The sequence below is a fragment of the Fringilla coelebs genome (assembly GCF_963513975.1).
Source record: "Fringilla coelebs genome assembly, chromosome: 2".
Taxonomy (NCBI): Eukaryota; Metazoa; Chordata; class Aves; order Passeriformes; family Fringillidae; genus Fringilla; species Fringilla coelebs.
The window spans coordinates 60,541,144-60,613,232 of NC_140029.1; the positions used below are offsets into that span (position 1 = coordinate 60,541,144).

Here is a 72,089-nt window from a genome sequence, read left to right on the forward strand (position 1 = left end):
TCAAAGCTACCCCCATTTTTATTATTGTATAAAAAAAGAACAATTTTTTTTTTCATGGCCAACAATGGCATGCCATGGGTTATGTTTCATAGTTTCCTGATGGGGGTAAACTTTGATTTTTTTTCAAGGTTTTGGCAGGGAGCCATAGGAACTCATTATTCTGAACAGTCTAAGGGGAATTCCAAAACAAAGGGAATAAAAGGCCTGAATTTATTTTTAAAGCATGCTTTTTCATGTTTACATTGCTTCCATAGCTATTTTGTTTAGTAATTTTTTACTTAATGTTGATACATAAAAAAACAATGATATATTAAAAACAACAAATACCTCTAACAGAATTTTTATCTTTCTTGAAAACTAAGAAGTCTATTTAACGATGGAGTTGGCCAAAAGGAGATATTTTGTTGTTAAGCTGAAGATGAGCAAACTGTTAAAATGTCTTTATTCAAAAGACAGTGTATTTCCAAATCAGGCTGGTCTCAATGGCCACTGAAATGTTGACTATTTTGAGTTAAATTCGAAGCTGTTATTCATTTACTTTTTCTCCATCCTATAAGGACACTCAGGCCCTGGGAGTATGAGGAACATGTTATTCATCCCACTTGTAGCATAGTGTGACACAGTTTAGAACCAATCTTTTGTTTCTTTTAACTGTGTAGGTTTTGCATGACTTTGTTGCACAGCTTACTAGTTTCTAGAGTAAATGAAAATGTATTTCACCTACCTGTTGGCAAAAATGGACCCCCTGACTTCTGAAGTTTCTAAAATGATTGTAGAACTCATGAAAGATTAAAGAGAAATAAAAGCCACAGCTTAAGTTAAAGCAGCAGGTAGGCAGAAGCAGGAACTATCTAGAAGAGTAAGGGAGAGCCAGTGGCAAAAAAATTCTCATATCTTTTTTATAGGTCTTAGGTGGTATCCAGAAGAAAAGTGTATGAGGGGGTTTGGGTAGTTTCTCTTTGTCTTTGCCTTCGTAATATGAAGCAGGTTAGAGTTTGAAACCACCCAGCACTGAAAAAGCTACAAGGGTAGCATTCTTTGTTTTCTTTCCTTCCCTAACCCCTTCCCTAGTATACGAACTTTGGGAAATTTTTTTTTTTTTTGAACGTAGCTTTGGGGACTCTTTCTTTTCTGCGTTGCAGAAGCTGCTGCAGGCACACGCTGCCCCGTCTCCACCAAGAGAACTCCGGTTCTGTCGTTCCTCCCCGAGCTTCCCTCTCACATGCCGGGTCTCAGGAAGGCCTGTCCCGGTTGCCAGAGTCTGTCCTTCGTGGGGGGACAGAGCTGTCAGCCCACATTGCTCACACGATCCATTGTGCCCTGTCCAACACACCTCCTCGCTGTTTCCCTGCTGCCAGGTTGGTGTCCGGACGAGCTGCTGCTACTGGAACGGCGTTTTGTGCTGGGAAGATACACGAGATTGCCGCTTCCACCTAAATGAAAAGAAATCCCAGGCCCCAGCAGCACCTACACCTACACACACAGCAGAACAACTCGTGAAGAGGTGAAGATCTATGGCCTATCTGCTGGCTAAACGCACACCTGATGCCCTGAGGAACCCGGCAGGAATTTAGCAGGGCGGTGTGAAAGGAAGGAGGGCACGGGATTTTCAGACAGAGTCTCAGAGTTTTGTCTGCGCCTCGTCCGACTAAACCCAGGCTGCCGCCTCCAACCCAGGCCCCGTGCTGAGGCCTCCGGCCGGTCATGAGAGGCGACCCCGAGCAAGCGGGCGGCAGCGCCCAGCCCCGACGGAGCAGGCAGGAGCAGCCCAGCCCCTGACAGGCACACGGCTCCCGGGGGCTTTGCAAAGGCCGTGCCCGCGCCCGGGCACTCCCGCGGGGACGGGCTGGCACGGGGCAGGAGCCGGGACAGGGACACGGACACGGACCGGGACAGGGAGCGCAGGGCCCCCCTGGGGGCGTGGCCGGCACGGGCCCTGCGCGCGCTCCCCCGCCGTCTCGGCTGTTTCCGGGGCGGCCGCCGTTCTCTCGCCAATGGGAGCGCGCGGCGGTGGCGGCGGCGGCGGCGGCGGCTGCGGGGGCGGGGCGGGGCGGGAAGCGTCGCGAGAGCGGGGGCGGGGCGGAGCGGGGCGGGGCCGGAGGGGGCGGGGCCCGCGGCGGCGGCTGGGGCGGGGGTGGCGGGTCCGGTGGGGCGCTCCGGGCCCTTGCGCTGCGGGGCCATGGCCGCGGGCGGCGGGCGCTGATGAGGCGGCGGTCACAGCCACGGCCACAGCCACAGGTACGGAGCTCCCGCTCTTCTTCCCACCCCCTGCGGCCGCGCTCCCCCGCGGGCCGCCCTGCTGGGGAGCGCGGGCGCAGGGCGGGGCGCCGCCGCCGGCCTGTCACTTAGGGCTCGCTGCCACAGGTCGCCCGGGGGCTCCCGGGGAAGCGCATCTTCCGCCGCCCTTCCCAGCGGAGAAGCCCCTGGGGCAGCGCAGCCCCTGCGGGCCCCACGGTCACCTGGAGCGGGCCAGGGGCGGGGCCGGGGCCCCCTGGACCGCTGCCCGGGGTGACACGAGGTGAGGAGGGGGGAACGCGGCGCTTCGGCTCCAGGACCGAGAGCGCCGGGTTCGCGATCGCAGGTCCCCCCCGATGCCACCGTGGGCCAGGTCTGTCCGTCCGCAGTCTCCGGTGGGGACTGACTGACTCGTGCTGGTGCTGTCGTAGTGGGGACACGGAGGCTCCGTGAGTTTACGTTCCCTCCTGCTTTGTTTGGGTTGTGGTCGATGCTCACGGGTTAAGTAAGTTCAGCCTGTTCTCAACATTTCGCTGTAGAAGTGTCTCCTCGCCCTCCCTCCCTCTCTCCCTCCAGCCGCATGTCCTCCTCCCAGTTCCTCTTCTCCCTCAAGGGAGGAGGTACAAGGAGCGTTCCTCCTTTGCTTTCTTGGCTCTTTTGAGGGGCTATCTTTGGCTCTCTTGTTACAATCGAAGTACTTTTCTCGGGTTTCCAAAAGAAATCCAATGTGCAGAAGAGAAAGAAAAAGGATGAACTGTAGATCCGAACTGTATTTAAAGATACAGCCTACTCCTCTCTGATGCATTGCCAGAGCGAGATAGGGAGGAAAAAAATCCCACTTACATTGTATTTGGAAAGGATCAGTGATACTGAAAGAAATGGTTACAATGCTCGAAATTTATCCAGGTTACACTTGGAAGAGTCTTACATGACTTCATGTTTGTGAGGTTATTTCAGAATCATACCCTTAGACTTTAGCGATAGATACCACCTATATTTAATTAACCCTTGAAAACTAAACAAGGTGAAATTTTCTTTATGTGGGAATAAGTTTTCTTGAGAAAATGCTGCAGCTTAGAAAATAATAGCCCCACTTGGTGTGGTTCTGTTATGTACAAAATACACAACAGACTGAACTACAGAAACTTAAAGTTGATTGCATAAGCCACAAAATCCAGACCAATGGATAGCCCTAGTACATCAAGTAACATTTTTTCCCAGAAAGTGTCAAGAGACAAGATGCAGGACTGGGGGGAAGCTGTGGGTGATGACTAGCTAGTAGTGATCTAGGAGAAGAAAATGTTTGATTAATTTGAAATTGCTGCTTCTGTGTGACAGAAGTACAATGTAAGAGAATTAAAACCAAGCAAGAAGAAGACGAGCCAGCCTGTCATTATTGCTTACCATAAATGCTGCATTTTGCTCGCTTTTGATTTGTTTTGCTCGTGTGGGTGGCTGTGGTTAAGACAGCTTGTGTTTCAAACCTGGACTTTTTCAAGACTGTCGACCTGATCAGTGAAACTAATAAATCATTAGAAATGACACATAGAGAAGGATCCTTTAGACTATTCTGCCTGCTCATCAGTGTAGTCTTGCTTAATTTGATTTTTAATAGCAATTGTTTGGTAAAGTTATCAATACACGTGCAGGAAAACCAGGGAATCAGGCACAACCAATATGGATTTACAGAAGGAAGGTTCTGCTTGACTAATCTGATCTTCCATGACAAAGTGACCGGCTTAGATGAGGGAAAGGCTATGGATGGTGTCTGTCTTGACTGCAGTAAAGTGTCCTGCTAGAAAACCTGGCTGCTCACGGCTTGGATGGGAGTACTCATCTGTGGATGAAAAACTGGCTGGATGTCTGAGCCCAGAGAGGGGTGGTGAATGGACCTAAACCCTGCTGGAGGCCAGTCACTCATGGTGTCCCTAGGGGTCTGTTCTGAGGCAAGTCCTCTTTAGCTTCTTTGCTGATGATCTGGACAGTGCACTGAGGGTGCACCCTCAGTAAATTTACTGACAGCACCAGGTTGGATGGGGGTGTTGATCTGATTGAGAGTAGGAGGGCTCTACATGGAGACCTGGACAGGCTGGATCAGTGGGCTGAAGTCAGTGGTGTGAAGTTCAACAAGGCTAAGTGCCAGGTCTTGGCACTTGGGTCACAGCAACTCCATGCTGCAGGCTGGGGGAAGACTGGCTGTAAGGCTGTTTGGTAGAAAGGGGCTTGAGTGTTCTGGTTGACAGTAGCTGAGCATGAAGGCAGGCTGTGCCCAGGTGGCCAAGAAGGCCAGTGGCATCCTGGCCTGTAACAGCAGTAGTGTGGCCAGCAGGACCAGGGCAGGGATTGCACCATTGTGCTTGACACTGGTAAGGCCACACCTTGCATCCTGTGTTTGGCTTTGGGCCCCTCAGTTCCAAAAGGACATTGAGGCACTGGAGCCCATCTAGAGAAGGGCAGCAAGGCTTGTGTAAGATGTAGAACACATCCTATGAGGAGTGTCTCAGGGTGCTTAGCCTGGAAAAGGGGAGGCATGGTGGAGATCTCATCGCTCTCTATAACCACCTGAAACAAGGGTGTTGTGAGGTGGGGGCCAATCTCTTCTGCCATGCCTGCAGTGAGAGGACCAGAGGGAATGGATGGTTGGGCTAGATAATAGTGCAGGCCTCTTCCAACCTTGATGATTTTGTGATTTTCAAAGAGTGTTGTTCTTAAGGATTTTTAAATTTCATATTTGGAATGAATCATTCAAAGCTCAGTGTTTCATTAAGCCTGGCTTTTGCAAATCATCATCAGAGTTCTCTAGGCATATTCAGGTCCGTGTGCTGAAGACAAAAAAAGTACTTTTTCTTTAAAAGAAAGATGTCTATTTTTGCTCTAGTACTACTAAAAACACCTCCTTTTTAAAACAGAGTATAGATTTACTATTGTCATTGGCTAGAACCTTTTATTTGAAATTTAATTTTAATAAGGCCATATTACATATATTTTAAATTTATTGTTCAAATTTGTCATAACCTGTATGTGTTTAACATAGGCGTGCACATGTCCACATATGCCTCTGTAGCATTTGAAGAGATTACTCAGCACATTTACAGAAAATAGATAAAGTTTCTTTTTTTCTGCCAGGTAAGGTTTGTCAATACACACTGACCTACAGTAAATTTAGGCATGGGATAGACTTACACAAAGAGATTAAATCCATGGCAAATTTCCTGTTGGATTCCCTTAAGCTGATTATTTAATTTTGCTCCTTACATATATTCAAACAAGAATACATGCATATAGAAGAGCTAGCTAAATGCTTATTACATGCTCTATTGAGAAGAGTGTTCTTCAGCAAATAACTGGAAAACTGGGTTTATAAATTTATAGAGTTCTTTTGACTAGAAGGGACCTTTAAAGCTCATCTTCTAAAGTCCAATTACCCTGCAGACAGCAGGGACATCTACAGCTAGATCAGGTTGCTCAGACCTCTGCCCACCCTGACATGGAATGTTTCCAGGGATGGAGCACTCCGGACAGCCTGTGTCAGAGTCTCACCACCTTCATTGTAGAAGATTTCTTGTAGCTAATCTAAACCTACCCTCTTCTACTTTAAAGCCATTCCTCCTTGTTCTGTTACAACAGGTGCTGCTAAAAAGTTCATCCCTCTCATTCTTATAAGCCCCATTTCAACTTTAAAAGGCTTCTGTAAGGTCTTCCCAGAGCCTTCTCTAGCCTGAACAATTCCCACTCTCCCATCCTGTCTTCATAGCAGAGGTGCTCCATCCCTCTGATCGTTTTTGTGACCCTGCTTTGGACCTGCTCCAGCAGGTCCATGCGTTTCCTGTGCTGAGGATCCCAGAGCTGGATGCAGCACTGCAGGTGGGGTTTCACCAGACCTGAGCATCACCCTGCTGGCTGCTCCTGCAGCCCAGGATGTGGTTGGCTTTTTGGGTTGCATTCGCACATTGCTGGGTCACGTCCATCTTCTTGTCCACCACCACCCCCGAGTCATTCTTCTCAGGGCTGTTCTTAATCAGTTCATTCTATAGCTTGTATTGACACTGGAAATTTTCCCAACCCAGGTGCAGGACCTTGAGTGTGGTCTTGTTGAACCTGATGAATTTCATATGGTTCCACTCCTTGAGCTTATCTACATCCTTCTGGATAATATCCCGTCCCTCAGGCATGTCAACCACACCACTCAGCTTGGTGTCTGCAAGTTTGCTGAGGGTGCCCTTGATTCACTTGGTCTATGTAATTAATGAAGATCCTAAATAACTCTGGTCCTGCTCTGAACTGCTGTGGGACACCACTTGACACCACTTGTCTGGGCATTGAATTGTTGACTACTCTCTTCTGGATGGGTCCATCCAACCAGCTTCTTATCCACTGAACATTCCACCCGTCAAATCCATATCTCTCCAATTTGGAGAGAAGGATGGAGGATTATGTCAGAAGCCTTATGGATGTCCAGATAGAAGACATCTGTAGCTTTCCTTGTCCCCTGCTGCAATCACCCCATCACAGAAGGCCACCAGGCTGGTCAGGCAGGACTTGCCCTTGGTGACACTGTCCTGGCTGTCCTGAATCACCTCCCTGTCTCCACATGTCTTAGCACAGCTTCTAGGGGCATCTGTTCCATGATCTTCTCAGGCACAAAGGGGATCTGAGGTGAGACCAACTGGTCAGTTGTTCCCAGGATCTGCCTTTTTACCCTTTGTTAAGGTGGGTACAATGTTTCCCATTTTCCAGCCACTTGATTGCCATGACTTTTCAGATAGGATGGGAGTGACTTGGTAACTACATCAGCCAGTTCTCTTAGAACTCTGGGATGTGTCTCCACAGGTCATACAGACTTATGTACATTCAGGTTCCTCAGGTGGTTGCAAACCTGATCTTTTCTTTGCTCCTCCAGTCCGTCCTCTGGAGAGGTGTGGGAAGAAAGGTTGCCAGTGAAGACTGAGGCAAAAAAAGTTGTTGAGTACTTCAGCCTGTCATCTGTTGTTACTAGTTTGCTGGTTGTGTTCATCGGTGGAAGTGCATTTTCTTTGACCTTCCATTTCTCTCTGACATACCTGTAGAAGCCCTTCCTATTCTTTGCATCCCTTGCCCAGCTTCAGCCTCGCCTTGGCCTTCTGACCTTATCCCTGCAAAACTAGGCAGCATCCTTGTACTCTTCCCAGAATACCTGTCCCTGCTTCTGCTGCCTGTTCATCTCCTACTTGCCCTGTAGTTTGAGCTCAGCTGCCCTTAATTTCGTCTCAACTCAGCAATGCCAGTCCCATGCCTTCCTGTCCTGATTTCTTACACGTGGATGGGTGTCTCTTGGGCTTTATTGAAAGCGTCCTTAAAGATCTGCCAGCTCTGTCCTGCACCCATATCTCTGAGGACACTTTCCCAGGGGAGCCTATGGATTTAGCTCCTTGAACAGCCAGAAGTATGCTGTTCCAAAATTTAGGATCCTGAATGTACTCTTTGCCTGTTCCATGTCCCTCAGGGCTGCAAACACCACCAGTGTGTGACTCCTATGGCCCAGGCTTTCACCAATCTCGTCGCTACTGATTAGATCACTTAGGTTGGTGACTAGCAGGTCCAGTGTTGCATCCCTTCTGGTCAGGATTGTCTTATTATGTGTCTTAAGAAGCTATCCTCCATGCATTCTAGGAGTCTCCTCCTAAAATAGCTTTCTGTGCTACTTTTTCAGTAGATTTTGGGGTGGTTGAAGGCTTCCAGCAGGAGAAGAGCCTGTGAGCATGATGCCTCCTATAGCTGGGGCAGGAAGGTTTCCTCAATAGGCTTCCCTGGATCAACCACCAGGTTGACTTGATACCTTGTTTTGTTTCTTTCGCCAATCTGCTTTCAGCACACTCGTGGCTTTTCTTCAGAGATGGCTCTTCACACATAGAAGATGGCTCTTCTATGTATTTCTTGTTGTGGAGAGCAACATTCAGCCACTCCTTCCTAGCCTGTTCCTTCTTTCTTAACAGCCTGTAGCCGTCCACAGCCGCACTCCAGCTGTGGGATTTTCCCCTCCAAGTTTCAGTAATACCAACTAAGTTGTAGATTCCTAGCAGTGCAGAGGCTTCCAACTCCTCTTGTGTATTGCCCATGCTGAGTGAATTTAAGGTAATGCAACTTGCTAAAAAGGTAAAGGTGGTGTAGATGTTCAATAATTAGTTGTGTGATGAATTTTTCCCCCTTTTTTGGCGTCTGACAATAGTTACTCAGTAACAGGAAAGTCCTGTTCCTGTTGTATCTGATGCTTCTGCCATTGATTCCCTTTTTTGAGTTAACAATAGGAGGAAATTAAATTTAATAGTCAAATTCAATATCCAGAAGTAAAAGCAATTTTAAATGGTAGGTTTTATTTATACAAATGGACTTCTTCCAGGCTGTTTTGTTGTCAGTGCTTTCACTTCTTTTTCAGTTAGTGTTAATGTTTGTTTACTTCTCACATGATTGAACCATTGTTGTATTGAAAATTGATAATAATTTTACATATTAAAAAGAAAACCTTCAGGTTTTGCTGCATTGTTGGACAAATGGGACCCTTCAGATTTCTCTGAAGTGCATGACAGAGAGCAGAAATGCTGTAGGTGGTATAATATAGGTGTATCTATTCAGACCCGTATTATTCAATTACTGAAGGACAGGATGCAGAGAAGACAAAACATTGTGGTGTTATGGTGATAAACCTGGATGTTCAGGATTTTTCAGTCTTCATACTGTGATTTACAAGTGTGTTTGTTTCGTAGGTAGGGGACCCTGCAGGTTGATGTTCAGGTCTCCAGAGTTTCGTAGCAGATGACACAGGAGAATACTTAACCTGAAGGCAGTTTGCAATGTGACTGTGAACTGCCGTACCAAGGTTAAAAGGTCACCTCCATAGCATGCTGTGTTGGGCTTTGTTAAAATTGCTGCAAAGAAGGATCCATCAAAAAATATAGAGCTGAAGTATCTGTGTGAAATCCCAACTTTTTCTGTAGATGGCTTTTTCTTAGGACAAGTTGTGTTTTAAGAGTATTTCCCCAATATGCTTTGGATTTTTACTGGACTGGCCATTTAAGATAGAGCAGTAGGGACAGGTGAAATGGATATCTTTTTATTGCCCAATACTGTTGTGTGGATTTTTTTATTTTAGACATGTGAGTTTTAGCAGAATCATTGTTGTGTTTAGTCTTCTATCCACTGTGAAATTAATTTTTTATTTGTATTTATTATACTTATGTATTTTATCTATAACCTGTGGATCATGCACCTGGCTGCTTCATGTAATTGTCTGAATTTTCCAAACTTTAAACATTCAGTTGAGAGACGCTGTGCCTAGAGATGAAAATGTTGCAGTTTATTTGCTTAATGTAACTTCTTTTCTGAGATTCTAGCAAGTTCACCTTTGTGAAGAAAAGCAGAAATCAAAGTGAAATGTATTCACATTGTACCTAATAATAATCTCTTAGGTACAGATGTACCTAATAATAATCTCTTTCTATTGTATTCTTGAAGAAGTTTTATTTTTAGAGCTGCTAGTGTGGAGAAAGGTAGTTACTTGATGACACTACTGATCTTCATATTTAGATTACTTATGCTCTAGACCTAACTCATATAAAACTTTATTTCCCATATAAAGGGTAAATAGGTGCTTGAGATGAGATCGGCAAAACCGGTCTGGTCAGTTGTGTGAAGACCCATACTCTGATGTCTTGGTGTTTATTTTCTTTATCTTTACAGTCATTTTTACATGCACTTGCTCCTTGCTTCATTATTTTATATAGTGTAGAGTTCTTTTTCCTGATTAAAGTGTGTGACCATGGGAGAAGATGAAGTATTAAAACTTCCATAGAACTTAAAAGCTCACCACATGCTTTCTGTCTTTAACACTCTATATTTATTGCCTATTTTGGTGGATGCAAAGATGAATGAAATAAACTGGATCCATTGCTGCTGGTTAAAAAGGGAACCTTGAAAAAATACCTTCATAGCTGTTTTTTTGTCTTCTTGTTAGAATTAGACTTAGGAAAAATAAGAGCAGCTGATTAGTGCAGAAACTCTTGTGAACCACTCAGTTGAGGGTGCTGGTAAATGCATGTAGTCTGCTGTGTTTTGCCAGCAGAGCCTGGGCTGCCCAGAGCAGAACCAGGGAACGAGAGTGATGATCCATGTTGGCCTGTAGTACCTCAGGGGGACAGACATGGCTGGGCCTGCTGGCTGCCACGGTGGGTGAGTTGTGCATTTGCCTTCCAAGATTGTTTAAGGGTGGTTGCAGTGCATTGTATTTTATAGAAACCTGCTGAAAAACCTTCCAGCATATGAGCGACAGTGAATCAGAATTTAATGTAGTGTTCCTCCTCACCCCCAATGCAGCCTTGAAATTTTAGTTTAAGGAAAACAATGAAACTTATTGCTAAGTGTCCGTATTCTGCATTTCATGCCTGATTTTGAAGGTCCTTAAGGCAGTACTTTTTTAAAGGCAGCTGTCAACATGGATGGTGTGCTGTTTAATCTTTAAATGCTTTTTAATTGTTTTTATTGGTTCTTGTTTAGTCTACTTCCATTTTTAGAGTGGATGTGAACTAAATGGATAAATATAAAGTAATCAAATATAAATGTTTTTTGCAGGCATTTTGGAGCTGACGTATTTCATTGAATACCAAGATTGGTAAGATCATGGACACGTACGCCAGGGCTCAGGGCAATCGCATGAAATCAAGAATATCTGTTGAAAAGGTAATTATCTGTATTTAAATTAAAAAAAGTATTTCTGAGTTTTTTGATCTAATAATGAAGCAAGTGAACTAGTTTATTTGGGTTTTTTGTGTGGGGGTTTTTTTAATATGTTTTAATTTTGGTTGTTTGATGTTTCAAGGAGACAAAGAAATTGCTTTTGTTTGCATTTTGGTGTATTTAGTGTAATTGAACTGAGAGATAGCATAATCTAAGGAAAGGGTGCTTTTGTCTTTCAACATGATGTGATAAAATTGTGATGTATTAATTTCCTCGAATTCACCTTGTTTATTAGAATATAGCTTTTATTTTAGAGCAGACTTTTTGAGTTTATGTGTAATAAATTAAAATATGACTGCATGGTCTTATTGAATTCTATGAAGCCTGTATTAGGGCTTACTTGTAATATCCTTAGATCTTGGTGTCTTGTCTGGTTTATCCTTGTTTTTGCATGAACATTTAGGAAATGCCTTGGTGAAAAAGAAAATATATCTAGCACTTACAAAAGATATTAGGGGGGATTTCTAATATTAAATTAAGTTTTATTTATTTTTTTAAATTTTGTGATTTCAACTTGGAGAACATAAATACTGTTCCTAAAATTTTCTTCTCAACTTCTATAGGCGCTTAATAAAGTGAAAGTTGCAGTTTATTCTGAAGGAACAAATTTATTTATCTAACTATATCTCTCTAGGCGGTTGAACACAGATGAGTAATTTTCTAGGTCTTCTTTGGCTATTAATAACTTCCTTATTTGCAAGTTGCTGCAACAGTAAGGAGAGAAACTGAGCAAGGAAGCATCCTATCATGTGAAAATTACATTTTTTTATTTCAGGCTTTGTTCAGATTTTGCTGTTTTAAAGAAACAGTTTCGGTGGTACATGTCCTGTTTGAAGGCAGAGGGAAGGTGTTGTGAGACAGCCAGGCTGGTAGTCAGTTGTTCCAGGTCCTGACATGGAATGTTAACTGCCATATATTAAGCAGTTTGTAATTACGGGTGATAATCTTTCATTTTAAGACACATTGTGTAAAACCTTGTATTTTATTGTTTTATGGGGACTCTTCAGCTCAAATAGAGATCTTCAGCTACAGTCAAGTAATTTTGCATCCTTAACCTGAACATAAACTTACTTTTAAAAGACTTTTAAAATCTGCCCTTTATTTGTTTTTCTGTTTCAATTTACTAAACAAAACAAATACCACCCTCCCTGCCCCACCAGGTTCTTAGACCTGTGGGTTACAGAAGCATGTCTCTAATAATGACAGTGACCAGTGATTTCCTCACTGATTCTAATAGTTGTGTAAAATATTACTGCTGTGAAGTGCTCCATTAATTGCTGTTAAGCATTCTGGACTGTGTGGTTCCAGAAACATTAATTCAACCCTTTCTGCAGAATTCTGCATCTTCCTGCAGCCAGACTCCATTGTTTTGATCTGTGGCTGCACCTCTTGATGTTTACCTGTGAGGTGTCTATTTAGATGATGGTGTGGAACTTTCATTCTCTTTGAGCCAGGCAGTAGGATGGTCAGAACTGCACTGTTTCACCTTCTGTTGATTTACAGAAGATTGCAGTCTGATTCCTGTCCTCTTCGTAATACTTTGTCACAGCTAACAGGAATTGTTGCAGTAGTAGCTCTTAAAAGTCAGTGCACAGTTATGGTGTGCATATTTAAAGCCTTAGTTTCTATTTTTACAAAATTACCTCAGAGTATTCAGTTCCTTTAAATCTTAGGGCAGATGAAATCAGGAAGAGCTGCTTTGTTGTTTAAGAGCAGAGGAAGTGTGACTGTCCAGCGTGGCACTTCATTTCTCTGGAGATAGTGGCATCTTAAATGTTGTTTGAAATATTAGAAAGCAGTTGTTTTATAAACCATTTCATGAGACCAAATATCTCCTCCAGTGTACTGTGATGGATTTGTTGATAATCACTTTTCTGTTTGCCGGAACAATGTAAATCTTTGAATTGCTCAGCTGAGCTAGAGGTGCAACAAGAATTTTCACTGTTTCTGTCTGAGCACCTTGACAGTATTTTTGGTTTTCCCCTGGCAAAACTTAGTAAATTTGAAATCTGTGCTTGTGAATGAAATAGGATTTCTGGGAAGAATTTAAGTGAGGAAAGACTACTAAGTCCTAGAGGCCTACCTAGTAGAGCTTTACCGATTGCTTGGATGTTCTTTGCAGGTATGTTTATGTACGTTGGAAGTTTAGTAGTTATAAAAAAAAAAATTACATCCTTTCATTGTAGATGACCTCTAGTCCTTACCTAAACTGAGCTGATAGTCTTGGGAGCTTGCTAGTTTTCTGTTTTTGATGTGGTTGTGTCTCCTAGTTTGGGATTGTGAGAGAACTTGAATCATTGTCTGTTGGATAGAAGGATTTCTCTGAAATTCAGGGTCCAGTCCTCTGCTGTCTGGACAAGCACAATTTTGATAACAATAAGAATATCAAAAGCTTACTAAAATATAGCCTCTCAGCTAATGAGGGCTTTAAAACACCTTCCCCCAAACCTACCACTGGTTTTGTCTTTTTGAACCACACTGCAATAATAACTAAGACTTAAAAATTTCAGGCTGAAGCTACTCACAGCAAATTTATACCTGTTTGTTTATAGATGTCCTTATTCTTCTGCTTGAATAATTTCTATTCCTTTGCTGATGTTCACCTTTCTTATTTTTTTACAGTTGGTGATCTGTCCTCTGTTAGCCTTGGTTTTTGGAAACTGTGTAAACGAAGGTTTTAGTCTGCTTCTGTATGAAAGCCTCTGCATTCCAGTGATTATCCTTCATAGTCCTAGTTTCTCTGCTTGTTATGAGTTAATCTTCTTTTTACATGTGGATAATACTGTATGTGCAATTACACAGGATGTCCTTCTCAGGGACTCTGATGTCAGTTCTTTCACTAAAGGATGTAGGTTTGCTATTTTCAGTGCAGTATCATATTGACCACTCATTCATTGCTATGCCATGATCAAGAAATCAATTAAGGTGTTTTATTTCCCAGCTTGTGAATTTGCAATTCAATTTTAAAGCTTGCTTTTTAAGGACATAACTTTGTGTTTCTTACGGTTGTTTCTAAAACAGTTGTGCTGAGCAAGTTCTTTCTGTATGATTTGTTGTTCTTCTTCTTAGCTGATGACACCTGCTTTCTTCAAATTATCAGCAGTCTTTATTTCATATTTACTTTTTTTCCTCATTAAGTTTATTAGTGATGATGATGCTTGACATCAGTCTCAAGATAAATTTTGAAGAAGTTGCTTACTGACCTATATCAACTGTTCTTAAAACCCTCCTTTTATTATCTCCATCCAGGCAAAGTCTTCATTTCCAAACCCAGCTCTTTTAGTTAATTCTGTCTTTGTCTGTTTTTGTGAATGCTTCATATATTTAGGTGATCTACAGAAGTCCAGATAGATGGGATTTTTTCTTCTGTGTATGTAGTGTGCCTGTTAATTTCCATATGGTTATTATTTCCACATTCTGAAGTTTTTTTATATTCATTAATATGATCTGAAAAACACATGTCACTACACTCCTCCTCATTTTAGCTATGGATATTTTATCTCCTCAGTTGTATAGTGCCACCATGGGCTACCAGAACTGCATATAGTCTTGAATGCTGACTTCCAGACCTTAGGGAGATTTTTCCAGTTGTTTCATCTTTCTTCTTCTCCCACATCAACTTAATATTCTCCAAAATGTTGAATTGTCCTTCACCTCAGTAGTTCCTCATACCATGCTCTGGTTCTTAGGTACCCATTCTGCCTTTCAGATGTTGAACTAGGGAAAGGTACTTGTTTATAAATGAGATATGTGTAATAGTTTGCAGCTTTAGAAAAGCCAGCTAGAGAATAACAATGATCCTTTCAGTGCTCAAACTGGAGCACTGTTGGCTTGCAGAAAATTAGCAAGTCATGTCAGATGAATTTCTTTTTTTCCCTAATTGCTATTTTGAATGTTGTGACTGATTAAATTATTATAAAAGCTGAAAATGAGACATTGCAACATGCTTGTTTGGCTTCACAAATTACTTTTGTACAAGATGAATGAAGGAATTACCAGGGAACAGTCTTTGAGCAACAACTGGTATTGCAGCCTCCTGTAAATTTGGAAGATCCAGAGAATCAGAGGAAGGCACTGACAGCATTCTTAGGAAAGTACAAAGTGTGAGCAAATTGTAACTAAACGTGTGGGGGCAAGGGAATAGATAAAAGTGGAAATTAGGTGAGCACTTCATTAATTTATTTCAAATGACCCAATAACTGCCTAAAATACTTTATGAAATAGTTCAGCTGTTACTTTTCTATAAAAGTTACTGTTTGGACTTCCTTGGTGTCACTTGACCTTGGCTGTCAGCGTGGCAGTCTGAACCTTGTTGGCTAGTATTCTGAAAGGTATTTTGGCAGTTTCAAAGATCCTGAAGTTCTGTTTTGCTTTTCTCTGTTCATTCTAGAAGTGCTTTCCTAATTTTGTGTTGCCATGAGCATAACCATGACGACACTGGCCCCCTGAATTTGGCTTTTGACATAGTAGCATTTGATACTGCTTTTTACACAGAGAAAAAATAAAATCTTTATTGAGCTTTACCTGTAATATGCAAAATCACTTTTTACTATAAACGGATTGTTTTTGTTGTGGGACTACCAGAAATGTGAAACATTCTCTGTCCATATTTGGCTATCTAGTACTTCTGCTATTGTTTGAGAAGCTAGGCAAATTTGAAATACTTTGTCATAAGTTGGACACACTGATTTCTCATGTAATTTTTAACAGGGCAGTCTTATAGAGAATAATTATTGGGTTAATAATTTTTAACCATCTGATGTTCTTATTTGTCTTCTTAACCTTTCAATTTGCTAGAAAAGATGAAAATTTTAAGTTAAAAAAAGAAGAGATTGCTGACTTCCTAAAAACAATTCAGATGATAGTGTCTTTTTTACAAGCTAAGTGAACCAGTTTTTGTTCTGTAGTCTTACTTGCCTTCATAGTGTTGATTCTTTTGTTCTGCTATGCTTTGTTACACTAGAATAAAGTCTTGGATTCTTCAGCCTTTTTTAGCCATCCCTGGGTGCTTGCATGTCACCATAAGCATAATTACAAGAAATGTTACAAGAAGTATTTACATGGAATTAAGTAACAATTGTTTTATATTCTTCATGGAATGGGAAAGAGTGTATGTGGATTTTCTTGGGCATTTTTGTTTGTTTGTTTGTTTTCTTCTCCTCTGACTTCTGAAGCCACCTCCACTACTTCTCTTGGCTAAAATTGCTTTTCATCCTATTTAAGGAAAAGGTGATGAGAAAGTTCCATATAGAGGCTACAATGCAAGGAATAGATGGGATTTGAGTTTCTTCTTGGATTCATCTGTTCTTTTTTTCTGTATGTTCTTATATTTCCTTTTTTTTTAAATACAGAATGCCAAACCATTTTGGAATAAAAGTATTGCTTGAAGAAAATGTACTTGCTTCAGCTTCATGTCCTGAAGTAAATTCAGACTTCAAACCTGATGATTTATTTGCAAAATAATTTGAAATAATAATCAGAATAGTAAAACTTCTGGGGAGCAGAAAATAGATGGATGGACCATTTATCTGAAACCAAAAATGCATTTTTTCTTAAATTCTTTTTCATTGTTTTTCAGAGTTTTGGTGAAAATATCCTGCAATCTATGAAGTCACTGCTACACAGCAGGAAAGAGTTATGCAATGTATCAGCAGAGGAATGCTTAAATCAGGAAGAACAACATAATTTTATTGAGGTTTGCCATAATATTCTCACATATATATATTTTGTGGCTATGGTAGAAAGCAATGTCTCTTGAAACAGTATGGAAAGCTGCAGGATAGTAAATAGGAACAATGCTACAAGTTACTGGCCTTAAAATCTATGCCCCCTATTGTCATTCTTGAATTTAGTCACTGAAGTCTTAAAAAGGCTGTACCATTTCAAGGTGACGTTTCTCTGCTTCGGAGGATTTGTGAAACTAGAAAAACCAGGGTGTATAAATAGATGACTTGGGTGTACTGCATTTGTGAACACTGCTGTGATTAAGGTTGTATAGATGATATCCTAACAAAGTAGCAGAACGCTTTGATTGAGTCTGAAGATTAAAGCTGAAGCTCAGAATTGCAGGTCTAGACTTATTTTATGTGATATGAATGGTCTGAAAACTGGACAAGGTCTGGATGAAGCAGACCTGAGAGAATGTGGGACTATCTAGGTAAATCTGAAGCTGTAAGGAGAAAATAATAGAACTGTTTGAGTTACAAGGCTAACAACAACTTCCCCAAAGGGAAAAGAAAAAAGTTAAAGCAGTGTATACCATGTAACTTGTATTATGGGTTTTACAAGACTTCTAAATAGTAGTGGACAGGTCTGACAAGGAGCTTAGAGAAGGAGGGGCTGACCTGAACAGGCCATGCAGAGAAGCTGAGATAGGGAGAGTTGAAGCAAAGACAACTGAGGAAGTGGTTAGGGGAGACTGATAATTGCATAAGCAGTAGCAAGAGGCAGATTGATGAGTTAGTGTTGCTTGGATAACACCAGCGGTTGTGTAACTGAATGGATACAATCAGGGGTTTAGACCTTTGGGGAGCAGGAAAGAAACTGAATTTATGAAGGATGAAAGCTATGACAGATTAAGGTAAGGAGGAAGAGCTATGCAGCGGAGGTGTGAGCAAAACCTTGTCTTTATCTGATCAGGCAGACCATGCTTTAGAACCAGTGAAGGTTTTTTGTCTTGTAGAAAATACCTGACAAATAGCTGGGAACATGTTTTATATGCCTGCAGGGATGGTCCCTGTGAAGAAAGATAGTTGGCTATATTTAGTTACCTTATGAGATCAAGCAATTAAGAGTCCTCTGGTTGAAATGTAAGAGGGTCAATATCCTGTCACAGAACGGGTATTTTTTTCTTATGAAAATACAGGAAAAAGATACTTATATGGAAGATGATGTTAGAAGAACTCAGACTTGAGAAAACCAGAATTTAGGTTTTCCTGTACCATTTCCTTTGTACACATGGCTTAAGATAGCCTTCAAATACAGTGTTTCATACATTTATTTTTAGTTTAAAGAAGGGACTTGTGTTACTGATGACTTTTTCCTTGGCCTACTCCCCAACAACTTTTGAACTGATGTACTAACTTCTGACATGTTCAAAGTATTAAAAGCTGATTTTTTTTTCCTGTGAAAACTGGAGTTTGACCACAATAAAGAGATCCAGATTAGCCTCGTCATCAAGGCAAAAATAGACTCCGTAGTGGTCTCTTTGACAGCTGTCTGCTGATCACACAGTGTAATATTGCCCCTCATTTGTGTGAAGCTATGACTCCTGCTCACTGCTGACTCTCACAATGAGTTATCCCATGGGAGAAGATAAGGGTTGGAATCATTATCTTGAGGAAGAGGAAGGGACATGTAAAAAGATAAAAAACAAACACCCATTAAAGAAAACAAAGCAAAACTGCCAAAAAATCCCAAACAGCAACAAACTCTACAGCCTCTCAAAATCTTCTTTAGAGAACTTGTTTTTTCACAGGTAACTTAAATTGTTTGGTATTTTGCCCCTTCTGTGTAGTAATTCAGTTCATATTGTGCTGATAAAAGCTCATACTGTACAGATCAAAAATGTAGACGTTGAAGAATGTCTTGCAGATGTTGTGCAGATGAATTGTGTAGGAGTTGAAGAAAGGTGTAGGAGTTGAAAAGTAACGTTGCTCAAACAGGATTGTTTCACAGTTGACACAGTGAATACGGTGCTGCAGATGTGTAATTTGTCTGGAGCAATTTGGAATGCTGTGGAGAAGCATTATTTCCTTTATGATCTTGTCATACCTGACATAAGGATAAGTGGATGTAAGCAGGAGGATATTAACTGGAAGAATAAGATCTATTTTCCATCATGAAACCCCATGAAATAAACAAGACAGAATTTTTCATAGTATGATTTCAGTTGAAAATAAAGTTTGGGGTTTCTTTCTTACTCACACTTTGAAAGGAGAAATTCAAAACACAAAAATAGTTCAAAATAGAATTCTGGCCATTTCTTTTTTGTAGCTCTTACAGAGCTCTTTTTCCTCACTTACAGAGATTCTGTGTATGTACAAGCAGGTAGCTGAACCAGTTAATAATATATCAATATAAACATAGTGATGTTCTTTGGAGTAACTGGAGTAGCTGCTGCAAATTTCTGAGTTATGGTTTGAAAATCAGTCTGTTGCATAGTGCTCTGAAAAAAATGGAAAGCATGTAAAACTAAATTTCAAACATCAGTGGAAGAAGTATTTAGTCTCTGTGCTTTATTCTGTATCTACAAAATGAAAACAAAGCTTATTTTCTGACAGCCTTGTTTTGAAAATAAATGTTTTGGGTTAGTTTTTTTTTTTTTTTGAGTATGCAGATGGCCTCTGGATTTGTTGTTAGGGAAATAATAAATGAGAACTAAGGAAATCTGGTGTATGAAGCAGAGTTTGAGCAATGACTGACTCTCTTCAGTCTGTTTGTTTTGAATGGTACAAAACACCTGTAGACAGAAAAGACGGACAAGATGTGATAAAATATCTCACTTGTCCACAAGCGTAAAAAACAGAGGTAAAACTGTTATTTCTGGCATACCTTTTTTTTTTTTGGTAGGTTGAATATTTTAATTCTTTTATGTTAGGGTTTGTTTACTTGGCAATGGCATGCAAACATGTTGCTTAAGTAATCTGTTGTGTTTTGGCCTCAGGCTAATCAATTTACATGGTAAATTGCATAATGGCATTATGCTTTATTCAGTATATCTAAATGTATAACAGTTTATCAGCATGGACAGATTTCAGACTGAAACTGTTTTATATGTGCCCAGCCTGAAGCAAGGACGGATGAGCACTGATCTTTGCAAAATCGTCTTTATTTTAACAGATGTAATGAGGCTTGTATGTGCTGTTCTGTATATACCAGCCACTAGAATAACTCCTGTGTAGTGAGTTTGAAATGTTGTGTTTGCTCTGCAGTCTGATCTGACCTTTCTCAAGTCAAATAGGATAGCATTACCATTCTTTATGTATGACTGTGTGCTGCTCTTGGAGCAAGATGTGCTGCCCGAAGGTATGGTTTTTGTGGCAGTAGAATGAAGCTTTAACTTAAAGTCTGCTGAATTTTTAACTCTTAAATATCTGCAGGAAACAAAAAAAATTACTGTACTTGACTGTATTCTTGTATTTATTTTGCAGATTACATTTATAGGTTTTGCAGAAGGGATGGGAGCTGCTCACTTGCAGGTACAGTATATATGTATCTGTATTGGAAAATTTCTTCTAAGTTGCGCCTAGATTTTTAAACAGAGGAAATTTGGTGTTCAAGAAATGGAATAGATGTATCTTAAGTATTTAAAAGCCTAAGTTTCAACTGTCATTGAAAGATTGAAAATAATTCTTTTAATATGATAATCAGTGTTTTATATATATTTACAATGTTACCTGGGTCAGTCTTTGTGTTAGGATGCTCTAGAACAACTTAGATACAGTGCAGGGGGGTGTTTGGGTGGGAAGAGCCTCAGTTGCTTGTGGGTTTTGTGGGTGCTTTTTTTTGGTTTGGGTTTTGCTGTTGTTGTTAATAGCGTGTGTGTATCAGTATTTTGGTTTGTTATCTTACCCTTAGTTGGAGTTGTACTTATTGATATGGTGCAGTTGCGTGTGTGAAACTAAACTGAGCTTTACTGATCTGACTTCTAGCTGTGAATTACTGATGAGGGTTTAGAAGTCAGTATTATGGTTATGCCTTAAGATGTTATTCTGGAGATTTAGATATATAGATAGATATATATAAAGGAAATATTATTTTAAAGGGTGGAGTGTAGCAAACTACGAGGGTTATCATGTGCCATTTTATAAGTTAAGGATTTAGCTTTCCTGTACAATTTACATATCAGTATAATTCATAACATACATATTCACAGTAAAATTCCATGTTTCTAATCTGTCTAGATCTTAGTAGAGATTGCTTGCAATAGTTTCCTGATGTTTTAAAATGTAAAACATTGTTAAAAAATGAAGAAACTTTGGATCCATTTTTGTTCCATATTAGATCAATGTTCCTAATTCTTCAAATTATAATGCTAGACATTTTTTCAAGTATGGGTAAGAACTGTTTCATTTTTTAGAGTTAGATGGAATGTAGAGAAAGTTGGACAGAACAGGATTATGGAGATTTGCTTTGACCCATAGGGATCAGTAGTGTTTGGACTGTTGGAAAAAAAATTTGGACTCTTTTGTAGGCCTCTCCTGTGTTAGATAAATCTAAAGGTTGTCCAAGGTCATGTTAAGGAAGTGCCTTGCTTATGTTTTTGTGATAGGGAGCTAGAATACTGTTCCAGTAAAGTACACAAAGATCATGTAGAGATCCATTGAGAGCCATCATTAGCTGAGGTCAGTGTTGTTGGGTATTTTGTGGGATGTGCAGCTGCTTTTCAGCACTTTCAAGATTCTGCTTTATGAGTTTTAGGCATCTTCCAAGTATGGACTGAATTAAATCTTGTTTACACAAGCTTTACATCACAGTTTCAGAGAGTAAGTGGGGGACAGGGTAAGAAATAGGGAAGAAAAGAAAAACTTTACCAGAATTAGCAGCTGTTGGGATTTAGGGGAGGTATGAAATCAACCCCATTGTCATTTGCATGCTTTTTTTTGATTTTGTATTCTCAATGTTTTTTATTTAAATTCAGGAGTTATCGGCTGTTTCTGTAGAGCTTCCAGATGTTCTGAAATCTCTCCAGTTGCGCAAACTAAAAGAAAACGAGGCTGTGTTTCTAAAAGACATAAAGAAAACCTTGGCAAAACCTTATGTCATGAAACATCAGGTAAAATTTTTGTGTCCTCTTGCATGTCAGAAGCACTACATTTTGCCTTTAAAAGAGTTTAGTCTTACTACACTCTGTCTTGCTTTTGGTTTTGGGCCATCCTAGCCACAGTAGTATTAATACTATATTTCTGTTGTTTCATGGAAATTAACTCTGTTGTATTGTTTACAGAAAATACTTAACAAATATTTAATTGTGATGCTGATCCCATCTGCTTAGTCTATAGTCCCTTTCACTGTCCATTTGGAAAGAATATGAAATTTGTCAACTTGCCTATCTCTGGTCTGCTCAGATAGCTTTCATCTTCAGCAGGCTTTTTTTGTTGAAACAGAGGTGCCCAAAATTCAGGCAATGTCTGGTCTTCATAAAATTCAGTGATTGCTTTTCTTAAAAAAAAAATTATAAATGCTGTTAATGATAGAATTTCCATTATTTTTATTTCTATATTGTTCCCATTATTACCATGCTAATTATATTCTTTCCAATTACAAACATAGCATATAAGATTAAAGGTACCTCAAAGAAACAGCCTATAAACTGAAATATTATATGGCATAAACATGCTCTGAAATACTGTGTTCCTCCAGAAATTTTTAACAGGAATTTTTTAATAGTTTCTTGGGTACATGTTATCATAGTTGTGTTACATTATTGTAGTGATTTATTCAGAATGCACACCTTACAAAAATGAGGAAGTCAATCTAACTATCATTCTACACAAACTGTTGAATTCATTTCCCTGTATTTAAAATATTTTAAAATTATTTGCTCTTCATAAAAATGCATTGAATGAATCCCTTGAAGATTGCTGTGTTTGTTTTCTTGTTGCTCTCTTTTTATAGAATCAGCTTCCCGAAGTGTTTTGTGTGATGAGACTGTCTCCTTCATTCCCAAGGATCAAAGTTGATTATATATTCACCTTGCTAAGCAAGTATACTGCAGGCGTAAGATATGCAGTGGAAATACACTCTTCACAAAAACATCAAACAGAGACCACCCATGGAGAAGATGATGACACCAATCAGTCGGTTTCTTCAATTGAGGATGATTTTGTCACTGCTTTCGAACACTTAGATGAAGATGAGCCTTCAAAGATGCTAAGTGCTGGTAAGTTCTTGCACACTTGTAGAAGTTGGTATTTGAAATTTAGGCTGTTAGGTTTTAATAAAGAAGTAATTATAAATAAATTGTAATTTATTTTTACATTAATCATGCTTTTTAAAGGGATATTATGCAATTGAAAAATTAATTTTTTGCTCTTTTCACAACAGTTTACCAACTCATGAACAAAAGATTCTAATCTCAATGTCAGATGGATATCAAATATAATCTTGTTCTACTTTGTGTGCTAAAAAATATTAATTTGTCAATGATTAGATTTGTATAATAGGATTTAAAGAAAATGAAAGATGGCGTTAATCATGAAAGATGAGCTAGCATTTTGCAACAATAGTAAACCCAGAAGTTGCCATTAAATGATCTTTTCAGTTTGCTGTAGTTCTGTGGAAATTCTTGGTTTTGAAGCAATCTCTTTTTACCTTTTTTCTTTTTTGTTCAGGTACATGCAGCTTGACTTCTCAAAACCATCGAGATGCTGCTTCACAGACTGTCCCTGCTCAATGTTTAGAAGCTGTTGACTCAAAGATTGTTGTGGGTCCTGCACATCGAAGATCATCTGCCAGATCTTCTACTTTGATTGATATTTTGGGACTTAAGGAGCTGCCCTCAGTAAAGAATTCAGTTACAACCTCAATTTCTGATCCCTGGATACAAAGGAGTTTCTATAAGCCATATAATCCTTCTGATCAAGGTGTTAATTTTTTACGTAAAACATTGTTTTCTTCCTCTCCAGCTGAATCCTCTGAGTCAGATTGCTCCAGCCCAAGCCCCATCATCTTCTTAGATGAAGAAGGGTATCAAAAAAGCTTGAAGGCAAAACTTCAGCTGCCAAAAATTCCAGTAGTAAAAGATGGTATAGAGGATTCAGACTCAGAAGTGAGTGAATTTTTTGATAGTTTTGATCAGTTTGATGAGCTGGAACAAGCCTTGGAAAACTCTTGTAAAATTATTAGGGATCCCATCCTAGGGAATCCTGCCCAGAAAAGGAGGACTGCACATGAAAAATTATCTTCTGCAAGCATTACAATGAACCCTCAGAAATTCAAGTTTGATCGTCCCACTCTCCCAGCCAATGTAAAGAAACCAACTCCTCGTAAGCCAGAATCACCGTACAGCAGCATCTTCGAGGTCCCGGATTCCCCTCGCCCGGTGAGAACATCAGGGGAAGAGAGTGGAGGCTTCTTCAGCCCCATTAGAACATCGGCCTTCAGCCCCCTGGGGAGCTGCAGTTCCTCCGAATGCTTGTGTCGAATTAATCTTGGTGGAGAGGGGACAGCTCAAAGTCACCCTGATGCAGCTTATAACAGTTACTCAGCATATGCTGACAGTGTTTCATGCGAAATACTGGGTTCTGTTCTTTTTTCTGAGTCCTCATCGGAACAAATGTGTGCAGAGAATGATTCAAAACACAAAAGGGTGACTTTAAAAGAGAAGAAGAGGCAAGCTGCAGATCTCAAAATGAAAACTAGTAAGGAACAAGAGAAGCAAACAAAATCTAAACATAAGTCGCTAATGATAAGAGATAGCATTCAAAAGTTTGCAACTGAATTGGTTGAAAAAAGTTTTGGCAGTGCATTTAAGGACCTCCAAAAAGGTGTTTCTTCATGCACAAATGCACTTTGCCATTTGGCTGCTAGGTTGACTTCTTCAGTCTTTCAAATGGCTTTTTATGAGATTGGAAGACGTAGAGCAATCTCGCTGAAGGAGCGTGCCATTAATGGCATAGCAAACTTTTTGGTGAGCGAAGCCATAACCGGTGCTTTGAAAGAATTGCGACAGGTAAAGAAACAAATATTTAACAACACTGTTGCACGGTTTGCAGCAGACCTTGCTGAAGAACTTGTGTTTGAAGGAATCATGGAAGTATGCCAATTTTCGTATCCATCAACACCTACTGCACAGTCCTCATCATTTGATTATGAAAACAAAGTGGTAAGATCCTATGCCCGAGATTTGTCTGAATCTGTCATTCAGGAGGCATTTATTGAACTCTCTCAGGTTGATGTGACCTTCACAACACAAGCAGCCATTAGTGTTTCCATGGACAATATCAAATATGTAAGTGCAGAAAGTATGTTAGAGTCAACAAAGACTTCCACAGTTTCTCCTAATTTTAATGATAGGGTAGCACAAAAGCCAATCCAAGACTCCAAGAAGGAATATACAGTACAGCAGGCTCTATTTTGTACCTCTGGTGTTGTGAGTTCAATACCTGTGCCCTTAGCTGGAAGAGCCCTTTGTCAGCAACAGGTTTCCTCTGATGCTTACAAAGTGAAAGTATCCACTGTTCCAAATGCTGATGACAGTACAAAAATATTCAAAGACTCCACTCATCCATTTTTCTCAAGCAGAAGGAGAGAGGAGGAAGTCGCTTCCTTCAGAAATATTTATCTAACTTCGGATCACAGTCAAAGTACGGAAAGTACTCCATCCCTCTTCTGTAGCCAGAATGATACCAAACTAACAAATAACAGATCTGGAATGAACAATAATTCAGAATTAACAAGTGGGTCAAAAGGCATTAATACTTTCTCTGGAACTATGGTAGATATGATAGTAAATGAAGCTTATGAAACCATAACCTCATCTAGAGTAACAAAAGCAGTAGAAGAATATTCGGATTTTTTAACAAGAAAAGTAATAGATAAAAAATCTTATGTTCAAGGCACTGGTGAAGACACCCCCAAGAGCATGTTTGCAGATCATTTGGCCAAGTATGTCATAAAACAATCTGTGGAAGAAAGTAAAACTGTGTTATGCAACACCAGTGAAAACTTAACATGTAACGTGAGCTCACAGACTTACAGAGATACCAGTCGAAAAGACCAATGTGTGATACAGAAGCAAAAGGCTGAGAAACAAAATCATGTTTCTATAATTGTGGAACAACAACAGTTGCCTTTGAATAATCCATGTAAATTTCTTACTCCAACTCATTCTGTTCAGTGTATTTTAGAATCTAAAGATTGCTGGCAGGAACAAAAGGGAAACAATTTTTCTTCAAAATCACCACCACCTTGTTCCACTGTGACTTTTACTAGGCATGTTCTAGAGGACTGTACTGACACAGGAAGCTGTTCAATAACATGCTTAAACAAGCCTTCCAAAAAAAGCGATCCCCAGAAACTATCAGCAGGAGCTTTGAATTACAGGCAGACCGATTGTTTTCTGCATGCAAATAGCTTGCCTTCAGAGATGTTTGGCAGTGAAGGTGCTTTGCAGATGGAAGAAAAATCAAGCCTGAAACATGGAAATACCTGTTTAATGCCCGACACACCCCCACCGACTCCTCTAGTACCATGTCAAGGTAGTTCTGAAAGGAATCTGAGAAAACTGTCCAAGAAACTGAAGGGAGAATTAGCAAAGGAATTTGCACCTGCAACACCACCTTCTACACCCTACAATCCATCCACCACTGATTCATCTGAAACTGACCACGACTCTTTGGAAAATGAGGAATTTATGCTGAAACTCATGTGGTCGCTTTCTGAAGAAGTGGAAAGTAGTGAAGATGAAGATCATTCTGAAATGCCTGTTGAGAAAGGGGAGCATTCAGCAAAAACAATTCAGTATGCAGATTGCCTAGCTAGCCACATAATTTCGGTAGCAACTGTAATGGCTGCTTCCCATTTAGGTGGTAAAACAAATGAAAGAGAAGCTGGCAGGCAGGCTCAGTTAGGGATGCAAAAGAAAAGATGTAGATATACTTCATTTGTAAATATCCCAGAAGAGACATGTAATTCCTTGTGGAATTATGCAGGTGATATGGCAGGAAAAGTCATCAATGAGGCCAAGAAAGTAGTGAAATCAAGGCATTGCAAGCTGTTGAGGTTGAAGCGGGTTAACTGCCAGGTGGATTGCTTTTATGTGAGTAAAGGCGATAAAAATGGTAATTCAAAAGAATGGTGTGGACCAGTACAGGACCAGTGGCTGGGAGAGCGAGATTCATCTGGGCTTCCTTTACCACAAGGTTCAGGCACAACAGGTTTGACTTCCAAGTACCCAAGCTGTGAAAGTGTGACTGACGAGTACGCAGATCATGTTATCCGCGTTCTGAAAAGAGAAGGAGGTAACGCTGAGCTGTTGGTGGATCAGTATGCCAGCAGACTTGCTTACAGGTCTATCAAATCGGGCTTGCAGCAAGCTGCTAGAAAAACCAAATTCAGATATAGCAGAAAAACATTCCCTGGGAAAAATGCACAGGTAAATGGTAAGCTGGAGCTGATCAAAGGGAATAAAGATTCAGTACAGCAGGTGAAAAGCAGCATTCATCGCTGTGAAGGCCAGATGTTCGAGAGGAGTGTCGGTGCACAGAGAATGGAATGTACAGAGTTGTTACATTTTTCCGAATCCCTTGCTCACAGTATCACTTGTGATGTCAGGAAGAAACTGAAAATGTCGGGAGCGTGTTTGCCAAAGTCTCTTACAGATTCCTGTCTGTATAAAAAGACTGAATTTGATGAAGTCACAGGGGATCTCATTAAAACAAGGTTTTCTAGAACATTTCTTCCTTTCTCCCCAGATCATAAACTCTATCATAGTACAGGTAATATAAATGAAAATGGCTACAGTGAAGGTATAATTCAAGCTATAGAACAATATGCTAGGAAAGTAGCAGATGATACTCTAGAAATGAGTTTAGAGTCAGCTGTTCTCCATGTGGCTGAAAACAGAAAAAATGGGGATAAGCTCTCACACACTGAGAAACTGTCTCCTTTTTCTGGAACTGTCTGTAGATGCTGCAGTATGAAGGAACATCGATACTGTACAGAAAGTATGTCCCATCATCTACCTGCACAAGGATCCTGCATTCCAGTGAGGCATTTTCTTCATTCTGGAGTGGGTGGTGCCTGTCAAAATTCCAGAGTGTTTCAGCTTGATATTCCCAAAATTCACGTTGATGTAGAACAGAGGACAGTGTTTTCTGACAAGGGGGCTACTGCAGCTGTAGAGAAAACAGAAAGAGAGCTGAGTTACACAAGTCTGACAGCTGACAGTGGTATTGGACAAGATGGAGTCAGTTTTGCTGAAAGCCTTACTACTGAAATAATGACATCTGCTATGACTAATATTGGTCAGGCTGTTACCATAAGGTAATATTAATTTTCTCTTATTGTTGCATTTTGTACCAGAAAAAGGATTGTTAACACAAATATGTGCTCAGAAGGAATGTTAGATATATTTTCTTAGAAAGATACACTTTATGTTCTGAATGCTTTCTTTTTGTTCTTCTGGTTATGTTTAAATTACTCAGAACTAGGGGAAAAAAGCTTTTTTCCACCTATGTGAGCTTGAAACCAAGGATACTATGTATGTCAGCACATATGTTCCAGTAGGTGACTAATAAGTGGAACTTTTTGTTTCAATTTCAAAAATAGTACCTACAGTTGTACATACTAGTCCTTACAGGTTTTGCTGGTCTTTGAGCCATGACAGAATCCAGGTTTGTTCCCTGCTCATACTTCCTCTTCAACATCTGATGCTGGTCAAATGAGCCATTGCTTTGTAGTATGAAGACTTCATTTTTTTATTATGGCTATGTTGTGATAGTGTCTTAACTACTAGGAAAAAAAAAAAAGCAAAAGAAAAATAACCTGTTACTTTAAGAAAAAGCAACTTATTAAACTACACTTCATCTTATCAAATAGTAATACAATAACGAAGGAATTGACTTTGAAATTCTTGTGTATTTAGCAAAGAGTAACATACTGTTTCCTTTATTAGGCATATCAAAAGGAAATATTTTCCACAGTAAATCTGTGGCAAACAACTGTTTCCTAAGACTGATCATGCTGTGATCAGAGTGAAATCTTTTCAGGTCCAAGATCAATCCGTACCCCTTTTTTTTTTCATCTTGAAGTAATATTTATATTCCTACTACTTTTTTTTTTTTTTTTGAGGGGAATTCCTCACACTGGTTTTTTTCTCTGGTGTTTAGAGGGGCATCATGATGAACAGTAAATTGATTTTTATAAGTTCAGTGGCTGAACGCCACAGTAGGACTGAACTAAATTTTTCAAGGTTTGATGTGAAACACATGCATACTAAGAGCATAAAAGTGCTTTTGAGTATATTGTTAGTCTTTGCAAAACAGGGTTGAGTCTTTACTTGATGTGTGACAAAAGAAGAAAATCGTGTGGTGATGTTTTTCTATTTCTATGGTTTCAAAGATGACACTTTTATTTAAAGATTCTAATTAGAATATGCCAAGAACAAAATGCAGGGTTCAAAGAGATACTGTTTATTATGTAATTTGGGGCAAGGAAGTGTTATTAGAATTTTGCTGTGACAGAATTTATGAATGTTCCTTCTATTGTCATCTAGCGTGTGGTATGTAATGCATATGATCCTTGAGAGACTGCCTTGTGTGATGTAGACAACTGGTGCTGGTATAACTGTAAATAAAAACGAGAAAAATGACCTTTTTATTACCCTGATGGGTTCCAGTTCAGGAACATATTTGTGCAAATTAATGCTCACTGGAGCAAAGTGTTAGGAATGATGTGGTTAAGGTTGCCTTTTTGAATAGTGAATGTTACTGTGGCTGCTTGCTATGTGGGAGTAGGCTGATCATTTTTCTTGAACTTCCTACTGCTTCATATATAGATATATATATAGATAATCACAGTGTGCACATGAAAGTTAGTTCATAACTGCATGTTCTCATTTTGTAAGGGGTTTTTTTGTTTGTTTTTTGATTTGTTTGGGTTTTTTTGAATAAGGAATTCAAGCTTCTCTAAATGAATTTTTTAAGTGTCTTCTGAAGATTAACTTCCCTGGGGTATGGTTGCTTGATTAGTTTTTGGATAAAAAAATTAAACTTACTTCCTGAGGGGAAAAATTCTGTACAACCCCTGCATTGCTACACTTTCTTGAAGGAAGAAAACAAATCTTTTTTTGCAGAAAACTTTCTAAAAAATGGAAAGCCTAATATTTTAGTCACTAGTTTATACTTGAGCACTTTGCCCTCAGTAGCAGATGACTTAAAATGCTTGTACTGAAGGCAGGCCAGCAAAAATTGCCAAACTGTTCTAGGGTGAACAAGTTCAGGAATGGTAAGTCTTCTGCTTGTCAGGTGTACCTTGAAACACAGACTGCAAGGCTACAGTGCCTTCTGTGCTTCATAGCAAATAATAATCCAGATGAGAGAATTCTTTGTACCACTCTTTGATTTCTAATGAAAGAATTCCTAATAGCAATCCTTGATGTAAGCCTGTTGATGTTTCAGATTAATTTGGTTGCACTATTTCTTGTGTTCAGAATAGGGCACAAATTAAGGGATTCCCCACCTTTTCTTTTCCAATGGAATTTAATGTCTTTGGAATGGGTTTAAATTGCTGTGAATGAACTAAACACAGATGAGCATGAAATGCAGTGATGTTTTTGTCTTAAATTTTTGTTTAGCTCTGTTGGAAGAGAAGGATTTCACTCTGTTGAATCTGTTGTTAGCCAGCAGATGAGTCTTAGTATTGGTGACGATAGCACTGGGAGTTGGTCCAATCTAAGTTTTGAAGATGAACATCCTGATGAGAGCAGCAGTTTTCTTCACCTAAGTGACAGGTAATTATAAAGATGTTGGTATAGCTAAACAGTTACCTTGACATCAGATAACTTGTCATCAAGTGATATTTCTCCTGGGGTTTGGGGGAGAAGAGATTATTTTTGTCTTCAACACACAATGACTTTTTAATTAAAAATGGCTCTAATATCATGATTTTGTTTTCTTACAAAATGTTGTTGGCCATGAATGTTCATACTCTGTAAAATATATGGAGAGCGCATTGTCCTTGATGCCAGGGAATCACATACAGTAAAACTGTACATATAAAATTTAAGTATTAGCAAAAGATGTAGGCATTTTAAAGACAACCTGCGTAAGGTTTTGAGAATACAGGTTATAAGTTGTGCTCTAAAATATTAAAACCTAATCCTTGAGAAAATGTTCTCTATAAATTCATTTATTTTTGAAAAAAATGATGAGCTTTTACAGCTATTTTTGTCTTTTTTGGGACTGGAATTTTTAAGCTGCTCTAACTGACATTGGTGGAGTATTTATATTCTGCCAACCATAGACTTGCAGGTGTGTAATACTGGAACTTACCTGTTCAGGTTAGTAACTTTTTCTACAGAGCTTCTCCCTGTACTGTTCCTGGCTGATTGATAACTAACAAGGATTAGAATGGCAGTTCTAAAATTTGCAATGTCTCTGCCTGTTTCCAGGGAGAATTATACTGAGAGTTTTGGCCCCAGCTTCTATATAAGGAATGTATGAGGAATGAATAAACTTAGTTTTTTGTGATTGATATAAAAAAGTTCAGCATTTCTGCTGAAGAATAGCAGAAATGGGAGAGAGATTTTTTCTTTAGTTAGTACTTCCAGCATTACTGAGATTAAAGAAAGTATGGGAGACATGCATGCTTAAGTAATATCTAAATAGGTTATTTGGTACCAATGTGAAACTACTCAGTTAAATGTCTGTAGTATTTTTCATGTTTTGCTTAACTAAATAATTTAATCAAACCACTGCTACAATTTATCACTCATGCACCTTAATAATTTTGTAAAAGAATGCATTAACTCAGAGTTATTTTAGTAAAACATCATGTCTTGAACAAGTGAAAATGATGATGAAAATGTGAGTATAAGGGAGAATATTCACTATGTTGGCAGTTACACAATAAGATATAGATTAGTTGATAAAGGGAAAAACTATAAAAAAAATTCTGGACCAGTAGTGCTTGTGTTGTATTTGTGATGTGTTTATCATTGTCAAAACAGATGTAAATGAAAAGAAGGTAATTTTTTTTAACTTGGAAGAAAATCTGTGGTTCATTAGTGGAGGAAGGATCTGAGTTAACATGTTAGTCATAGAGGGGGAGGCATAATTTGGATAGTAAGGTGTTGATGGAGGAAACAGGCATGTGCAAATTGATCAGCTGGTTTTACAGAACTAATTGTGGCTTGGTAACAGCACGTGTGTTTGTCTGTGTTGCTGAGCTTTATCAGGTGGAAGCAAGAACCTGGGGTTGTTGCCTTGTGTAAAAAAATATAGCCAGGGGGAGATCTGTAACAAGTACAGATTCAGTAACAATACCCTGTTGTGGTTTAACCCCAGCTGACAACTAAGCCCCACCCAGCCAGTCACTCCTACCAGGGTGGCATGGGGGAGAGAATTGGAAGAGTGTAAGTGAGAACACTCATGGGTTGAGATAAAGACAGTTTAACAGGTAAAGCAAAAGCCATGCTCAAGCAAAGTAGCAGAAGAAATTAATTCACTGCATCCTGTGGGCAGCTCCATTCAGATGAAAAGTATTTAGAGAACTTGCTAGTTAGTTATGCGGGGAAATGCTTGTGTCTTCTGCTTTTCATGCCTAAATCTGGTGACTTAAATTTAGAATTAAAAAGTTCTTAAGCTTTCTCTCTAGTTGATTTGTTGGTATAAGCATAGGCATAGACATAGGCTTTTCATCCAGCATCTAGGTTGGGTTATAACTCAGAGCAGAAACCTCTTGCTTTTCTTGTTATTCTTCTGCTGACTCTTGTTGAAGAGCTGCATGAACCATTACAGAAGCATTATAATGCCTTTGCTGTTTATTGCTTGTTTTGTGGTTACAGAAATTTATTTTAAAGACTGCTATTTTGGCTGTTAACTAGGAAAAGGTCTCATCCTTTTCTCATAACTCCCTGTAATCATATGGTTCAATATATATTATTATTTCAGACCAAAATTGACCTCTGTAAAGTGCATTGTCTTTTACCTAATCAGAACTGTAGTGTGCAAAGGTTACTCTGTTAGATTACAAATTCTTTATTCTTTAGTCTGCGGACCAGCGCAGCTTTTACTTCTATTTTTGTTTTGCATTTGTAACTTCCAGTGAAAGAGGCACTGTGAGTGTAAAGTATTGATACCAATAGGTTATATTAAATTTTTTATACCTGTAATGTAATGATTTAAAGCCAAATTTAATATTTCATAAAAAGCGTTATAGTCTTGCACAGTAGCTCAAGAAATGTTTTTTTAGACCAGGTTTGCATTCTCTGCAAATTAGTTTCTTCAGAAGCTTCTGCTTTTTAATTTTCTTTTTTTTCTTGTTAGCATAACAAGAGAACTCTCTGAATTTTCTTTGGACATGTAGTCTAAATAAGCAATAATGTACTGAATAGGGCACTTAAAACTTCATGTTATTTGAGTGTGTTTATATTGTAGACTTGCTAACCTGCTGTTCACTGTTTGGAAATCAGGATCCAAGCAGACATGCTGGAGGGCAAGAGACACTGATAGGTGATAATGTTACTGACAAACACTTGAAAGAGATCAGTGTCTGTCTCTTGAAATGTTTTCTTCCCCCGTTCTGCTGTTTGCCATGAGTGAAAATGACCTTCAACAGTCACATAAAACTTAGGTGGAGAAAGCATCTTCCTGCAGCAGTTCTCTGCAGTTACTCCAAAGCTTCTCATGCCATCTGTAGTAGGCAGTCTGCTTTCTTGAAGAATGCTGGATATTTGGAAGTTCTGTTCTTGGAAGGCTTCCAGACATCCTCTGGGGGTGGTATGAAGTTGGGGAATGAGATTTGATCATATGAGTTGCTCAGTGTTGTACATATTGACAGGCTTAACAAACTGTGCTATTTATAATGACTAAAATTAACGAGCGTAAGAACATGCTCAGTTTTTTTAGTTGTTTGCATTGGGTTGAATGTAGTCACAGAATAAATGCAGTATTTTTGTGAACTGTGAGTGAAGTAATCTCTTCAGTATTGTTTCCATAGATTTAAAAACCTCATCTTTTTAAAAGATCAACTTGCAGAACAATATTAAAAATGAAAAAAAAATTCTTTAATAATTCCTTCTCATCAGGTTGTTGGAGATCGTTACTGGGTTTTTGGAGTGAGATGGTAGAATTTTGTACGTGGAGTTGTCTTCACAATGCATAATTTTATTAACTGTTAGCTGCTCCTTAAGCAAATAATACAGATGTAATCTATTTTCTTATGAGTAATCATTTTGAAATTGTTAGCTTTTAGAAATAACAAGCCATGTGCTTAGACCTGAGGACAGAATTCCTGCTAGCACTGATCTGAAAAATTAATGAGTACAAATTAATACTTTTCACCAGTGTACTGAAACCTGCTAGTTTTGCATTATTGCGCACATTGCTGCTCTGGATGGCACTGAGTGTCATGTTTGTTCCAGTAAACCTAGAAAGTTTCAGTGCTCTTGCATTAAATGTCTTGACAAAAGAGTTGTAAGGAAAATGAAGGTTCTAGTTTGAGCTATTGTTCTTTTCTAGTTCAGCTGTCTTCTCTTCTTCTCCTGGCAGTAATGGTAACAGCAGTAGCTGGAGCAGTCTTGGTTTAGAAGGGGATATGTATGAGGAGAATTTATCCTTTCCAACATCAGACAGGTTGGTTGAGTTGAGAAATATAAACCAGATGGGTTCCTCATAATTAATGCATGAAATCATCATTTTTGAAAATAAAAATACCGTACATTTTTTATGCTGATACATTATTCACACTCTTCTCACTTAATCACAATATGATTTTTTCATTAATTAATCCACCCTGAATGATTAAAATTTTCTGTGCTAAAACTGATGAATGTATTTTGCTTGCAAAAGGGTCCCTTTTTTGCATGTTCTTGCCTGCAGTTTTGTAAGTCTTTAGATTTACTTTTTTTTTCATGCAGACTAGAGCTTGCTTCCTCAGGATTTCTGGGTTTTTTCCCTTTAGCTTGTGTAAACTTTCCGAATTGCGTAGTAATTGGTTTTTATAGACCACTTAGGCTTACCTATAGCTATATCTGTGACATAAGGTGGCTGAACCTTTTCACATACAAAGCAAAACTATCAAAATCAAAAAGTAGCACCTTTAACACCTTTCTCATTTCTCTCCTCTCTCTTCTTTTCCTAAGAGAAAATCTTGTAACGTTGATGATAAAAGTCTGTTTACAACATGAAATGGTGTGAGAAGCAAAGCTGCTTTTCATGATCACTCCTTAATTCTTCTATGATTTTCATGTTGTTTAACCTTCATTGCAGTCTTAGAATTTACTATATTTATTGCATATTTTGGATTGTATTCATATTTTTGTTTTCTTAATTAAAATACAGTGATGGAACAGAAGATAAAGATGAAGATTCCAAGGATGCTGTAGAAGGTAACATCAGTTCCTGCATATACTACTGTTCTTGTCCTGTGCACTGTACATTAATTTTTTGTTAATTCTTTGCCTTTGTAGTCTGCAAAACAAGGTGACAACTCTATTATCCCTATTCATCATAATGAATGTCAGTCAAGCGTCAGAATGTTCAATTATGACCTACATAATCCTCTTAATACACTGAAATTTGCAGCCTTTGGGAAGTGCTAGTTACTTACTGATGCTTACATGAATTTAATAACATAAGGTAGGGAACGAACTTTGATCAGCTTTTGCAAAGTGTGAATTTATATGCAGAGCTTAACTTAAAAAAAAAATATTTGTTAAGGAGCCATGGCAATGACTGCAGTCAAAATGCTGAAGAAGTTATTCAAACTGGGCACATTAATCTTGGGAGAGAGTCATGAAAAACAATAAAAATCTTGGATTTGATGCATTTGCTATTTTCTCTTTCTTCTTAGTGAAATACAACATAAAGTCTATCCAGAATCTTGTTACAACTTTGTGGTTTGTTGGAAGATCTCTGTGGTCTGGTTCCAGTGTGATTGATGTGCCAAAGTTTGTTAAATGAAATGAAAGCAGCCAATAGACAGTGTGTGAAGATGGTTTTAAGATGAGCTGACGTTAGAACAAGTTGTAACAGAGCTCTTCTTTGTGTTTAGTATGTTCTGAAGATAAAATAAGTGTTTCCAGGAACCTCAGCTACTTCCTTACGGAGGATATTCTGCCTTGTTGCACATCTTCAAGTAGTCTTAGTGTAAGCAGAAAGATGTGTGGGGTTTTGGTTGGTTTGAGGTTTTTTACTCTCTTTTTAAGTTCCTGGAAAATGTATGTAAGTGACCAACATCTCTTTAATTGTATTAAATCAGATGTGACTCTAAGGATATAAGAAAATAAAGCTATATTAATGAGTATTTTTTCCTCAGAATAATTGTAATTAAAATATTTTCTACTCAGTGGGTTTCATCTGCTTTTTAATATGTTTTTGCTTTCTTTTGGTCTCAACTTTAAAAGTCCTGGCATCTCAAATACTCAAATTGCTCAATTAGGATAGTGATGGGATTTTTTCTTTACATGGTTTAGGTGTTACCTACTTTCTGTAGTGCAACAGATTGCTTTATACTGTATTAAGGATTTTCTAGTGAAATTTTTCCAGTGTAAGTTCCTCACCTCACTATTGTTTTGCAAAGGCTCTTTCTGTTGTGTTATTGTATGACTCTTTAAACAGTGTGCTAGGTAGAACACTGTACCTGGTCTAGTACACTTGGTAGTTCTGTTCATGTCATACCTGGAAATGTTTGGCTTTTTCTAAGCTGACTGTGCCTTGGTCACCAAAGAATTTGAAGCAAAGTGCTATTATCAAATGTACATCTATTTTATAATACAAAAAAATGTACCAAAATTTCCCAGCGATGTTACCACAATGCTTTCCACACACTGTCATAATTTTTTTAAAAAAATTGTTCTTTCTCCTATAAAGAAGTTAAATTTTGTGGCTCCTAGACAAATAATCTGTTAACCACTGAAAGCACTGTTTGACAATTTTGCTAGGTAATTTTCTCTTGCTTTTACTTTGAGTGGAATCTGTTTCAACTTGCTTGACTTTGCCCCTTTGGAATTAATACCTTATGTACCTCAATTTTCATAACCTTAGTTGGAAGAGTATTGAGGCTGAGCTAAACTCAACATGAATAAATGTTTTTGTTGCTGATATATTCCATGTTTCTAGAGTCAGGTTCAGTAATCTGGAAGCAGTGACTCCAGCTTGGAGAGCACTACATAACGTGCGTAGTTGTTTCTGGGAGTGTGGCAGAGGATCTCTGTGGTAGCTGGATACAGAAACTCAGCTTGGGAACAGAAGTTGACAATACTGTAGTTCCTTAGTGTTACTAACACAGCTACTCTTCCAATGCTGTACAAATTTTTAGAACTTAGGCTGTAAAAGAAATGTTGAAAAACTGGGTATGCCTTAGTAAAACCAGTGGTATATTTTGGTCAAGTTCAAGAGGCAGTCCGGTCAGTGCAGGAAAAAATTCAGAAATACACACTTCTTAAAATGAGTTAGATAAAGGCATAGCAAAAAGTAGCAGCTGGAAATGGAAGGAGCTGATGGACCATGTGAGAGCCATTGCTGTTCAATGAACAGCAATGAAAGTCTATGCTAAATTTGTGTCATTTGGAATATACATTGTAGTTTAGGTATCTTTTAATATGTAGCTATGTTTGCACATGGTTGTAAATGGGATAAGCAATACGTCCTAATGGGAAAGTTGTGAAACACTTGAGACCAATCTAATTTTTTTCTTTCATATTATCTGTGTATACTAAATTGAGGGTTTTTTAAGATAATACCGTCTATAAACAGTGAACTACAGAGATTTCTTTGAAACAATTTGAAGCTATAGATTTGCTTATTTTGTATTTAATGTTAGGTTTGGAGCAAGTGCGAAGGACTTTATCAATAATGAATATTGATCTGGAACCAAATCTAGTGAACCCACAGCTCAGAGCAGCACTCCAGTGGCTGGCAGCTTCTGAAACAGAGGTGTCTGACCTTCACTTCCGCGACATTGCTGCAAGGGAATTTGTCTTTGTAAGTACTCGGGCTTGATGGGTGGTGGGAAAGGGGAAGGATTTCCTTGGCTTCCATTTGCTGTGATATACCAGCTGCTATTACTTCATTTGCTGTTCACTGCTGAGGAAAATCATTGTTTAAATCTCGAGAGGTCAAAGTGGAACAGCATGTTTCACCTGTGTATATACCATACATATACCAGTATTCATCAAAGCTGATTTTTTCACTTCTCCACTTACAAGTGTTTTACTCCAAAAAGGATGCAATTACATAATTTCTGTTTGGTGAAAATTATATTTATTCAAGCAGTTTTTACTTAGTATTTAAGTGTTTATAAATTGAATCTTTATGAGAACTTGGTCATGCAAATTTTTTTCTAACTTAATGTGTTCTGCTTAGGGTTGTTTTGTTTTGGTTTGTGGGGGTTTTTTGTTTGTTTATGTTTTGTTGGGTTTTTTCATAGCAAAGATGCATTTTCTTGTGTGAAAGAAATTTAGTTTTGAAGTAAATATTATGTCTTCATTCTGTAAGCTACTAAAACCAAAACTACTAAAAAGAACTATTGATAAGATTGTTATATTCTTAAGTGCCTTTACTTTCGTTTTATTAATCAGACTTTTAAAAAACTGGGCTTTAGTAATTTGTGTGTCTTTGGAAAGGCTCAGTACTTTGGTATGCATGCTGTCCTGAGTATTTCCATCGGAAACACATGAGAAAAACTTCTTATTCAATAAAATCACAAAACCTATTCTTTCATGGCTGCACACCAAACTACACATGGTAGTTTGGTTTTTTTTACATTAAACCTGTATTTTTTAATCAACCAAGAAATTACTTCAACATTACCTTGTTATGGAAAGGCTAACTTAATAGATATATAGGAATTGTCTCTAATGATGAGGTTCATAGGAATAATAATTATAAATTGTTTGTATTTTGTGACCCGATAATGTAAAAAAATGCTAACATGATGCCATTAACAGCATTTTAACAATTAAGATCTTGACAAAAATTACCAACTGTACTTACCAGTATACTAAGGAAGAAAAAGCTTGCTCTCAGTTCTGAAATTTAATATTGACTCTTCAGCTTGGGGCTTTCCAAAGCATACATCATCATGTCAGGAGAAAAGTGGAGTTACTGGGAGGTAAAGGTCAGTACGACAAAGCAGACTCCCAGAGCTGGATGGATGTGTGCACTGATGGTGCCTAGTTACTGGACCCTTGTGGTGACAATGTACAAGGTGCCTAGAGGCCAGTCCGGATCATACCTGGTCTGCATTCTCCTAAGAGAGTCTCCTGCCTTCCTCACACACAAAGAGAATGATAATTTTGGAGTGTTTTTCTGCCTATGTCACTGTATGGAATGTGTCTTTGATTTTGAGAGTAGGAAGTTTTGCATTCTTATTTGAATTAACCCGGAAAGTTTGGAAACATTATTTTGGCATATAGAAATATATGCCCTATGCTCCTTTTCTGGAGCTTGGTATGTTTGATTTAGAATTATTTCAAGAATATATTTGGCTGTACATTAGTTCTGACAGAGTGAACTTTGTGCTTCTGTAAACTGGAAGGCAGTTTGAGAATACTTTTCTCCATTTCTGTGCTATTTGACATTGTTGGGTTTAGTCCTTATATTAATATGTTTCTTCTTTGTTACCATTTATAAGTGCCTCAACACAAAGAAGAAAATACATCACTTTTTCTGTTCTCACATGCTTAGCAGAGCATTCTTTGGAGGTTTTGAAGGTTTTGTCAATGAGTCTGAGTTAGGAATAACTGCCATTCTGACCTCATGAAGTTTTTTGCCTTCTCTTGAAGATCTGTTCATCTGTTTCAAGCTTGTTGCAAATACTCAGGTAGAGTAGGACCCACGGGTGTTAATAATAATTTATTTTCTGTGTACCCAAGACACGCGTATCTAACAATATAATATGAAAGACACAAACGAGATGGCAGGTGCCTCTTTTTTAAAATTTTCTATGAGTCTCTCATTGTTTGGCCAGCTCTGAGTTAAGAGACTACAGAGTTGTGGTGCTGAGATTTGAGCCAGTGCTCCAGGACACACAGGGAAGATATTATTAGCTGGCTGTATATGTGACCACGACTCCAGCTACCTTAATAAGAGGACGTACTGAGAAGAGCACTCTGGAAAATAGCAGTGTCTTATGACAAAATGATAATGTTTTTCTACTAATGTTTTTCTACTTGACACTTCATTATAAATTGATACTGAGTTGACACCTGAAGGTAAGACCTTCCAGCAGGCAGTAGTCATGCAGTCCTGAAAATGCTACAGTAGTTAATTATTGTTTCAGTTAGTTTTCTAGATGATTTTTAGTTGTCCTGATGCAGTTATGTTAAAATAAATTGCAATTTTGTTTCCCTCCCCGGAGGCAGAGCATGATTACCTGTTTTTATTCCATCGCCCTTCCCGATGGGCATGTTCTCGGGCCCAGCCCGAATGAAATGGGAAGCGGTCGTTGCCGGCCCTTGCAGAGCCGAGCGCGCCCCGCAGAGGGCGCTGCAGCCCAGCAGGAGGCCATGGCCGCGGGGCTGCTTCCTTGCAGCCGCGGCGCTGGGGCAGCTCCCGGGGACCCTCGGGGGTTAGTCCGGCTTCCTGGGGAGCCCCCGGGCCCTAGAGCTCGTCGGGAACAGCTGTTTGCTGTAGAAGCGGCGGGTGAGTTCCGGAAGGGAGCAAAGGCTTGTGCTAGCTGATGGCAGCATGGTGATGAGCCTGCAGGAAAGGCAGAAGGGCTCCTCGCGGGTATCAGGCAGGGTATTGCTCGCCGCAGCTGGGTAGGAACTCGTACTTAAGGGTGCTTGTTATGCTCAGCAGGGCAGAAAGACCTTAAATACCTATGTATGGAACAAGGTACATTTGTTAGGAGGATAACAAGAAAACAGTAAATTAGATTAGATAGTTCTTGACTTCTGTGAGATGCCTGACGACGGGACACGCAATTGCCTGGATTAAAAAATCATATGTATTCCATTTTTAATGAGACCTTACCTGCCTGTTTTAAAATTCCTGGTTGGAACAAACTCTAATATTTCACTTGTCTGGCAGTAAGAAATAGATTGGTCATCTAAAGAAATAGTGAGATTAAACCTAAAATTAAAATTTGTGTGCCAGTTCTGTAGTTTTACTGTGGTGGAAAACTTATTTGGACCAAAGTTTTATATTTTATTTGCTGAAGTAGGTATTTGGACATTAGCCACACTTTCCTCTGGCAGAGGAAAGAAAAGTGATCATTCTTTTATAAACCAACAAACATCATTTACAAAATTGCATGTTGTAGACTATAAAACTCCTACTTCCTGTGCTCTGCTTTAAAATTCACAGAAATAACTACAGATTTCAGTCTCTTCTTATATAGAAAAGATGTCCTTAATTTCCACTGAGAAAAATTTCCAGTGTTCAGAATAAATTATGCTCAGGATTAGAGAGGATTTTTTGCTTTTTCAAGTTAATGTTTTTCCCAAAAAGTTAATTGTTTGATACATGTTTTTATGCCCATGTTTTTTCTGTCAGTCCTATCACCTGCCTTGTTGCAGTTGGAACATCAGCTAGGTAAAGAAGCAGGGAAAGATTGTCTTCCTTTTTATTTTTTTAGAACTTTATATTGCAATCTGACAGGTCTCACAGTAGAAACTATATGAATTTTTAATTTTCTAGCTGTGAAAAGTATTTCCCTGAACACCGTGTATTACTTTTTTTAAACTTAATATATGGAATGTCTTAGTAGGGACTATAAAAGGGGTTAAAAATTTACAGCTCCAAAGAATAAGTAGTGTGTCTAAACTGTGTTTACAAAATTCAGCATTGACAGGTGTCCAGAAAGCTACAGAGAATACTTTATTTGTGTGGGTATTTGTTTATTTATTTAAACTAAAAATTGTTAGGTTTTTACTCCTGGGCAAGCTGTCAAATTCATTCTTTCCTTATGGTAGGCTTTCTTACACATATAGCTGAGCTTGACACATCAGCAATGGAAGATTTTTTTTTTCTTTGGATCCTGGGGGAAAAGAAATGTTTTCAACTACGCTGATCTCTGCTCCTGAGTGGTAGTTTAACTTAATCATCACCTTTTCCTCCTCCCCAAGATGTTATAATTTCCCAACTCTGAAGAAACTGTTTTCATTGAGGGTAGTGTCTGTGCCACCCCAACCACACTATATGTTGTGAAAGGAAAATCCACATCCTTTTATTAAGACAGAGTTTTGTCTTTTTATACATGCATTATTGGCATGGGAGGGGTGGCAAATGTCTTAATCTTGTGTTCAGAATTTCCTGTTTTCTGCAGTCTTGATGAACCACAGTCCTCATACCTGTGGCACCACATAATTTGAAAATGTTGCTTCCTCCAGAAGAAAGTTTTGTGAAGACTGCCCTAAAGAAAAGTGCTTGATTCTTGCGGAAGTTTTTGTTTTTATAGATGTGGGAATAATGATTAACTCATTACAACTGATCTCTTATGACCTAATGTTTCAAGAATAACTTCTGTAACTTAATCAGGATGTCTTAGTCAAAATATTTTGTGTTCCACTGTTTCTCCTTTAGCTTTCTAGAAGACTGAGAGAAAGAGATTGGAAAGTTGGAGATCTCTTGCAAGCAGTGCTGAGATATTGTGAAATGATAGAGACGGCATCTGATGGAGAGCAAGCTCTGAGTAAATCTTTGGTCAGCTGGCTTCTGGAAAATGTCTGAAAAATCCAAAGATGCGACACTCTTCAGTTCATTCCTCTTCTGAAAGGAAATAGAAGGAACACAGATGTGTGAAGTAAAATTCAACTAGTGAATGTTTAAGTAATAGTCAGCGTTAAAAGACTTTGAGGTGAAAGTCAAAATAGCTGTGCTGTGCTTTGTGATACTGTGCACATGGTATGTTTATTCAGTCCATAATCGGTGTTGTCCACCCACGCATAAATTGTATGTACTGCTGTGTTCATACCACTGAGATATTTATGAACAACCCTAGCCTATGATCGTAGTCCACAGGAGACAGTCTCAGACATGATATTCAGGATTCCCCTTGTTCCAGGATAGCTCTTTCTCCCACTCCTATGTGTGCTATATGCACAGCAGGACTAAGAACACTGAATTCAGAAACAATCTGGAATATCTTGCTGCAGACAGTGGAAAAAATATTCGTCTTGGCCAGGTGTTACATGTCCAAGAGCAACATTGCCAGGAAGAAAATTGTGACCTGCCCAAGCAGCCCCTTAATACAGTCTGGCTTCATAGCCACCTTTATCAGTTTTAACTTTATGTGAAGATGGGAGAGTCTGCTCTGAAATTGCTGTGGTGCAAAGGCATGAATTTGTTGACTCCTGTAGAGCTGGCAACTTCTGGTAGGAGGGCAGAGTGAGAAGTTGAATATAATTTTGTATGTAATTCTTTAACAAGGCTTCCTGAAGCTTGCCAGTCAGATTTAAATTGCTAAATTTTTTACTGAGGCTTTTTGTATGCAGATGCTTCTATGACACTAGTTCCGTGTCAAAGAATTTGTACATTAGTCTCTCACACAAATGTGTTAAAAGTAGAAGACAGAAATTTCTGAGGATTTTGGCCATTTTTTTGAATAGTTTTAATTCCTTTCAAAACAGCCACATATGAATTTTCTTTTTATGAATAAAGACAGTTTTGTTACTCAGTGAGCACAGAAGTGTTTAGCAAAGAATGCTAATAAAAATGTAAAGGAGAAATTTCTTGCAGATTGATTTTTCATTTTTGTTAACTATCTTCGCTGAATTTTTTTAAAGGCACTTTCAATAGAATATTTTTAGCAGTCTTGTCAGGTTTCTCACCAATGCTGCTGATTGGCCTTTCTGTGTGAAGGGAAATCTGAACCTTCACTTATCCTGTGGTTTGAAAATGTTTTTGGGATTTGTTTTTTTATATATCCTTTGAGAGAAAAAGGCACGTGCTAGTGATTACCAGGTTGCCACCTAAAACCGGGCAAATAATTGTAGAGTGTTACTGATTTTGGATGAACAAAAAATCTTAATAGCTTTTTCACAGAAAAATATACTGTTGATATGGTGCACGGTTTTGTGATCCCAAACAAGGAGAGATATTGTCTCCAAATCTATTCCTGATTTTTAATGGCATATGTACAATTCTGATTACCCCTACCCCATGAATTGCTCTGAAATGTCACACTGGTAAACTCAAGATCACTCTCCTTGCAGTGTCTTTGTGTTTCAGGAACGCATTCCGCTGGCCTCTTTGCAGAGGCATTGTTGGTTTTAGATCTCTTTTGTCGTCTGGATTTCTGCCCTGAATCTCACAAAGTTCACCTTTCTCACAGAGCTGAAGATTTTTCATGTTTTTGTATATACACATAGATGTGTTCACACATGTGAATGCACTCAGGTTTGTTTATCTGTATGTGTATGAGATCTCACCGCTGTGAACTCCTGGTGCAGACTTCTACCACTAGATTAAAATTCTGTTATGCTCAGTTTATTTCCTCACTTCATATATCATTTCACTGATTGAAAAGTCAATGTATGTGGCAAAAAGACCAAAAGCCACTTCAAGGTCTTTTGTATTGTTATAGGTAATAGAATCCAGGCATCAGGATTTCTTTTTCTCCAGAGCCCAAAGCATGTCAGGGGAAGTTATTTAATTCCTTTATTTGGAAGATAGTTCTAGTAGCAAATATTTTTTAAGAATTGTACGAAGGTTGTCTGGATTTTTTTCCTCTCCCAAACCCCCTGTATTCCTTTTCCCCCTTTTTTTATTTTTTTTCTTTTTAAGATTGATTTCCAATATTGTTTTAGATAGAAATTTGAAATCATTCCCTGGATATAAGACCTTCCTCTTAACACAGCAATAATGTAATTGTACAAATTTACCTATAAAATTGAAATGTCAAGGAAATAAAATGCTAAAAGCAGTGCCTCATGACTAAATTTTTCTCACCAAGTGGAATTTCAGGACATGAGGGTACAGTACAGTATAGTAAAATGTTTCTGTACAGTGAGGAAGATATTGAAGGTATTCCAAATGTACAAAACCATACATTTAAAAAAACCTACAACACAACCAACTGAAAACACTGCACAAACAGCCATTTTTAAAACTAATTTATTCAAAATGATGGATTTTGTAAACTTAGCGAAGTGCTTTTTCATTTCATTTACTTTCTTGGAGAAAGGCAGAAGACCGTGCCATTCACAAAGCTTACAACTATTTACAAAGTTTAGTGGACAACAGCTCACTGAAAAATATTTTTATAAATGAATCAAATATGTTGTGTAACTATTGATTGGTGTTCCATTAAGGAAGAAATGGTTTTATTGTCCTCTGAGGAAAGTAGCATAGTTTCCAAATTTTCATGGGAAAAATGGTATAAAATACTTAATTTTTACTGAAAATAAGCCAAAAAAAACCAAACCAGTTTTCGACACAAATTGTTTTAAGTTTGTTCAGAATGACTTGACTTTCCTCCTTCTGTATGAAGTTAAAAAGCATTACTCTAGCCTGGCAAAATTATTACAATTCAATCATTTTAATAATCTTTGAAAACTGTACTGTGACTATCTAACTGGTGCTGTCTGCCATATTAGTGAGAAAGCTGTTCCTTGCCAATGCAAGTCTTAAATTACACTTTTACTGAGTTTGTTTAAAACTCCTGACCACAAATAGAGAAATGTAAGTGAAAACTCTAAAAACATGAAGGGCCACATTCTGGTCCCTTTAAAGCATACAACTCTGCTTTATAAACAAACATAATAAGGTAGAGATTGTTTCATCTTGCATTTTTTCTGTATGGGAAACCCTGGTAATTTAATTTTTATGTTGAGGAAAATATATGCTAGGATGTTATTGTTTCAGAAATCACCCAGACACTTCATAAGTACATTTGGTGTTCTAAAAAATGGAAGTGTTTTGATGTTTTGTAAGATTCTGTTGAAAAAGCACTTTGAGAAACAATCCCTTTGTAAAGCAAGTTAGCAGTGGCCATATTTAAAAGTAGTTTAAGTATTCAGAGTGAGATGCATAAATAATACAAAGTATGCATAAAGCCTTAAAATAAATACCGAACAAAACTCAAACCCATATTCTAAAGTTAAAGAGGATTTGCTGTCTCAAAACAGGGATGTGAAAAGGCAGCTCAGATGATGTATGTGAATGCAATTTCTGTAGTATCTTTGTTCTTGAGTTTTAGAAGATTGTGTAAGCTTTTTAGAGAAAAGCCAACCAAAACCCCAAAACCCAGAAACCCACATTCCGAGACTAATTAGGTCTCTCAAAAATGGTATCAGATTTTTAGTGTTACATTTTCTAATGTAACTTTGTCTGGGACCTTTTCTATAAAGAGAGAAAAATTGTTGGAGATGGGAACACAGTGAGTAGTAAACACCAGCGCAAACGCCTGTAGTTCTAGACAGTTGATTTGCAAAGAAAAATACAAGATTCAGGAATGATTTTTATTGTAAGAAATTTGGCTTTTCAGCAAGAGACACTACTGTCAAGCATTTGCTGTACTTGAGCTCTGAAGGGGCAGGTACAGAGCCCAGCCACTGTAGTCACTTTATTTTGTATCATATTTTTACATTCCTGTTGTATAGCTGGTGTTGTAGGTTTAGAGGGCCTTTGTTCTAATGTCTGAACAGTATTTAATAATAAAAATTATTATAATTTGCTGGAACTGCTGCTTATTTGTGCAGTGTTACAGTAATTCACAGCCCAGTTAGTGATGCAATTGTATACCAAAAGCAGTTTGAATAACTAAATGTTTATGTAACTGTACTCCATGGATATGAAGGTCTTGTACTGTATAATGGTGACAAGTTTTACCATTTTAGTAACTTAACTATATTCAATTTTCAGATTATGAACTCCAGGTTGCACTAAATTCGTCCTTGTTTTAGCAGTGGCTTAAAATAAAACACATTTCACTGGCTTCGAGAGTGCTGTCGTTTCTTGTAAATTCGTGGAATATTATTTTTCTTTTCAGCAAACACAGCTAAGAGCGGTCTTGGTCGGTGGCTGTGGGAGGAAGGCACTTGAGGAAGGGTGAAGTAAACAGTGCATCAGTAGATGGCATACTTCTTACAGAGTTCAATTGGAGTCCTGTAAGGGGTGAGGACTCTGCTTTACTGGCTTTGGGTTGAAAGGTGAGCCCACAGTTCCACTGATAAAGTATGGACTCTACTCACAGCACAAGGAGGATGTAAGAACCAGTCAGCTCCATCTTGTCTGGAAGCTGGGTTAGTAAGGTTGCCTTGGTATTTCCATGTGGACTGTTGCGTTGTCCAGTATTTGGGAAACTAGCTTAGAACTCAGCTTTAATCCTCTGGACAAATCCAAGAATACTCTGCTACTGAAAATGTATGAAACAGAACGTTTTGCAGGTTTCTTCACCATCCTCAAGTGTTTTAGAATCTTGTGAAATCCCCCAAACAGCGTATTGTTAAGTACCCTAAAATAGTAATGCTGAACAGAGATGATGTGCACGCTACCATTTCTAAGATTCAGAAGTACTGCTGTTGCAGTAGCTGTCTTTTGATGTGTAAGGTGTGAGTCTGCTACTCTCAGCTGGGTTTCATTTCAAGAATTAGGAAATTTTTGTTGAAGTTACATTAAAGCCAGTAAGCGTGAGTAACTCTCCTTGATTATTTTTGCAATGGTTGTTTAAAGGAGGTTTCTTTAGTATTTTGAGATTGCTTCCAAAAGGAGCATTCTTGTGTTTCATTAACATATCTGTTTCAAAGATTTTTTGTTTGGGTAATGCCTCATGGTTAATGGAAAATACATGTTAACTGAAGCAAATAAATAATTTACTCTTCAAATACTGTATGTTCAAAAAAAGGCAAGTAGTGAGTTGGAAACAAGGAAAAGATTTTCATGAAGGGAAAGAAGATATTCATGTGGAAGATAAATCTGAGCTTTTTTCTTCCTGCTTTGGACTTTATTTTTCTTTCATTCAGCAGTCTGGTTCTGGCTGGCTTCATTCAACCACAGAACAGTATCCATGCACTTTGTTTAACCTCGGTGTATTAAATTGAGAGTTAAGTCTCCAGCTAGTCCATAGTCTTCGCCCAACATGTGTGCTACTCCATCTCTTGCTGCTGTTGGTCAGACCTTCCTTTCAGTGCCTAGCCTGAGCTTCTGGTGTGACTGAATTCCATGCTGGCTATTGCTCCGAGCCTCCGATTGGAAGGTGGCTACGGAAAGTGAGTCATGCCAAGGCTGCAGAAATGTACCCAGATCACTGACCTTACTGGTTATTGAACACCATATTAATCAAATGCTGTCTCTTTCCCCTGCTGTTGAGGCAAACCATGAAGCGTGTGACTGCTAGGGGCAAGGGAACCAACAGTGACAAGCATGAGGCCATGTCTGTGGTTGGGGTACTGGCTATCTAGTCCATGGCCACACAGCACCTTTCCAAAGAAATGGCATAAACTGAAATTAGGACCTCTCTGTAGTCAGAACATACAGTCTGCATTGCCTTTATCACTCTGAAAATTGCTGCTGCTTGTAGGACCGTGAAGGAGCTTTGTGTGCATTTACTTGGGTTTGTTTGTTTGGTTTTATTTAAGAAAGGGCAAAAGAGAGCACTTGGGCAACTCATTTGACTTCGGTTTTTGGAATTCTGGTGCTTCAACCAGGAATCAGATGAATATCAAGAAAAGAAAGTGTGTGATAATGTGGCACTTCTTTCTGCTATTTGCCCCTGTAGCCCACTCAATTCCAATCTCTTATTTTGTACAGCCTCCACCTTTTTTAACTTGTAAGTTAAATCAGAGGCTCTTCCTACACTTTCCTTGTGGCTGTTGCTGGTTTCTACCTTTTTCTGTCCCTTGTCAAGTCTCGTAGTGCAGCTGTCATCTTCAGCTTCTCTTTTGACCCTTCTCTGTTGTCCTGATGTGACTTCTGGCCTTCTTATTCTAGTCTGGTGGAAGTGGTTAAAACCAGCAAGGGGAGTCTTAGCTGTGAGGCTATGGAACAAGGCTTGCCTACCAGAAATCATCAAGCAGTGAAGAAGAGCTAAACTTGCTTTTGGCTGAGTTTTTCACTCCTGTAGGAAAGTAATCTGTGGTTGCTTTGGTTTGGAACCCAATTTACTGCTTGCAAAACCCTTGGATTTTATGCTGATCTAAAAGCAACTTTTAAGTTGATACTGAAGTATAATGTAACTCAAACATACTCCATAATTCATGCTGGTGTATGTGCAGTGTGCTGGTGGTTGGCTTCCAGACACAGGGCAGAACTCAGTCCTTTGGAAAGCTGGCAAAATCCCAGTTGTCTCACCCAGTTGCATCAGGTCTCAATTTAGATAAACAGTAACCTTTAATAGCAAATAGTCAAGATCTAAGAAGGTTGTATTTTCATAATATTGCCCCATAGTATTGTGCTGTGAACAGATGCTGCAACTGGATTGATAACCACACAAAATCAGACATGATGCTTGAAAATGCTAACAATATGGACAGAAATACAGCAAAGAACCATCTGCTTCTGCTGGAAATTGTATTTCAGAGGGGATGTGTGATGTTTCTGTAGGAAATTAGAAAATGGCTCGGTGGAAACCAAGTTGTAAAAGCAGAGAAATTATGTCAAGAGAAATGGCAATACTCAGGTGTCCTGTTGAACTCTTCACAGTATGTTATGCAGTTTGTATCAGAGAGTTGGAGTTCACAGCTAAATCCACTGGAGTTAAAAGGCACTGGGAAGAGGAGAGCATCCAAGGTAACTGTTACAGGACTGTGAGATGCCTAACTAATATTTCTGTGGCAATAGATCATACACATTTTCCTTCTTTTAGCTTAGGAGGTTCAGAACTTTGCTCATGTCCTAATTTATTGCTGTAAACCATGATGTGAATATTTTATCTTCAGGGCAATCAGAGTCTTCAAAGGGTTAAGCCTGAAACATCCTGACAAGCTTAGTACATGCTGGCATCTTCAACAAAACCTCTTTTCTTGTGCCTGCCTGAGAATATAAAGAGGTGGGTGTTGGAAATTCCCCAAGGAGTCCTCATCAGTATGATCAAAGCGCTTGTGAGAGGCTGCTAGAGACATGGTTTCAGAGAATTTGGTAATTTTTGTTTAAAATTATCTTGTGAGACTTTTTTTTGTCTTCTGCAAGTATTGGAATGGCGCTGCTTATGGTATATGCTCATCTTGTAGTCTGTGTGTTAAAAACATGACAATTTATTTTTCTCCATGTATTAGCTTACCACAACTGTTAAGAAAAAATTTAGGTACACAAAAAGTCATCCTTCCTGCTGCCATCCAAATTACACTGGATGAATGATTTAGGCTAATTTGGGAAATAACCATTAATCTGAATACATGGCAGCAATGAGAAGGTTCATTGTTTCCATCGTTCATTTTCAATTTTCTTTCTTAAAATGTAAACATTTTCCAGTAATTAGATTGGAAGTGCAGTAAAGCTAAAGCTCATGAAATTGTCTCTAATTAACAAGGAGAAAATGAAAGAGAATGAACTGTGGTCGCAACACAGTCTTGACCCTGGACCTCACTTAATTTGAACTTAAATTCATTTCCTACCAACTGTCAAAAAACAGTTTGCAAGTTTGTTTGCAAGTCAAAAGTTCAAACACAGTTGTGTCCTAAATTTCATATCTGTTTTTAAATGTGCAGTTTCTACAGTCTTTGGTTGTTGAGAAGAGTAAAGGCTGCAAAGGTTTTCTTTCTTTTTGGTTGTAGTATCCTTACTGGGTGGGGCTTTTTAACTCTTCCACCTTCTCAGTCTAACTTGTGCCTTTCAGCAGGGGTTATGGATTGCATTGACCCCACATAGTATCCTTGGCACCTATTCCATGGAATTTCTGCATTTTGCTTCCCTGACTTGCTTTTTATACTACTGTCTATTACTAAAAGGTCTCCCAGTCTCAAGTCCTGTGCTGCAGACACTTCATTGACCCTGAAGAAGGTTTGATACCCTCAAAGAAGGTGAAATCTGTTGGCTGGAGTCAGTCTGTAAAATGGAACAATGTTCCTGGGCTCTTCTGAAGAGTTTTGGACATTCACTATGACTTCTTGTATTTGCCAAATCCCACAATAGTTAGCATTTTTATTACTCTCCCAAAAGGATTAAACTAGTATTTTACAATTTCAGATACTTTCCTGTAATGACACTTGCAAACTGTGGGCTTTTTCAAGCAAATCTGAAAATCACTCAGGGACTGTCCCAAACTGGTTGCATGTAGATAAATCCTCATCATTTGGAAGGTGATCACTTTGTAAGTTCTGCTCTGGGCCCCACAACATAGGGACATGGACCTGCTGGAGTAGGTGCAGAAGAGGCCACTAACACAATCAGATGGGCTGGAGCACCTCTCCTGTGAAGACAGAGACCTGTGGCTGTTCTGCCTAGAGAAAAGAAGGCTCTGGGAAGGCCTTTACAGCATCTTCCAGTACCTAAAGGGGTCTGCCAGAGAGCTGAGGCTTTTTACTAGTAGTGATAGGAAATGTAGTGATAGGAAAAAGGGGAATGGCTTTAAACTGAAAGAAGAGAGATTTAATCAAATATCTGGGAGAAATTTTTCACTCTGAGAGTGGTGAGGTGCTGGAACAGGTTGCCCAGAGAATTTGTGGATGCCCTCTCCCTGGAATTGTTCAAGGCCAGGTTGAGAAACCTGATCTAGTGGAAGGTATTCCTACCCACAGATGAGGGCTTGAAACTGGATGTGTTTAAAGGTCCCTTCTGACCCAAACCATCGTATCCTTCTAAGTACCTGACTGGGTTTTTTAACCTTTCTGTGGGGTTCAAAAGGATAAAAAGTCTTGCCCTGTTCTAAATGATGACTCACCTTCAAGGGAGTAGCAAACCCATGCCTACATGAAAGTCTAGGAATTCCCAAAGATACACTAGAAATAAAAGGATCTAACATTCACATGATATCATCCCTCTTAGTTTTGTTTTCCCAAGGGCATGACTTTTTAATAAAAGCCCCAACAGTAAAGACTGCACTAAGATGTATGATGTTTATAACACTGTGATTGCCTGGAATAAGGGAATTCTCTGCTCAGCTCTGACATGGAGCTTCTGGAAGATCTTTTGGGTAGGTCTGCTGTCTTACTCTTCTTTGTTTCTCATTTTGTGAAGCTGACTGATGCTTCCTGCCCTTTGCTCAGGGAGGTGGTGGGAATTATCTCCGTCTCTCCTCTACACGAACAAGAAGTCTCCTGCCAAGCTGAATTTGACTGATGAGGCTTCAGGGAAAGAGGTCATTGGCAAAGGATGGTGTGTGGCAGATGGATGTTAACAGGCATGTTGGGTGGTCATGTGTTAATTTAGGTGCAGAGAGCTAATTTAACAGCTAATTAACCACCCCTTGAGAAGACCTGAAATAACCATTTCAGAATTGCAGTCCTCTCCTATAGAGAATGTATTGGTCAGGGGTTGACATGATTGAAAATTGCAGCATAAAAGGTAAAAATGTTCTTTTTGTTATGTTTGAAAGATTTAAAAAATACTTTAGGTAGAGTTACATAAATAACTGCGTATTTCCTCTTGGTGTATGGGAGTTCAGACTGAAAATTCTCCTTGTTACCCTTAAAATGTGTTCTGATGCCTGCAGCCCCTCCAGAGAATGGTTCTTCGTGCACTCTATTTACAGCTGAGCAGGAGAGAGGCCTCTGGGATGGTACTGCAGCGCATATCATGGCAACAAGGAGATAAAACCATCCTGGCTGCACTACTCACCTGACAAATACCATACTCTCATGAAAGCCACAAAAATGTTTTGAAGAAAGCAGCATAACCACTCTCCTGCTGGTGGTTTGGTGAACCTCACGGGGCGACCCACAGTCGGATGTTGGCCATACTTTCCAAGCAGCAGCACGGCTGGTCAGTGGTTTGACATACAATGCAACCAGGCTTTGGCTCCAGGTAATGCCACCACAACCTGTTTAGAATGTTTGCTGTGTTTATGGTTAGTGATGGATGTTTTGGCCGGACTGGAGCATCACAAGCACCTTCACGATGAACTACTTTGCGCAAATTGCCCCAGTCATTGTCCTTCTGGCTGAATCTCATGTAAATGCTAAATACTTGAATTTTCACCCTCATAGAAATACAGAGCTTTGATGCTATAGGCTTGCATGGTAGCAGACTTTGCCAGGTTTTCAGGCAAGGCCAGAATGTTGAATTATACTAAATGTAGTGCATGCTTCTCTCTGTAGCTTGATAGCTGTAATTTGTTAGCTAGAAATGCACTATTACATACATGCTGAGGTTTTGTGGATTTCCTGGCTTCGTTGTTACAATGAGGACAAGTGATTAATCATGTAACATGTCTAGTGATGAGTGAGTACATCCGGTCCTGTTTTTATTGCTGTTTTATTTTACTCCCTTTTTCTGTGCCTTTCTAGCTTACACATAGCATTTATACCAGTCCTTCTGCTCAGCTTTAATCTTTGTACTAATCACCAAAAATTTCAACAGCCTTCTAAGGAAAAGAATGACAGAGAAATAAGGCTTTTAAATGCTTAGAAAATTGTCTATACTCAGATCTATTTTTTTCTTTGGAGATGTATTCTCTTAGTAGGTAAGAAATTTTGATTGTTCATGTCTTTTACATTAAGGATGAACAAAGAACCCTGGATACAGAAAGTAAAATTGTGGGGTTTGACATTTTCTGAAGTAAATCTTTCCTATCAGGCCCTTATTGTGAACTGTATCTGTGAGATAGATGTGTCTTTATTTTCAGCAGCCTTAAGTGATCTTCCACATCTTCCTGCCTCCCACCCTCCCTTGACCAAAAACACTGTCAGAGAGACTCAGCATCTGCAATATTCCATAAGTAATGTCCTAGGACCATTTAGAGGATATTGGCCCATTTTTAGTTTTTTGCATTTTTCTGCATTTTCTTTTAATTACTTTGCTCTGGAAATTGCAGTAAAACCTGGCTCATAAGTGAGCCTTTGAAAAATCTTTGCTTTGCTTTAAAACCCTGTTGCCTTTCTCTTCACCACAGTAGGAGTGGCAATTCCAGAATGTAGGAATTTTTTATGGCTTTGTGATTTCAATGTTAGAATTAAAGAAAATGCAGATTTACCCAGCTGTGAAGCTGACAGAGGTGGGTTTCTGCAAAGGAGATTTTCCCATTTGATAAGTGTTGCAAGAGGGTGAGAAGAGCCATTGGCCAAGAGGTGAATGAGGTTACCCACAGGCACCAGTGGTGCACCCAATATGGCTCAGTTGCTGAACTGTGGGTATGTGGGTCAGTGAAGAGGAAGAGATTACTGGAAAAACAAAGAGGTGTTGTAGCTGGGGAATTCTAAGTAGGGGCAAAAATAGGCAACATAACGTGTCAGAGTTTTAATGCAAAAAATGAAACCAGACAACTTTGCTTTGAGTGCTCATTAACAAATCTTTGGAGAAAGGCATGGTTCTCTTACCTTGTGCACCTCCAGCCAGTGTGCAACCAAAGAAGAAAACCTCACACTTTGCAGAACCAGAAATAAAAGTCCAGATAGAGGTAAAACTGCAGGCCTGGTGAAGCCCAATAGCAGTAACAGATTTTCAAACTTGGGTATGCTTACTACTTATGTAATCAAATTTGGCATTGTTTACTTCATGCCTGTCTGCTTGTTCCTCAAATTGGCTATGAGCATAAGCTCACATTTAGCTGAACACCTGAACTGCCATGAATGTACAAGCACGCAGGTTTAAGCCCAGCTGAAGATGTGTACATGGTATAAACAAAGTTCGGCATATCTAGCTCTAGGATACGAACTCTGCCACTGGCAGCTTGTCAGTTCACAGTTTTTAGCTCTTTAGAGGATGTGTGCAGTGTCACCAATGCCAACTTTTGTCAGGATATTTTAGGTGGAGAGAGAAGGAAGATAAACGGTGTGTTTTCAAGTTCACAGTTTCACAAAGCTTTTGGAGAGATGCATTTGTATAGGCTTCACAGATGGCTGCAGTCTAAGGATTTTAATGATGAAAATCCTGGTCCTAATTTCCAATTAGGCAATTATTTAAACTGGAATTGATAGTTATTGCAAAACCTTTTAAGACTAATGGCATTATGTAAATACAGGAAGATTTTTGGAAGAATCATGTGGGAAGATGACACCTTTGCTATTGACTACTGCTAGAAACATAAAATGCAGCTGATGAGGCTTGTTATTCCCATGGATGTTCTTACCTTGAGCTTTTATAAAAGCCAATGCATCTGACAAATCAAGATGACTTATGGATGGCTGAGATGGAGGTATCTGGCATCCTTACTACTTAACAGTGAGGTCATTTTCTACAGAAACTTCTACATATCCTCCAAGGTCTGCCCTCTGTAAAAGGGGTCAGTAAAATGCATTTGTCAAAATGAGTGCCTTTTTGGAAAATTGCCATTTTCATACGCTAATGGGTATGAATCAAGACGAAAATAAATAGCAAGGACTCCTTACTGGGTAATTGGCTTCTTTTAGGTTTCAGAGTCAGAAATAAACACACAGTGGTGTCATTAGATTTACTTTATGAGACCAAAAAATTACTACCAGAATTTAAAATCAGTGTGTTTATGCAGACAAAATCTATTTCTTCTGTTAGGGGCTAATTTTACAGCACTTAACTTTAATTTCCCAGAAACACGCAGGAGCAGGACAGTGTCCTTGGCCTGTGTACAAAAACCAGTATTTGACAATATAGTAGCATGTTCTGCTTCATGCTGAAAATGGTCTTATCAGCCCATTAGAGGCATGCAGACATCTCTCAGCCCAAAGCCCACTGCTGAGTGCCTCTCTTGGTTTGCCTGTCCTCAGGTATGCAGGCAGCTTGAGACACTGGTAGAGAGGCTGAGGACCTGCCATGAGTCCTGTTGTGTGCAAAGGTCTGCAGTGAGCTTCTGAATGGCTGAGAGGATGAAATACCTGATCTGCTGCTGGATATTCTCTAGTAACATCTCCCCTCCATTCCTTTTAGCAGGGCTGGCAGCATAAGGCTCCAGCCAATGAATAGTCAGGCCAATATCTGTATTCTAAGGTGGGCCTGGAAAGGCATTTTCCAAAGCATTTAATGCTTCATTTCAGGAATGAGCCTGGGACCCCCTTTTGGCAGCTCTAACACAACTGTTTATGCATTTTCTCCGAAGCAGCTTAAATGAGACGTGTAAAATACATAAGCAGGCCTCGAAGGGAGGCCAAGACATTCTCTCTCTTCAGGGAGGAAGCCAATTTATAGTGCTGCAGTCAGAACACTCCTCTTATTTCTGTTGCTTATTCTGACATTCACAGGGTATTTTGCAGCAAGGCTTGGTTAGAACTGTAAAGTCAAATTTTGCTGTAGCAGTGCAAGTGCCTTGGTGGTTTAAACCCCTCTCAGAAGAGACAGGCACAGGAGCAAGTGCATTCTTTCTGGGAGCAATGTTCCTACCAAGAAGCAAGTATGGGAACAGCAAGAGATGTTGTCTACAGATCAGAGAGTCTTGTTGTTTGCAGATCTCCTGTGAGTCATCCTTTGGACATTGCTTAAGCAGAATGGTGCAAGGCTTCCCAATGAATTTAACAAGGTTCTGAATCCCTTCCCTCTCCAGTCTGGAATTACAGCAGAGATTTGGGGTATAGCTGAAACCCCAACCATAAAACCTATAATGTAATAAAGGACTCCTACTCCACAAGCCAAGTCTCTGTCAGAGCTAAAATGTCATTAATGAGAAATGTATGCACATAAGGTGATTCACCTTGCACTTATGCTGGAATCAGCTCCTCTAAGTTCCCTGTAGGACTCATGGGAAACAAAACCTCCCCCTGGAGCATGATTTGTCCCATTTCTTGGAGTCATATGAAAACAGAGTAAATGTCTCTATTTCTTTTAACAATCACAAAAACAGAATCATAGAATTGTTAAGGTTGAAAAAGACCTCTAACATCACAGAGTCCAATCATTACCCCGCTACTGTCAAGACCAGCACTAAACCATGTCCCTAAGTGCCAGATCTACATATTTTTGAATGCTTCCAAGGATGGAGATTCCACCACTTCCCTGGGTGGCCTCTTCCAATGCTTGGCCATCCTTCCAGTGAAGAAAATTATCCAAACTAAACCTTTCCAGGCACAACCTCAGGCCATTTACTCTTGTCCTGTCACTTGTTACCTGGGAGAAGAGACTAACTCCCACCTTCATATGGCCTCCTTTAAATTGCTTTTAGAGAGTGATAAGGTCTTCCTTGAGCCTCCTTTTCTCCAAGCTAAACAGCCCCAACTCCCTCAGTCACTCCCCATAAAACTTGTTTTTCAGTCCTTTCACCAGCTTAAAACCATAAAGGAGTCTGGATTAGTAGTTAATGTGTTGCTATATATCACAGAATCATGGACTGGTCCAGGTTGAAAGAGAACTTGAATCATCTAGTCCAATATTCTGGGGGAAAGGGAGCCTAACTAAATGAAGTTATCTAGCACCCTGTCCAGTCATAGCTGGAAAACCTCCAGTGATGGGAAAACCACCATGCCCCTGTGCAGGTTGTTCCAATGAATGATGACACGCCCTGTAAAATTTTTCTTTTTTGTACTGGGATGATTATATAGTAGTTGTTTGATATTAGTAGAGCTGAGTCCCACTCTGGGCATCTGACCCTTTGGATTAAGTGCTCAGTCCCTTAAGATAATTGCACTAAATTTCTGCCTATATGACCTGCTTGAAGGACTTTTTTTGGAGTAGTTATGAGATTACCATATTCCTGGAAGGAACTGGGAGCAGGGAATGGATGTCAGTTGCAGTCAGTGCTTGAAGTGGAATTTCTTGTTCGTGCAGAGGTACTGCCAAGCAGAAAATGGAATGGAATATTTTCTTATGGGAGTTTCTTCTCAGAATGGCTGCTGTAAAAGAACTCTGCATTGCTTTCTCTGGGGCAGGTGGTATTTGTGGACAGCCTGAATCTGCCTGTAAGAGGCAATATAGAAAACCAAATTACTAATCTTGAGACTGTTCTATCAGAGAGAGCGTAGAGAATGAAAACACATTAGAAAATGCAATTTACATGGGCACTTCTGAAGAATGTACCTTTGCTTACCAGACAACTCAAGACAACTCTAAACTCACCCTGTGTTACTTTTTCCCCAAGCCCTATGACTCAGCTAAGTATTTTGATAGAAAAGCCCAACCGCCTAACTTTATTTCCACGAAAAGGAGAATTCCAGAAGTCTCTAGCCATAGCAGAGAAAGTAATTAAAACCAAACAAACAGCAGGCTGCATGTACTTGTGTTCTTTTCCATCCTGGTCAGTTATCAGTGGTCTTAAAACATTGAAAAAAATTCTGTGGCTAACAAAGTTAATCTTAAAAAAATAAAAATCATAATGTCTATCAAGGGAAAGACCTATTTGTTTTACAGTTGATGCTTAAAAAAATAAAATATTCTGATTATGCGGAAGAGCATGTCTTGGAGCTGGGAGAGGCTGTCTCACCAAGGAACCTCAGGCCCTAGCATTGGAGGCCTGGCATGAGACAGTAAACCACATGTTCCCTGGGATGAGTGATTATTAGTGACAAACAAAAGCAGTTTCGGCAACCCCAAACTTTCAACACTCATGAGTCAGGACCCCAACAGTCAAAACTGAGAGATGTGCAAAGAATGTGTTCTGTGTTGTTTTTATTTTCTTGCTGGTGGTTGAGCATTCAGGGCTCACATTTTTATTTTCTTTGTGAGATCTGAGACAGTGAACAAATTCTTGCTGTTAGGTGTTAGGGGTAAAAAGGCTGGTTATCGTGATACCTACAGTGAAACCTCAAAAGGTTGCAAACCCACATTGTTTGTTTTGAACCTGAGCTTTCTTTCCATTTGCTAACCAATGATTCCTGATGGTTGTGGATATGTATTTTAGCCATACTTACGAGTTGCTTGGAAATTCTATCTTAAAAATGGAAAATGTGGTTCTCATAAAAATCAAAATTTACCACAGGAAGATGGTTTAATTTTTTTTTCTGACATGTTTCCATCAACATGTAACATTAGTTGCCTCAGGTTGGGAGGATCCAGGATGCTTGGTGAGTTGCTTGACAGAATCCAAATGAAAAAAAAGAGATTAATTTAGTATTAATATTAACCCATGTCCTCTGAAATGCTAAAGGATTCTTGGGTTCTAGAGCCTCATTTTTTTTGAAAGAGTAGAGCTCTCCAGTTGCCATTCCAGGCTTTTGACATGCATCTTCTCTATGAGATGCATCACAGATATCTGTGGCTGTCATACAGCATGGAGTTATGGTCTGACCTGACAGCCTAGATAGTTGCCTGAGCTATAACGTTCCTAAAATACAGAATTCACACTTCCTGCATTAGGAAGTGTGATGAGGTTTGGACCTACTCCATTTTCTCATTAGAGAGCAATTCCTCTTTTTCACTAGCTGTGTTCATAGGTGTTATTGAATCTGTTTGCATAAAAGCACTTCTGCATATAGATTGTTGAGAAAAGGTTCTTTTTGCCTCTTCACAATGTAGTTTTGTTAAATAAAACAGTGTGGTTCCAGTGACTGACGTGTCCCCCTTGGCTCCCCACACACCCACTCCATGGTCAGACCAGTTTCTTCACCAGGTTGACCCCAGGTTTCCTGCAGCAGAGTCTCAAGCCTCTGGTTTCTTTAAGAAATTTTATCATAATGCAGCAATAACTTGAGCTGGTGCCTTCGAGGAGGGATCCTGAACAAAAGAAATCCCGGGTTTTTACATCCATAGCATCAATGTGCACAAAAATCTGGATTCTTCCAGTTGAATCCTTGACTCCTGCCGTGTGTCTGAGTGGTTGGTCACCTGGCTGGTGCCACAGGTCCCTGTGCCCTTTGTTATGAAAAGGGTCGGCAGTCCATGGCCTCTTGCCTTGGGCTCCCACCACCCAAAGCTTAACCTGCAGCTCCCACTGTATCTTCACACTGAGCTACCTGGACCAAATGTATTCCTCAACAATCTTCAACTATTTTGGAAAGAAAAAAAAACAGTCCCACAAGAACCTCAGTTTGTATCTTTCTTTTTTAAGTGGCAAGATTTACAAGAAGATGTAGTTACCGAATTGCCTTGGCTCTCGCTGTATGCAATGGAGTGATAGAGACATGTCCAAAAGAAGATAAGGCAGCTCTCCCAAAGTTTGAATTGGCTTCTGGATGTACTTGTCCAGTTGCAGAGACAGTGGAAGGATTCTAAGGGTATGTCTACATTGCCAAATAAAAAAGGGCTGGGAAGTGAGCCCCAGTTATCCACAGTGCTGAAGAGCTGGTTTGCTCTCTATCACAGTTTCAGACTTCCCACAGAGGTTGTCTCCAGGGTAAGCCTTCCATAAAGAGGAGGTTAGATTTGTGCAGCGAGGACAAAGGCCCATCTGGATCCCAGTACAGGCATTCACCTTCTTTCATTTATCTCTTAACACACAAATTGTACAGAAGAGGTAAAAAATCTAACACAGATATGTAGCAAAAATCAGTGCTCTTTGAAAATCCAGCCCCACATACAAGTAAACCCCTACTTGTTCTGTACCAACAGTTCACTTTTCTTCTAATCAAATTTTTCGGCACATTTGTCTAATTTGTCATGATGGATAGATTATTTATGAAAAACTCATCTGACAACAATGGCCTCTCATTTTCCGTGCCTCAGTTATTTAGAGAATTGACTAGAGACCAAGAATTTAAGGGAATCTGTAATCAAAGTCAAAGGGAATTGCAAATAGTTCTTGCTATAGTAGCATGTTAGATGAGCCTGAGGGGGAAGGCATGTGTATTAAAAATCCCCAGATTTTTAAAATCTTGTATTTTTGTAGAATTTTGTAGCCAAGGACTTTGGCTACAAAAGCACACAAGCAAGGAAGCATAAGAATGATGATCCAGAAACACATTTCCACCTTAGTGGTTCCGTTGGGAAGAGGCAAAGTGATACATAATCCTAATCTGCTAGGTTTTCTATTGCCTGGCCATCCCTAGAGAAGAGCAGCAAGTGGTCTTTGACAGTATTTGAGACCAGACTCTCATTCTTTAGTCAATTAAATTAGTCACAGTTCTGCTTCAACATAACAAAATTGCTGCATGGTTTCAACTTGAATTGTTTTGAATTCAGTTTTGTTATTTTTTGGACTGGTCCCCTGAATCTTTGTGTTTATCACTCCCTTCTTATTCCCCCTTCTTTCTTGTTTTCATGTGCATTCATGGTATAGCAATTAGAATACACTGGCCTGGCAGTCATTATCAATTGCAAGTGCTTCTTATGCTTGGCAATTACGCGCTGGTTAAGCCAAACCGGGCAGGACTGTGTGACAAACCCGTAACATCTGCGTCCTGCCCCATCATATCATTAGAATGTATATATTCACGGAGTATGGTGTGCTGTTGGCTGGGAGTCTGAACAACAAACCATAAATAGGATAATGGCTTTCCTCAGTACATTATCATTATTCAAAAAACAAAACCTCACTTGTTTTTGAGGACCTTTTTGGTTTGTCTAAGTTTCTCCATGGATATGGCTTGCTGCTAGGGATTGATGACAGAGGTGCACATTTGTTGTCATCTAAACCACTAAGAGCCCTGTGCCCTGTCTGCGGTGCAGGACATCCTCCCTGTGTCTCCTGCTGCATTTCCCGCCCTGAGCTGCGCAGGCACTCTTGGCTCCCTGTCAGGGGGACAGGCAGTCGCCAGCAGGTCATCTCCTCTCTGCTCTGGCGAGCTGTTTCAGCTATATAAGGGGGCTCTGTAAACAAGAGCAAACCCTGTTACCTTGAGGTATGAAGAATGACTGTTACTTATTAGTCTATTTTGACTCCAACAAATTTAACCTCCGATGCAGCCAGGCACCTGTTAGTTCCAGGGCTAAATGAAGCATGATTTTTAAACTTTCTAAACAAGGAGATAATGAAGAGGTTTTTCAGCTTCTTGGATGGAAGATGCTGGCTATGGAAGACTTGGTGCATATGCATTCCCATACTTTCATTGGTAGGAGGCATTTTAGGCTTTGTATATACAGGAAGAGATGGATACATTGATCTCAGTTAGGTAAGACAAATTAAAACAAAACTTTTCTATTGATTTCCTAGGTTTTAATGATATTCAGCTTCTTTTGAGATTCATTTTATAGCAAGTTACTCAGTGTATCATCGGGGTCCACAAACTACTCCACGGACTTCAAATGCTGCAAATAATTACAGTAGCCAAACACCAATGTTCTGACTAGGGTCTGCATTTCAGCTTTGGGCCTCACACTGGCATGTGTATATGGCACATACAGCAGCAGCAGAAAATCAGATTAAAGCCTTTATATATATATTTTTTTTTTCACTTAGTGAATCCAAGTGAAGAATTAAAAATGTGGGGTTTTTCACTCAGGGAATCCAAGGCAAAATTTGCAAATGTGTGTTGTATCACTAAATTATTATGATGATAGGCTCAATGCCTGATCCCTATCATTTGGGTCCCAAACTTTCCCTCCTGTGAGTAGATGTCAGAACATATCTTGTCCTGTCTCATCTCTTGTTGACCTGGCATGGATAGGTGGAGCCTTTATGCAGCTGAGCACACCTTATATTACCAAAAAAAGCTGGGCACCTGGTTCCCTCAACAGGATTGGAAGACCCTGCTTCTGCCTCAAGCTTCGATTTCACAGCCTGGGGCTGAATTTGTGCACTTAGCTGAGCCTTGATGCATTTGCTCTCCTTTCTCAGTGCATGCTTTGGAACCAAATGGTTTTGTCTTTGAGTCTCATACCTTTACTGAACAGAAGAGTAGTGGTATTACATAGTTTATTGCCCATGATTGCCACATGCAGTTACTGACTTGAATTAAACCCATAGGGAAAGATGCATTTCTTTTGAGTGGAACTCTGTTGAGACTTGTTGAGCCTTGTTTTTATCACTAGCTATTGGCAATTTAGAAATCAAAAGGAAAGGTTAAAAAATGCCCCCTGGGCTCTACCAACTAGCAATGCTGGTAGCTGTAACCAGCACGTACTGTGCAGGCACTGGAGGGTGGTGTGGCCAAGGGATCCTTCCAAATGGAGGGTATGGAAGAAGCATTGCCATTGTGGGATGGAAGAAATGTTTGCAGAGAATAACTGTGCTGTGACTTCTCCAATCAGTCGGTATGCTGAAAGTACTCTTGCCTGTAAGAAAAAAGAAAATATTCAGGAATGTTTTAGACAGCCTATTCTAAGGATGGTGTTTAGAGGAGAAGTGACAGAGTTCTGACCTGCAGATTGTCTAAGTGCTTTTGTGGGAATTACATAATTGTATGCCTTGCTTTTATCATTGTGTTTCAGTAACTTGGTTCACCCTTGAAAACCCCTTATACTCTTCCGTGCCACTATTGCTGGTTCCCGGTGGTGGGCAGACATCCCATTTGCTTGCTGATAGTATTGTGACAAAAGATGAGCCTAAAGTGCCAGATTTAAAAGAAAACACATTTACTCATCTGCAAAGGTGAAAGGAGTAAACTCTCGACACAAGCGAAATGAATCATGCATAGGAAGGTTTTTTATTTTTTTAACTGCAGTCTTTCATAGAGTTTAGCGCCACAGAAGAGAATTAAAAAGCACTTGGATGAGATGGAGAAAAGGCCATTTACTTACCTATGGACACCATCAGCACACTGGGCATGGCCTGATGGCTGAACTGAAGGGATGTGAGCCACTGAACAAGGCTGATCTGCCAGGACAAGTACTATAGGAAGACGGGGCTGAGAGCAGTTGAGAGCACTTGAGAGCAGTTCTCAGGTGGAAACTGGAGTGAGAAACTGGCTGGAGCAGAGGAGAGAGAGAAAAATAGAGAAAGATGTTCTCAGCTCCAAGAATGATTGTTGGTGTGTGGCTATGGGGGCAGCTGATATAAAATGCAACAAATGCAGAAGCAAAGCTATTTGTATGCCTCTGAGGTAAGACAATGAGATAGTTGGTCAGAACCACATGCACAGAAAGCTGTGAGGACACTAGAAGGGACTGCAATGAGTTATGGGAACCCTGAGAGGAAAATAAAATGGATGGGGAGGCCTTTGTTTTGTCCTGTATTGGTCTTCTGTAAGTAGAAAATAAGTTCACAAGCCTTGGCAAAACCAGCAGTCATGTTGGCTGTGATAGTGTACATGAGAAGCAATGACTGAGAGCCTTCAAGGGCTTGCACAGTGGGTGCATTCAGGTGGGATGTGCTGGCTGGACCCAGGGAAGCTGTAAAGTTGGGGTTCCATGTCAGTGTTTGCTCCTGGCCCACCACTGCCTCCCTGCACCCTCTGTCACGCTGGCATTGGGTCTTGCTGCCCCATGGCTGCTCCCTTCCACTGCTTGAAAACCAATGCAGCAAACACAGTTTGAAAGAACTCGATTTGCTGTGGCAGAGCACTCCTTCATGCTGGCCTGGTGCCCCCACAGAGCTGGCCAGGGGTGTGCTAGCAGGAGGGTGGAAGGCTATCAGTTGCTGGAGAGGAAATGAAGTTTCCAAAGAGAAGCTTTTCGGCCCATCAATTTGTCGAGTGACGCAGCAAATGCAAAGTTACTGGTAGTGCAGTAGGAAACCAGGCAGACTTTTAAAGCTTTTTTTCAGAAAACTTTCAAGTGGGTGTTTTTAAGGCTAGGCATGTACTCTTAGCCCTTTTGTGACACAGTGAGCTGCCAATAAAACATGGCTCTCAAGATGGATAGCCCATTTGAGACACTGAGGTCCTTTTGGAGCATGAAGTGATAAAATTTCAGGACAGGGTTCAAGGTTATTATTTTTCTTGAGGCTTTGAATGGCAAGCTGTGGATTTATTGTTCTGTATCTTCAGTCAGCACTTTTCAAAGCACTTGGAGGCAGCTATCAGTAAACCAGATGGATGGAAGGCACACTCTTCTTATGTTATGACACGTCCTGCCAGTGCCAGGATATTTTGGTGCCAAAACAAATGTAGGCAGGCTCTAGCAGTTCAGGGGATTAAGATGCTGTATCTGGAAGCTGGGATGGACAAGGTTTTTTTGTTAAGAACAAACACCAACCATCTCATGCTCAGTTTATAGCTATCTTAATTCCTACCCTATCTGCCCACCCCATCGCACTCTGCCTCCACTTGAAACCAGCGTAGTCACAGTGTGGGTCAGATTTACTGAGATTGAAAGCAATCAGTGGGGGGGTGGGTAAATTCCAAAAATGGCATATGACCACCACCCCAAGGCAATAGCAATGTGTGATCCCTCGTGGCAGGAAACCTGGAAACTTTCTGTTCTTGATGTGCCACCTCCTTGACAGCATGAGGTTTGCTTGTAGCAATACACATTGGCACACAAGAAGAGATGATGGGGCAGCACAAAAATAATTGTGGTTAAACAACTTTTAAACTGATCTCAATGAAATTAATCATTTAGACTGTCTGTGGATATTAATTTTAAAGAAAAGTTGCCTAATATGGAAGAACATGTTTTTTAAGTGCACACCTTCATCCTTTGAAGCCTGATAGAAGGCTGAAGATTACAAAAGTCCTTGTTACTTGAAGAACCAGTCAAATTAATAGTGACAAGCAATAGCCCAATTTGCTCAAAACCTGGGTCAGACTCCAGCACATCAAGACACTTGCTTAAGAATCATTAGGCTCCCAAAATCATTACTACTTTTTTCCTTTATACTCGCATAGTTTCCCCTCTGTTCCCTTGTGGCTTTTCTCCTGTGATCTCCCTGTGATTAAAAGGGCTTCAGATGAAAGGAGGTGGAATTCTCAGGTAATAAATAACCTGATCCTAGGGTCTAGGGCTTTAAGAAAACAGCCAAACATGCTCAGTCCCAACCATTAAACCACAAATCCTGGCAACACTTCAAGAGTAATTTTGGAGTTTGGGTTTTCGTTTCCAAGTTGTCAGAAAGTGATGTTGAAGCCCTCTGGGAAAGAACACTGTCCAAATGACTCCTCAGAAGCTGCCATGAAAAGCCATTAGGAGAGGCTGGTGTTAGGCATACCTGCACTTTCTCTGATTCCACCATGCCCAAGCTGGATAACCAAGAACTGATGCCATTGCACTTTTGAACAGAGACTTCAATCTCTTTGTGTAGATCTTGTGTTAGCCGATCTCAGTCATCTTCATCACCCCCACTCACTTTCTGCTCAATGAAGAAGCACTTCTATGGAGATATTAAACTCCATGACACTTAAAATAGCTCAGAAGAAGAGGGTGGATGATAGTAACAGGAGCCTTACTCAAAAGCTGACTACTGCATGGAGCAGATGTAAAGCTAGGTGAGATGCAAGACACAGCCAGTAATGGTATTTCCATTACTGAGAGCAGGTGAGGAAGCACAGGATACTTTTTGAGGTGTTATAAGCACTGAATTGTTTCTTGGGTTAATTTCTTTTGTGCAGACATGGTCTGCTTGCAAAATGCCACTTAGCTTCTGAGTGGCAATATCTGGTTGATAGCTCTTGATGGAATTCGTGGACCCTGTGTCAAGAGCCCTGCAGATACTACCCATCCCTTGCAGATGTTTTCAGTTAAATTGGTTGGCTCTTCTCCTGGCCAAATGAAACACACTAACTATCCCAACATTTTTATCTGCTGTTCTCTTAAATTTGTATTCTTGTTTCTTGGAATAGTTTGCAAAGCCTCCTTTGGACTGTCTTACAGAATTAAAACACTGCAAGTTAGCTGATCCTGGCCGGGCTTTCAGTAAAGTTCTAACTGATTTTGCATACTCGGTGAGTACACCCTAGTTAAAACAAACTGTACAGGACTGTATTACAAACCCACAGAGGTGGCCCAACCTGTTACAGCATTACAACCTGTATTTCTCAATATACAGCACCATGTCCGCTCTGACCCTGAAAAACAAACCATAAATAAGATAATGGACTTCCTCAGTGCAGTATGATTACAGAGACAAAACCTCTGTTATTTTGAGGACCTTTTAGTTTCTCTAAATTACCTCATAGATACTTTGGTCTTTTGACTGTCATTTTCTGCTAAGAACTGATGAGAGAGGTGTGGATTTTAACCACCAAAAACTCCCCAGACTCTTTTTGGAACATCACATCCTCCCTAAGTTTCCTCTTAGCAAGTCTGCCCCATGATGCACACACAGTGTGCAGGCAGGAAGAGGCATGACAAAATTACTTTCTTTGGCTTCTGCTTGATGCTTTTGGGAAACGGGCTACAAAACCATACCACGTGGACAAAGAAGAACCTCATCATTTCTTATCTATTTCACCAAGCCATTGCCTCTTTAGGTTCCTCCTTCACATCCATGGTTCACCAGCAGAAATCCCTGATTTCACCTTACCTAGAGATTGAGTCTTGGACAAAAAAGGAGACCTCCATGTTGGGGAAGTATTAAAAAACAGACATGGAAAGAGATACAGGTGCTTGTAAGTTTTTGGTGCTTAGGAGAGGGGTCCAAAATCTAAAGTGATCATTCTCTGCTATGGAGCTACAGGCCTACTCTTGTCATCAAGGATCAAACATGCTCTTGGGAAGCCACTTCCACCCTGTCAGAAGGAAGGACTAGGGATGCAGAGGTGTCTTAGAATCCCTACTCATAGTAATCTTAATCTATTTTTTTTTCCAAATCTATGTTATTTCTGTAACACAGCCAGAGAGTTGTGGGATCAATAGCTAAGGCAGCAGATCTTCAGTCAGGTATGGCAGGGAGCTACACAGATAATGATCTTTGAACAGTGGGGTGGAGAAATCATCAGTACCAGTATAATACAGGCTGTGGAATGAAGAGATTAGGAGTGGCCCTGAAGAGAAGGACTTGGGAATATTGCTGGATGAAAAATTGAACATAAGACAGCAACCTATGCTTGCAGCCTGCAAAGCAACAGTGTGATGGGCTGCATCAAAAGCAGAGAGGCCAGCAGGGGTGAGGGAGGCAATTCTGACACTCTGCTTTGCTCTTATGAGTCCTCTGTTGAGTATTGTGTCCAGCTCTGGTGTTCCCAGCACAAGAAGGACGTGGATCTGTTTGAGTGAGTGCAGAGGAGGGTCACTAAGATGATCTGAGGAACAGAACACTTTGCTTATGAGGAAGGGCTGAGACAATTGTGTTTCTTCAACCAGGAGAAGAAAAGACCCCAGGGAAACCTTATGGTAGTCTTTTAGTCCCTAAAGGGGCTAATAAGAAAGAGAGAGACAAGTTTTTTAGCAAGCTCTGTTGAGATGGGACAAGGGTTAATGGTTTTAATCAAAAAGAGGGTCAATTTAGGCAGCATATAAGGAAGAAATGTTTTATGATGAAGGTGGAGAAATGCTGAAACGTTGCCCAGAGAAGTTGTGAATGCCCCATCACTGGAAACGATAGGAATTAAATAGAAAAGAAAAGAATAAAATAGATTATTTGGTTGGAAGGGACCTACAACGATCATCTAGTCAACCGCCTGACCAGTTCAAGGCTGACCAAAAGTTAAAGCATACAATTAAGGGCATTGTCAAAGTGCTTCTTAAACTAAGACAGGCTTGGGATATTGACCACCTCCTTAGGAAGTCTGTTCCAGCATTTGATTAGTCTTTTGCTAAATAAATGCTTCCTAATGTCCAGTCTAAACCTCCCCTGATGCAGCTTTCAACCATTTCCACACATTCTATTACTGGATCCCAGGCAGAAAAGCTCAGACCACCCTTTCCTCTGGTCAGGAAGCTGTAGAGAGCTGTGAGGTCACAGCTCAGCATCCTCCTCTCTAAACCAGAGAAGCCCACAAATCTGTAGTTGCTCCTCATAGGACATTCTTTCTAGCGCTGTCATCAGTTTTGATGCCCTTCTCTTGGTGCATTTGAGCACCTTCATGTACTCCACTCCTTAAGCTGTGGGACCCAGAGCTGTGTGCAGTACCCCACCCCAGGGTGGGGCTGCACCAACACTGACCACAGTGGGATAATCCCCTCTCTAGCCTGGCTGGTGATGCCCTGTTTGGTGCACCCTAGGATGTGTTTTGCCCACTTGGCTGCCAGGACACAGTTGGCCCACCCTGCACCTGCTGCCAACCAGCACCCCCGGATTCCTTTCTGCAGGGCTGATCCCCATGTCAGTGTTCAAGGTCAGGTTAGATGGGGCTTCAACCAGACTGAGTGGAAGGTGTCCCTGCCCACTTGGGAGTGTTGGAATTAGATGGTTTTTAAAAGTCCCTACCGACTCACACCATTCTGACTCTATGGTTCTATGATCCCTGCCTGCAGTGCTCCGGGACAGGAGAGAGCAGAGGACAAAAATCTAACTCTGTAGCTTCCTAAGGTATTGCTTTCCCTTCAGTGTGCTCTGAACACAGACCAGGATGCTACACTGGAACCCTTCCTGCCTGTGCCCAAGGGACGACCCGCGGGCCGTGCTGGTGGAACAGCACAACTTGGTGTGCCCCAGGTGGCCCCTGGTGCCTGTGAGCCACTCAGCAGCAGTTCTCTGTCACAGCCTTGCCTGTCTGAGAGCTGGAAACCCCTCCTTTCGCCCGTCTGGGACACGAGGCTGAGAGAGCAGTGCCTCGCTGGCTCAGCCTCCTCAGTCCGGGAAGAGGCATTCAGTCAGCCAGCCGCTTGGGTCACGGAGTAAAGCGCTGGCAAAGGTTATAATGAGCAAAAACTCAACAAATTGCTGTTGCAAACACTTGGGCTGACTCCCTTCTAGGCTGGAGTCATCTGCTGAAGGCAGCAAGAAGGGAAAGATTTTTCCTTTTTTATCGTCAAGCTGCTGCCTGGAGAATGTGAGAGCTCTAACTAGTGTGCTGACTCTGGCAACAAGTCAGCCCCAGTGTCTGCATCACTGTTGGCAGAGAACAATTGGACTCACAAGTTTTCAAAATATTTTCTTTTTCTCTCCTCCTCATGATTTTCTTTGTTTACCCAGGAGAAAGAGATTTGTTGGTAACCTCTGAAGATATAATAGTGTCCCATTTCAATTGAGATCAGAACATGTAAGCCATTTACTCCATTTAAAGTTATTGTATTCCAAGATCTATGAAGTACTGTATAGATTATAATTGCTTTCAACAAATATGCTAGTGAAATTGCAGTGTTTCAGGGTGAACCATATAATCAGTCTTCTTGGAAGTTTTGGAGACAGGAGTTAATAATGGGTTATCTTCTCAGTTATGCTATGATAGACCATTTCCTATCTGGAAATAGGTCATGTCAAATAGTAGCAGCAGTTTATTTTTGCTATTATTTGTAACCATCAGTAGCTGCTATCATAACAAGAACCTCATTTTGCTGTGTGGATTGAACACGTGAGAAGCAAAAGCACCCCTTAGCCTACAAACTTCACTAAAAGTAAAAAGCAGTAAGTGGATGGACCAAATATTTTGTTGTGGCTTAGATGTAGCAGAAATAATAGCAAGGAAAGTATTGTTATGAATGCTGACTGCATGTGTAAAGCAGTTTTCCAGTTGCTTTCCACTTTGCAACAGCTAAGTGGTCTGGTGGTGCCAGAGTGGACATTTGGTTGGAGAACACCTGCATGGCTGGATGATTTGGCCATGGCTGGCAGGAAACTCCAGCATGCTTTGAAAACTTTGCCTGATGCACTGTATTTTCCTGCATATATGGAGGACTGGCTTGAAGTGACCTTCGAACCTCTGGTGTTAAAGGGGAAACAATTTATTGAAGTGATTTTAGGATTGGGTTGGTGTCTTTGGCTGGTGTGTCCACAAGTATCCTTGCTGATCAGAGGGTAAGTCAAGAGCTGTGGGACTCCACTCTACTTTCCAAGCCTATACTTCTCACACTGAGGCAGGGTATCTGTCACTCAACTAGGAACTATCACAATTCTTCCACATTTCTCAGAAATGTCACATCTTCCCCTGCCATAACCAGACAATCCATTGGCTTTCCTGATAAATATGAACTTGGTTGCTGGGAAATGAGCTCAGGCTACCTAAAGATGTTAGGAATATTTTTTTCAGCATGTGAAGATGAAAGTGCACTCCTCACACTACTATGTCTGGGGGATACTTTTACTTATTTTCCTACTTCTATTTTTTTTTTCAATATTCTGAGAAAAAAAGAGATTTCAAGGGACTCAGAATTCTCAAATTAATGTGAAGTCATTGTGCTTAAACTGTTCTTTGGCTTTGACAAATGATGCTATAAAACCAGTGATGTGCAGTCCCTTGTTAAAAGTGTCTTTCTGACTCAATGTCATTCACACTCCTAGACAAACAGTTTTATATGTAATACAGGAAAGGACAAGCATGCCCTCTCACAAAGTCATTCTTAGAGACACTATAAGCAGAAAACTTCTTCTCAGAAAATTTTGCCACCTCATCTTACTGTAACTACCTTCTAGTACCAGACAGTGGTGGAGGTGACATCTTCCCTTGAAACGCCTTGCTTAAGTAATTTCTAATGTTAGAAATAACGGAGCATAATCCCAATTGCAATATAAAGCCAAATGCTGAAATAGTAAGGGAGGAAAAGTCCCACAACATCTAGTGATGAGTCACATTTCATTGTTTCCAAAAGCTTTGTGCACACCAGCATCTAACCACAGCCAGTCACAGCCAGTCACCTTTGCCAAGAGCGTTTCCAGTCATCTACCCCTACCAACTTAGGTTAAACTGAATCCTCAGAAGGTTGCAAATGCCACAAAGAGCTGATATGTGACATATCACCATAGAAACAGAGGTACAATTCCACATTGAGGACCTCCTTACTAAGTGCAGCCAAATGAAAAAGTAGAGCTGCTAGAGAATTGCAATGCTGCCTGACTTCATGCTCTGTGTTATTATTGCCCTTCAGATTCTGTAGAGTGTGATCATTCCCTCCAGTAATGTAAGCAAACAAGTGAGTAATTTTTTTTAAAGACAATACTGAACAGGAAACAAATAGAGAAAACCACTATGTATTAATTCATCATAGTAAAAATATAATGCACAGTAGGCTACTTGTGGCTTTGCGCAATTCAGGGTTTCCTGATGTGCTCTGACCTCTTGGTATGTGAATGAGGTTTTCTGATGCAAGTTAGTGCAATTCCCTAGCTTGATGTTAATCTGCTTTAACAGAAAGTGGGGAATAGTAAAAAAGTCATTCAGAAGTCTCAGTGTTCACTCTCTTGACTTGAGGACACTCCCATGTGGAATACAATAGACTTTTCCTGTACGCATCAAGATTTTATCAAAACTCAATGTTCGGTTATGAAGGAAAGTTTTTTTATTCAACAAAAATGTGACCCTTTTCACTTCGTTGTATCAGATGTCCCCAATTTTTCTTTTATAATGGATCTTTTCTGGACCCCAGGATTCCATAAAATCCTGGTCAAAATCACAGCCCATGATTCTAAAACTTTGAAATATGTTTCTCTCCCTATTAAGAGAAATTCCTTTTTCCCCAAGCACCTCAGTCTTTCCTAGATCAGAAACATTTCCTGCTGGAACACTTGAGGGCTCATCTGAACAGCAGCTGGCACACAGGTGTTTTAATAATATAAACTGAAATTGTCATTTGGGCGTCCTCAGTCTTGTCATTATGCTGTTGTCGCCTTCAGATATTTGGAGATCAGCCTTAAAATCCAGGATGTGAGAAGGAAATGAGCAAACGCATCCTGCTGTTGTTCTGCCTGCTCAGGGA

General features: G+C 39.8%; 1 protein-coding gene across 4 annotated transcripts; it reads left to right on the top strand.

Annotated features, from left to right (window-relative positions):
* Window positions 1-2,157: 2,157 nt before the first annotated feature.
* On the top strand, window positions 2,158-44,497 carry AKAP11 (A-kinase anchoring protein 11). Of its 4 annotated transcripts, none has more exons than XM_084223650.1 (12): window positions 2,158-2,238; window positions 10,837-10,944; window positions 16,580-16,696; window positions 20,154-20,201; window positions 21,644-21,778; window positions 22,621-22,885; window positions 23,337-27,990; window positions 30,302-30,457; window positions 34,188-34,301; window positions 35,010-35,056; window positions 37,492-37,652; window positions 42,198-44,497. In XM_084223650.1, exons 2-12 carry the CDS (start codon window positions 10,885-10,887, stop codon window positions 42,342-42,344), a joined length of 5,904 nt encoding a protein of 1,967 aa, XP_084079776.1. In that variant the 5' UTR covers window positions 2,158-2,238; window positions 10,837-10,884; the 3' UTR covers window positions 42,345-44,497. The 4 variants fall into 4 exon arrangements, with proteins under 4 accessions (XP_084079776.1, XP_084079777.1, XP_084079778.1 ...); XM_084223651.1 differs by having other exon boundaries at window positions 34,218-34,301; XM_084223652.1 differs by having other exon boundaries at window positions 30,347-30,457.
* Window positions 44,498-72,089: the final 27,592 nt, after the last annotated feature.

Coding starts and splice junctions, on each gene's coding strand:
- AKAP11 (XM_084223650.1), top strand. CDS start 10,885: ATGGACACGTACGCCAGGGCTCAGGGCAATCGCATGAAATCAAGAATA. Junction 16,697..20,153: donor AACAACATAATTTTATTGAG/GTTTGCCATAAT, acceptor TTTATTTTGCAG/ATTACATTTATAGGTTTTGC. Junction 34,302..35,009: donor TCCTTTCCAACATCAGACAG/GTTGGTTGAGTT, acceptor ATTAAAATACAG/TGATGGAACAGAAGATAAAG.